Source organism: Ochotona princeps, chromosome 1 (genome assembly GCF_030435755.1).
Source record: "Ochotona princeps isolate mOchPri1 chromosome 1, mOchPri1.hap1, whole genome shotgun sequence".
Classification (NCBI taxonomy): domain Eukaryota; kingdom Metazoa; phylum Chordata; class Mammalia; order Lagomorpha; family Ochotonidae; genus Ochotona; species Ochotona princeps.
In genome coordinates, this window is record NC_080832.1 from 78579411 (window position 1) to 78651499 (window position 72089).

General features: G+C 40.0%; 1 protein-coding gene across 5 annotated transcripts; it reads left to right on the top strand.

Moving 5' to 3' along the window:
- The first annotated feature begins 16154 nt into the window (after positions 1-16154).
- On the top strand, positions 16155-44639 carry HMGN3 (high mobility group nucleosomal binding domain 3). Of its 5 annotated transcripts, none has more exons than XM_058661229.1 (7): positions 16155-16400; positions 34297-34347; positions 39537-39566; positions 42390-42440; positions 43490-43603; positions 43724-43823; positions 44155-44639. In XM_058661229.1, the coding sequence occupies exons 1-7, from the start codon at positions 16170-16172 to the stop codon at positions 44166-44168; spliced, it is 591 nt and encodes a 196-aa protein (XP_058517212.1). In that variant the 5' UTR covers positions 16155-16169; the 3' UTR covers positions 44169-44639. The 5 variants fall into 5 exon arrangements, with proteins under 5 accessions (XP_058517212.1, XP_058517207.1, XP_058517217.1 ...); XM_058661224.1 differs by having other exon boundaries at positions 43724-43810; XM_058661234.1 differs by lacking the exon at positions 43724-43823.
- Positions 44640-72089: the final 27450 nt, after the last annotated feature.

Genomic DNA, 72089 nt, shown 5'->3' on the forward strand with positions numbered 1-72089 from the left:
TGTCACTTGGGGAGAGAATCATCGGACAGAAGATCTTCCTCTCTATCTCTCCTCCTCTCTGTATATCTTACTTTGTAATAAAAAATAAATAAATCTTCAAAAAAAGAAAAAACTAGTTTTAAAAATTCAGTTTTAGAGCCCAACGCCGTAGCCTCGTAGCTAGAGCCTTGCCTTGCATGTACTGGAATCCCATATAGGAGCCAGTTCATGCCCCAGATGTTCCATGTCCCATCCAACTTCCTACTTGTGGCCTGGGAAAGCAGTAAAGGGCGGCCCAAAGACTAGGGACCCTGCACCCATGTGGAAGTCCTGTAGGAAACTCCTGGCTCCTAGATTTGGATCAGCTCAACTCTGACCACTGCAGCCACTTGAAGAGTGACCAGTGGATGGAAGAACTTTCTCCCTTTGTAAATCTGCATTTCCAATGAAAATAAATAAACCTTTGAAAATAGTTTTAGTGAAATTAACTTCATATGAAACAATTTAATTAACTGGACATGAGATAATCATTCAAATATTGTTGGCACTTATAACATTTATCAAAATGGACAATGGGTTGATTAAATCTATCACATCAAATAGATACAACCAAAAACTACATACAAGTTCAACTAACATCAAAACATGATTTTAAGCAAAAAAGCACCCACAAGAAGTTCATATTATCTCTTTTAATATGACTTCAGAATTGACCTGCACATATGAAAGTCTTCTAACTGTGGCTGCCCTCCATACATTCTATACATTCTGTTTCTATACATTCTATACATTTTGCTAACCTTTCATGAGTGCTATTCAATTGATGGAAACAACCATCAAATCCAACATGAACATTAAATAATTAATTTTTTTTTAGTTTTATTTATTTATTTTTATTGAAAGGTGAATATACAGAGAGTGAGAGAAAGAGAGGAAGATCTTCTGTCTGATGGTTCACTCCCCAAGTGACCACAATGGCTGGAGCCGATCCAATCCGAAGCCAGGAGCCAGGAGCTCTTCCGAGTCTCCCACGCAGGTACAGGCTCCCAAGGCTTTGGGCCATCCTCGACTGCTTTCCCAGGCCACAAGCAGGGAGCTGGATGGGAAGCAGGGCTGTCGGGACTAGAACCGGTGCCCATATGGGATCCTGGCGTGTTCAAGGTGAGGACTTTAACCACTACACTTTCGTGCCGGGTCCAAAAATTAAATTCTAAGGATTATTTTCATTAGTTACAGCTAACTTTTGGAGGGTGACACACTTTGCAATAAAGTTAATTTTATTCTCAATCAATTTTTACCCTGTTTGAAGTTCATGGTAAATAAAAAATTATGGATAGTTGTCATTTGGTGCAGCAGGCTGCTTGAGACATCCACGCCTCAAACTCTAGTACCTGGGCTCAAATCCTGGCTTTGGAACCAATTCTAGCTTCCTGCTGATGCTGAGAGGCAGCAGGTCAATGGTACCTACCATATAGGAGACCCAGACTGAGTTCTGGGATGCTGCTTCAGCCTGGCCCAGTCTTGGCTTTCATGGATGTTGGGTATTAAATCAGTGGTTAGAAGATGTTCTCCCCTGCCACTCCCTCCTCCTCTTTCTCCATTTTTCTCCATCTTTCCCTCTGTTCTTCTGCCTTACAAATACACATCAGTAAAAGCTTTTTTAAAGTCTTAATTCTTCCAAAAAATAAACTGTTGTCACCTGTCACTCCTATTCCTAAAGTACTAATTTCCTTATAAATTTTAATATCATCATTTTGCCTCTATTCCATTCTTCACAGTGTTGTCAGAATGATTAACCAGGACATACATTTCATCCCATCCCTTTCAATGCTTTCAGCTACTCTCAGGATAAAGCCCAAATGTGTAACACTCACTAAAGATCATGCATGACTTGGCGCTGACTGTGACATCATTCTATATAACAGCTTCCCACCTCTTTGCATTCCAACCATACTGGCCTTCATTTCAGTAAGTCACACTTGGGGCTCAAGGACTTTACAAGTACTGCACTTCTGCCTGGAAGCTTCTCTGTTCCTCTTTTCACTTAGAGACTCTTTCAGCAGACTTTCACACAACTGTTTCTTCTTCAAAGAATCTCTTATGCCCACTTCTATGAAGTTTGCCTTTAGAAAACTCTGAGGCCACTATATCTTCTCTTCAGCAGTACTCATTACTCATTGCAGTTGTAATTTCATATTTGTTTGAGGTATACGTTTAACAACCTCTGGTGTTTTTAAAGATTTTGACACAAACTGGCACCCATATGGGATCCAGGTGCATGCAAGGCGAGGACATTAGCCACTAGTCTACCATGCCAGGCCACTGAGATTTTTTTTTAACAAAATGTTTATGCATTTAGCTATTTTATTTATGCAAAGGCAAGATGTCAGAGACAAGGAGAGAGTGTCAGAGAGTAGGAGAGATTATTTATTTTCCACTCACTGGTTTGCTCCCCAAATATTCAGAACAGCCAGGACTGGACCAGGACAAAACCAGGAACCGGGAACTCCATTTAGTTCTCCCATATGGGTGGCAAGAGTCAAGGCAGTTGCTTTCCTCCCAGGTGCATTATCAGAAAGGTAGATTGTAAGTGAGAAACCAGAACTTAAACCATCACTACGATACGGAATGGTGATGTAAGAGTGACTGTCCCAGCCCCTCTGAGGCTTTGCAGCTGTTTCCCACCAGTATCTCCCCAGTGTCAGGAATAAATCCGGCATATAGTAGGTTCTCAAGTGAATAGAGGCATTTAATTCATTGATGGCTGAATAATTGATAATTAAATCTATTTTTAAATACCAGCATAGTTCAAAGAAGAAAGGGTCAGTGAGAATCATTCCAAAATAGTCTGCAAAAATTTGAGAAGACAGAAACTCAACTCCTGTTAATATTTGTTAACTAACTATAGAGCATAAGTAATACAACTCTAGATCTTGAGTCTTTAAATTGTATTCTGGAAATCTTACCTTAAGATCCACATAAATAAATGATGTTTGACTGTGAACAGCCTTATTACCACATTAGAATGTTCTCATATGTAGTGAATGCTAACATTGTTCTACATATTTTTCTTGGATGCCTCAGATCTCATCCTGGGAACTTGCAGTGCCTTAGGGACATCATAGTGAACCACAATCATTGCTGTACCACTCAGCAGTTACAGATAACTCAGGCCTGCTTTCAAGGTCTGTTAGATATGCTGCATCAGCATTCTGCTGTGTTTCTGACTGAAGGCAATGATACCCTGGCAAACAAGCAGGCAGACACACGTATATCTTACAAGCCTTAGGGTGCAGAGGAAGCCACTCACTCATATCTGTAGAAAGTAGCCTTCGTGCCACTTACTGAATAAATGCTTCTGTTGTTCCTGCTGAGGTTGACATTCATGTACTGAAAAGTATGACAGCTTTGGTAAGGAACTTGGAATGTAATTCTGCCTTCATTGTTAATTAGTTGAATGACCTTGGAAAATGCATTTGACCTCTTCAGATCTCAGCTGAATGTGAATCAAATTAATTCTTGAGACACTTTCACTACTAAGTTTTCTTATTAACAAGTTTTAGTCAAGAAATTACACAACATATTCATTTTAAAACTCATGTACTGAGCGGTGTTTGCTTCATTCTTTCTTTTGTTTGAAGTTTGTACAAATCTTTAAGGTGAGTTAGGAATGGTGGTGAACAAAAGGGAAGTGGTGGGAGGCAGACAGCAAGATAGGTGACTGGGCTGCAAGGAGATGTCAGTTTCATCAGGTTAAAATCTACAATTTGATGTCCTGGTTTTGTGGAACAAAGACCAATATGACTCAACACATTATGGGGAAAAGCTCAATATATCTAGGGATTTACAAATATTGAAAATAGCTCAGAACATCACCCTATTACTGTTTCAATTATTCAGAAATCTCAGGCTGTACAACACAATACAAAATGGTCCATGAGTTACCAGAAAAAGTGTCTTTCAGCATGAATTCTGTTAAATGAATTTTGGATCACTGACCTCTGTAATCAGTTTGGGAGTTCTTTGTAAGGATGGGGCGAATTATCCCTTTTACTTACAAAATCATATGTTAGAAGACAAAAAGCTAAATTATACAATTCAAGGGAAAATATAGCTTGCTTGCAAATATTCAAGATACTAACTTCATATGTATCTTTTGTTGGTTCTTGGAATTTATTTTTTATAGATTTATTTGTTTATTAGAAAGATTTGCAGATCAGCATAGAATGAAAGAGAAAGATCTTCCATCTGCTGATTCAGTTCCTAAATTGTACAGGGTCCTAAGGCTTTGAGCCATCCTCTGCTGCTCTCCTAGGTCACAAGCAGGGAGCTGGATGGGAAGTGAAGTAAACTGGAACACAAACCGACACCCATATGGGATGCTAGTGCTTGAAGAGGGAGGATTAGCCAATTGAGCCATCATGTTTGCCCCTAACAATTGGAATATACTTACATTATACATTGTAAGTGGGGAACTGATACACCCAATGGGGCAAAAATAGTTTTTTGAGGAATATTAAAAGAATATTTGTTACAAAAATAGATGGTCTTCCAAAACTTAATCTTATAAAATTTTACTTCTTGATATTTAAATCTGCTTCTCTGGTTTGACGTTTTGTTTTCTTTTTTTCTGATTAGGATTGACCTGGAATTTATGAAAGGTACTCAAAAATTTAAACCAAGTCAATATTACAAAACTGTGGCACATAAAAGACTGAGCATCAAGGACATTTTAGCTCAACGACATGATCTTGAAGTAACAGTGAGCAAGGCATTTGCTTGATTATGAATTGTTCTTGGCGTTGTGTTTGCTTTATATATTGGCTGTTTTTTTAAAGATTTATTTATTTTTATTACAAAGTCAGATATATAGAGAGGAGGAGAGACAGAGAGGAAGATCTTCCGTCCAATGATTCACTCCCCAAGTGAGCACAACAGCCAGTGCTGAGCCAATCCGAAGCCAGGAACCAGGAACCTCTTCCAGGCCTCCCACACAGGTGCAGGGTCCCAAGGTTTTGGGCCGTCCTCTCCTGCTTTCCCAGGCCACAAGCAGGGAGCTGGATGGGAAGTGGAGCTGCCTGGATTAGAACCGGCACCCATATGGGATCCTGGGGTGCTCAAGGCAAGGACTTTAGGCTAGGCCATGCCGCCGGGCCCTATATTGGCTGTTAAAGATTTTGTGCATGAGCTGGGCCTTGACAATTAAATAAAAATAATGTATGTTTCACTATTTGATTTGACATAAATTATTTGTTATATCAAGTACTAAAAAGAAACATGTCAACCATAACAAAATATTCAGTCATTAAAAGTTATATTCTCATATCAAAAAAAGTCTATACTAAGCATACTAGAAGTAATTTTGAAGAAGTTTAATTTTTGGTGGCTTTTCCTTTGTTAAAATAACATTTGGGTGATCTTTTCTCCCAATATTTTTATTGCGTTGCTGGCAGTTTGTATATTTATATACAAACTTGTAAAATTTTCCATTTCTTGAAGACAACCATCTTAGACATTTCTACAGTCAATACCTCTGTCTTATAAAAATACAGTTTTTTTCCAGGATAAGGATGTGAGGAACTGTCAATCACAATTTTCTACATCCTATCTGAAGCAGAATGCCACCTCAATTTTGCGTTTTGTCAAAGGGAAAACAATCAGTAATTAAGGAGATTTGATTTGTTTCATGAGGACGGAGACCTACAGCAGCAGCATCTGAACTGGGGACTCTCCCGTCTAGCAACACCGGCAGGCTAAGCAACGTCCTCAGAAGGGTATCTCTGAAAGCAGCTGACATGAACATTTTAGATTTGAGCTTGTACACTGGAAATGATTCTCAAATTGTGGAAGTAAATATTTTTAAAACTTTTTTTTACATAAAATCAGGTGCACCTCATCTTTGAATTATTATTTATTGTTATTTCCTTCCTGTGACAAAAACACATGTGAAACTTCATTAGAGATTTTTTTCTTTGGTCTGGAAAGAGCTGTTAGTTAAACAAATGTATAATGCCAGACAAGATTAAGGCTGCAGGTAGGAGTTCCACCATTTATTATTCCTGGGCATTGACCCTGTGTGGGACACAGGTTGTAGAAACCCAGAAATAGGCAGAGAATATACTTTTCTGAAGTTATTTTAAAAAGTGTGGCTTCTTCCTAACCTATTTCTCAGGAAAATCGTGCCAACAGGCCCCAAGGCCACCGAGGGGTGAGGCGATGGTGTTCTTTGGCCAGAAGAAACACCGGAGATAAACTGGTAAGGAATGTCCATTTACTGTGAAGAAATTACAAGCTTATAAAGGCTAGGAAACCAGAGGGCAGGAGGGTGTCTTCCAACAGTCCGCCCAATCAATAATGACACTCTATTTGGCTAGAAGGCATGTCTATTCCCCTAGACCCTCCAGTCATGTCACAGGTCACGTTCCACACACACAGCTAGGAGCTGTTCCTCAGGTCATGGGCAGGTAAGCCGTGAGTCATGCCTACCAGGTAGCAGGCAGAGATCCAGGGGCTATCTCCCACACCCATATTTCTTAGATTTCAGGCTAGTACACATGACTGATCAAATACAAATCACCCCCCAGAATTCCAGACATAGTGCGGCTCTAACTTCTATGATATATGGAGGAACACTGCAACTAAAATGAACTTGATAATGATCCAATAATGCTTTAGGATTTATACAACACCACACTCTATAGCGATGGTAAAATATATTTTATCGTCTTTATCGTCCTTAATTTTAAGAGGTACGCACTAAACATTCATAAGGCAACCTTTAAGTAGTCAGGAAAGTTCTTTTTTATATTCTGTTCTATTTGTGCTCTTTTTTGTATTTTGAATGAGTGAGTGTAGATACAATATACATATTTCAAGCAAAATAACCATCATTCTTCAGTTATGTGTTCAATCCTGTTTAGTAGCTTATTGTCTTCAGTGTTTGCACCAGTTCCATGAAGTAGTACACTGACTGGTTGTTACAATCAGCCATACATCTCAGATAAGGATACATGTTGGCTTGATCAAAAATCCTGTTGGTTTTCCATACATACCTAGTCTGGAATTGGACAATCAGTCCAGTCTAGGAACCCAGATACCTGATACATTCTTTCTTCATTAACTTCTGCCCTTCATCTTCATAAACATAAGGTCGCTGATTAACCTCAAACATTGGTGGCAACTTTTGATTTGAAAGGAGATAAAGGGGCCTGGCGACGTGGCCTAGCGGCTAAAGTCCTCGCCTTGAAAGCCCCAGGATCCCATATGGGCGCCGGTTCTAATCCCGGCAGCTCCACTTCCCATCCAGCTCCCTGCTTGTGGCCTGGGAAGGCAGTCGAGGACAGCCCAAAGCTTTGGGACCCTGCACCTGTGTGGGAGGCCTGGAAGAGGTTCCTGGTTCCTGGCTTCGGATCAGCGCGTACCAGCCCGTTGCGGCTCACTTGGGGAGTGAATCATTGGACGGAAGATCTTCCTCTCTGTCTCTCCTCCTCTCTGTGTATCCGGCTTTCCAATAATAATAAAAAAAAAACCTTAAAAAAAAAAAAAAAGGAGATAAAGAACGAAAACAAAAAGTAGCTGTTGGTGTGCTCCCTGATAAACAGTGGTGTTTACTTTACCGCTTTGTGATTTCAGCATACATTCACTACCCCAAACAGAGATACATAGCAAGCACTGTTTTCAGGGGAACAAGGGAATAGAAGTTTTTCTTTATTTTGTTTTGGCTATTACCAGAGATAGAATTATGTTAGAAAGGAAGAAAACTATCATGAACCCAGGAGAGGGTAACAAGCAGTTTCTGCCCCAGGTAAACATTACTTCATTTTACAACAAGGAAATCAAGATGAAAAAAGTGTTAAGTAATTTGATCATAGCTTAATGATTTGGCATTAAAATTCATGCCTATATCTGAAAGTTCAGGACTTTTGATAATCACTTATTTTAAAGATCATTGAAACTTCGAATATTTTTGACATATACAGAGGTAAACTGTGCTATTTAAGAGGAAAAGAAAAATGAGAAGCCTTTTACTCAGGTGTCTGTAGAGCAAAAGTAGGAGTGAGAATAAGAATGAGAAGTAGGGAAAAGACAAGATTTTCTGTAAAAATGACATAAATCCATACTTAAAAAGAACAATAAAATTTGTTTAAAAGTAGCATTGACTCTGGTGCATTTTCAGGCTAGTTTCACACTGCTGCATAAAAAATTATAGCCTGGTTACTAGAATTCATTCTGATGTGGCAAAACTCATTTTCCTGCCTCTTATCTAAGCTTGAGAATTATAACTATTAACCAAACAAACCTGAATATCATCTCAAATTATCATACATTTTTCAGAATGATTTATTTCTCATTTTCCAAAATCTAGATTTTTTTCTTTCATCGGAAAAGGAAAATGGTATTATGTACTCTGAGAAGAATCCTTCAAGTAGTCTCAGAGTGGGAATGTTGTAAATTTTTTGCAAGTTGCCAGGGATTCTGAGATCTGAAAACATTATAGAAGACATCAGAAGTAGATCACCCAGTTTAGAGGGTAAGTTGTTCTGTTTGCGTGTACTGGTAATGACAGTAGTTTCAAGAACGCTTAACTTAGTCCAAGAAATCTGACCTGAAACAGATCTTTAGCAACTTTGAGCTTGTGGTTTTCCTTAGGGGGATGGGAGCCTCCTTACTTTGGTGTGTCCTTATCTTGAACTGTGGGGCTTGTCTCCTTAATTTTCCTTCCTTTACGTGGCTAGCTGTTGGCACTAGACACAACTAATCTGGCAGAAACAGGATGACTAAATAATTGTGGTCCAATTTCTGGTTCTAGCTACTGTGCATACCTAATTCATCCCCAAATAGCCATTTGGGAGCCACAATGAGCAAATTAATTAGATTCCTGTGAGTCTGAGTAATACCAGCAACAAGAAGAGATAGGTGTCGCAGACTGAATGTGAAAGTCCTGGTTGTGGGAAACTGTAAGCCATACTGAGGGAAGAACTTACACTCAGGTTAAGTTTGGCTGAAGGCTAGCTAAACAAAAAGTGTGTTCCTGTTGGAAAATCACAAAATGTCTTGCCTTGTTCTTTAACACAATACTGACATAGTAATTGTTAGTAGCCACAGACTTATGGGCCTTAGACTTGGCATGCCTGACAACCTGTTGCATTGCAAAGCCTGCCTTGGGCAAGCAGGGCCACAGCAAGCAGGATATTAGGCCAGAACATCCTGTGTAAAGCAAGCGAAATAGAACCTCCACCCTTGTTCCTGTTCAGATGATTAGTTCCGCCCGTTTCAATATAGATGATTAGTTCCTTCCCTGTTTCAATGAAGATAATTACTTCCAGGAAACCCCTCCCCTTCCCTTCCTCCCCTAGAGAAGAAGGTATATATATGAGGGGCAAAATAAAGAGCAAGAGGCACTCTTTTCCACCAAGTACGTGTGTCCGTGTGTTTCTTGGGCCAGCACCCGGGGGGCTAGCAGCCCGGCATTCCCAGTCCACCCTCAGGGTTTGAGCGTCATGTCCAGGACAAGTAATGCCCAGGAAGGGTGTAGCTTTTTTCACTTTTGCTTAGGTTTGGGTTACCTTTGAGTACGTGGAGTCATATCTTACTCTTGCAGAGATTCAAGGAGCACCGCCTCTAGCATTGTCTAGAAAGATGGAGGGGGATGTTTTGTAGGTCTCCGTGTATACACAGCTTTTAATCATTCTTCAGGAGCCTTATAAGTGAATCAAAAGGGTGTGAAACAAGCAGACAGTGTCCAGCAAAACTTGAATTGAGGGAAAGTGGAGCACTAACACAAGGGATGGTCTATAGGGGAAGCTTCACCCACAGAATTAAGCTCCTGCTTTTCAATTTGCTGTTAGTTATTGGCTAACACACAACCTATTGTGTAGATTATCCATACATTGATGAGAAGAACATGTATTAAACAACTGCTGTATGAAATGTTCTATAAATAACTATTGGATCTATTTGGAGCTAATGCTTCAAAAACTTTATGAAAACATAATTAAAAGATAAACTTATTTGCATACATAAAATTTTATGTAAATTCACAGTGTAGCTTAGCAATATACATTCTCTATGAGTTGTTTGAGGTACCCTCTTTGTTAGCTCTAGGGTTTCTTTGTTGACTGTGTTCAAATGCTCTTTCTGTTGATGAAAGTCAGATAACCCAACTTCATATTATTATATGAAAGTTTATCTCTTTCTTTAGAGTTAATGTTTGGTGTATATAAGTTGGTTCTCTGACCATGGAGACAGATATATCTATATCTATATCTATATCTATATCTATATCTATATCTATATCTATATCTATAGATATAATCTTTTTGTTATCTTATTAAATTATTGCTTTTATAATTATATTATGACTTTGTCTCTTCATGATTTTTTACTACTGTATCTTACATAAGTATGGCTATTTTTTCCTTTTTTGACTTATATGCAATATTTGTTTCACTTGGAGTTTGTAGGAGTCTACTTGAGCGGTGACTTTTCTTACAGGCAGTAAGTATATAATGTTTTTTTTTCAATCAAACAATATAAATCATTTAACTGAGGAATTTTGTCCATTTATGTTACTGAGAAATATCACTTACTCTTGTTCAGTTTTTCCTTATTTATACTTCTTGTTTCTTTCTTCGTATCATACTTCTCACTAGGGACTGCTTCCTAAACATTTCAACCCACTCCTCCCATAGTACTGTTCTGGGAAATCCCATGGGCTTTTAGGGGACATTTGTCATTCAAACAATAGAATACTTATCATTAATGCTGCAGTAATAACAAATATCATCCTTTCACTTCCAGATGTATAATCTCCTTCAGCTTTTTCTTGTCTGACATGTCTGGTGATAATCAACTCCCTTTAGTTTTTTACTGTCTTAGAAAGACTTTATTTCTCTTTCATTTCTAAAGATCACTTTACTGGTAAGCTTTTTTTTTTCTTTAAAATTTGAATATAATATTCTATTTCCTCCTACTCTGTAAAACTTCCTCAAGAAATCTGCTATTATTCCAATTGAGGCTCCAATATACAAAATTTGACACTTTTGTTAATCTTAGAGTCCCCTCCTTGTCTTCGACTTGATAATTTGACTTTTTTTTTTAATGGTTCAATCTATCTGGGGACCTTTGAGCTGTCTGGATTTATACAGAATCTATGCCTCTCCCAAGCCTTGGAATGTTTTTAGTGATTATTTCACTAACACACTTTTTGTGCTCTCCCCCCGCCCCCCTCCTCCCCAAAATCCACCTTCCACATTTAATATCCTTATAATGTATTTAATGGTATCCCAACAATCTCAAAATTCCTTTCTCTTTTCTTCCTTCCTTCTTCCCTTTCTTTTCCTTCCTTTCTCTTTTCTTTCTTTCTCTCTCCTTTCTTTCCCTCTTTCTCTTGTCTTCCATTCTTTCTTTTCTTCTATGGTTTGAATGGGAAAACGCAAAAGGCTTGTCTTCAGGTTCAGAAATTTTTCTCCATTTACTTTGTTGTTGAAGCTATCAACTATTTTTACTTTATTCATTGAATTCTTTAGCTCTAAGATTTCAAGTTTGGTTCTTTTTCATGCTTTCTTAGCTGAATTTCTCATTCAGATAACACATCTTTTCCTAATTTTTTAAATTCACTGTGTGCATTCTTATGTATCTCACAGTTTCCTTACGATCATTGTTTTGACCTTCTTAACTGGCATGTCATAGATTTCCCTGCCTTTGGGGTCTGTTACTAAGAATTGTTGCAGTTATTTGACAGTATCATGTTCCCTTGCTTTTTCATGCTTCTCGTGTCCCTCAATTGGTACTTGCATATGAAGTGGAAAAGTTGCCTCTATTAATGCTATAGAGTGGATTTCATAGTGAAATACTTTCTTGGAGATGTACCTTATGGCATGGGTTGTGTGGGGCATGTTGGCTTTGATTCTGCACAGAAGTAATGTTATGCTCTCTGTGTGGCTTCTTAATTTGTAATCAATGTTGGTAATCCTTGTGACTCTCCCAGGGATCTGTGGGACTGGTCTGTTAGTTGGAGAGCAGTTTTCATAACCAAGGTGGCTTTTCCAATGCTTCAAGTTATTTTGAGGGCTGGTGTGGTAGCATGAATGGCTGAAGAGATAGATTGCTTAGCTGCTTGTGTGTACCACAGATGGATAACAACACAGTCTAAGATTCTTCTTTAGCATAATGTAGTAATATGAATGCCCCAAAGCTCTAAACATTGAGTTGAAATCCAATAAGGGCTTCAAGATTCTCCAAAACAAAGGATTTCATTTATCTTTGGTCAAATGGGAGTTTCCAAGGGCCTCCCTCTAACCTTATTTCCACTTTGAGAAGTACCTGTTGGTTCTAAGCTGATCCTTACTGTTGACTTTGTGCAATAAATGTAGAGTGCTTCACTCCCTTCTTCATAAAATCATTGTGAGTCTCCTTACTCCTCAGTATTTCTGCCACTTCACCTTTACATTGAAGGGCTTTCCCTCAAGTATTATAGCTGAATATAAGCCATGTATACTCCATCTCTCTCTCTCTGTCTCTCTCTCTCTTTCTGTCTTTTCTTTTTCTTTTCTTTTTTTTTTTTTAAGAGAGAGAGTGCACATGAGAAACCTCACCTCTAGACCAACTTGCTGGAAGTTTAACTTTTGTTTGGCAATATCTCGGACATATTTTTAAGGTCAGACTAATCAACCTTTGCAAGCTATTTTATTCTATGTGAATTTTTGAAAGAAGAGGGAAAATAGAGTAATATAAAATAAACTAGAGGATTTCGAATTTTCCTTGGTGAATGTTTGGAATCCATAAATTCATGATATTATTTAGATTTTAGTCATTATTTTCTTACAGTATGTCTGCAAGAAATATTATTGTTAATAATCAGCTATCATAGTCTTGCTTTGGAAGTATGTTAAGAAGTCATGAAGGTTTTATGAATATATTAAAAGATACATCGCAAGAATGTAAGTAGCAGCATTACCAAATATGTGTTGAGAGCAAATGTCAGTGTAGAGTTCTCACATTCTCTTATAGGGATCATGAGAAAATTGATTGAAATCATATTTCCAAGCTAAGCCATAGAAAATCCTCGTTCAATAGGTTGGTCTTAGAAATCAGTATTACCAGGGAGTTCATGCGACTTGAAATGACTAGCTCCCAATTCTCTTGGTTGCTTCATAAAATCTAGCTCCGGTATCTTGCAAAGGGAGCATGTTAAAATCAGACAAATCAATCTGGTATCTTGCAAAGCTATCATCCAATCATTTTAGAGACTTGACTGGTAAATACAAACAAAATAAAGTAATTTGCCACCTCATTTGTTATTTTTTATTTTTCTTTCCTGCACTCTTGAACACTTCACTTTGGAATTCATTTGGCCTTTTTACAGAAGAATCATAGCTCATCCTGTAATTACACAGCTTTCAGAAGCAATGCTATGCAGATTCTAGATCTGACATCTCCAGTAATTTGTCACTAAGCCAAGCAAAAATCCAAAAGTGACTGCCTGTCCCTGCCTGAAAGAAGGAGGGACAAATGAGGAGGGAGGTGATCTGTAAGTAAAACACTACTCATCTTTACAAAGTGTGATACTTCTTAATCCCTGCACTTTTTCTTCCTCCTTCCCTTTTCCTCCCTCACGCCTGCTGCAATGACACTCACAACATTATTAATGGTTTTACCTTGCCATTTGAAAAATGATAAGATGTTGAGTGATTCCAGTGGTTTTGATTAGGAAAGGAGAAGAAAGATGTTACAGATGCAGAGAAAGAGTTTGTTCAATAATGTTTCCTACCCACCCTGTCCCCCACCCCCATCCCTTTCTTGATTTATCCCTTGTTGATCTTAACTAACACAGTACATCTAGCCTATACAGGAGCTTTTACGCTCTTCAGGCTTGGCACAATAAAGCAGTAGGAATGCTCAGTACAACATATTGTAAACAAACGAGTCTTGCTACCAGATTGATTTCCCAGTGGTCTGGCATTTGGCAATCCATTTCCATTCAAATGTCTTTTACTTAACCTACGATCCTAGCAGGGTTCCAAATCATTTTCTTTGCCTACTCTTGCCTTCAGGGCCACCAATGGAGGATTTTATTAATTTTTTTCAGAACTTGAAGACTACTAAAAGTACACAGGAGAAAACTCTATTCTTTACAGCCCTTCTCAGTGCAATTCGCATTAAAGGAAAAATAAATGAAGCTGTTATTTTTTAACCAAAGCTAATATTTTCATCTCTAATAAATGAACTGAGACTCAAACGACCCAAGGTCCTCACCATCAGTTTTCCTTATGCAACTAGAAAGATTCAATTTCACTGTAGCCATTCTACTTCGTATATTGAACGCATTAACTTTTTGTTGTTGGTGGTATTTTCAGGGTTTTTTGTTTATTTTTTGTGAGGGGGGCTTTACTTGGTTGTGCTTGCTGTTACTTTGAGTGAGCATTGGTCTCGTAAAGTATTAACTAAAGACTCCTCTCTGTGAATTACTTTTCACTGGAGGTGAGAAAAAAATCAACTTTGCTGTGATATCTTTCTGTGTCCATAAAGAGAGACAATAATTCAATCCAAATTTCAACTGCTATCCAGCAACTTTTTCACACATAACTTATTCATTGTCTTTTTAAGCTATCAAGCATTTGACACGTTATAAGTGCTTTTAATAGTAAAAGTATTAACTTGTAAACTTTATCCAGCTCTAGAGCTATCAATTCTTTGTATTTTAATTCTTTTGCTTATACAAGAATTGCTACTTCCTAAATTCCTTCCAGCAATAAATCTACCTAAAATAATTGAAATCGTGTCAAAGGGACATAATTCAGTCTCTTCATTGACTGAAAATGGAGCAACACTAGCATTATAATTTTCAATAGCAACAGACTAAAGCACAGAAGCACACCAAGTGCAGAAAAAGCCATGAGTGTATAATAATTCTCAATAAAGTCATTAACCATCTCTGGAGTTTGCTAGGATGCCAGTTCTTTATTCTGAAAATTGATGAAGCAAAAGTAAAATAGTAGCATTAATTGTTTTATGATTTTTACATACATGGCTGCAGTTCCTTTGTGACCAGTATGTGACTATAGGCTTTATCGTAGTTTCCTATTATGTAATCTTTGCTTTCCAAAAAGCTTGTGAAACTATCCTAACACAATTTTGCTATAATTTCATGTGATTGAGAGCATTCAGTGCAGTCTTTGGCATTTGACTATTTTCATGCAACATTCTGATTTTACTTTTCATCTAGGTGCCCACTTTAATCCTTTTGTTGCTGAATCATACGCCATAGTACATTTTTACCACAATTTGTTAACTAATTTCTCAGCACTTTTTCTGTGGCTGTCAAAATATTGTTTTCCTTTATTCTATTCATGTGAAGTACTATACTGACTGACTTTCAGATGTTAAAACAGCTTTGCACTCCCAGGATAACCTTCATTGGTCATAATGGATTAATCTTTTAAATGTTGGATTTAATTAATTAAAATTTTGTTCACTACTTTCCTGCATATGCTTATCATGGATCTTGATTTATAGCTCTTTCCTTTCGAGGACTTTCACTTGGTTTGATCATTGTAACACTGGTCTCATGTCAGGAATTTGGCAATGCTTTTGCAAAACATACTTACCTCCTTATGCTACTTTGAGCAAACATTCCTTCTTTTTTTTTTTCATTTTTCTCCTAATTTCCCTAATAACTCTATTTTAAACACCTTCATGCCTAGCTTGGAATTGACTGAAATGCAATGGCCTACAATCATAAAGAGTAAAACATTAGGCCTAAGGACCAGGCTTACTTTCACTAGATATTCAAAGGGGAGAAACAAGATCTTCAGTTGTCATGCTCTTCTAGAACTTCGTCCCTTTTACTGGTCTCCATCATCATGTAATAATATTCATCCTAAGCCTTTATGGGCAGAAAATTTCTGAAGTACCTGCATTGTATATATTTACACTACAAAGTTAATGCGTTCATCCGTATTCTTTTTCTTTTCCAGGAAGATGCACACCATTCTTACTAGTAACACAATGCAAAGACGGAGAAGCGAAACAATGAAACTCCAGGATGGTGTGGCCCGGGAGCTACCAGTTGAACTGGGCATGCTCAGTCTCCAGGCAGACTTTTTTTCCGCCAAGTGGAAACTACAACAGCGCGCCCTGTGCGCGGCGGTGGGCGTGTTCCCCCGGAATTTAGAACGCAGCCTCAGCCTATGGGGCCTCGCGGCCGGCTGGCGGGGCTGCTCATTGGCGAAGCGGTGGGCGAGCGAGCGCAGGGCTCGGGAGGGAACCGCGGAGGTGCGGGCGGGAGCGGGGCGGGCTTCGCGGGCCCTGCGCGTGAGCAGCTGCGGCGGCAGAGGCAGCACCCAGCGGCGGCGCCCGCAGCTCCAGCCAGTTGCTTTACTTTTGGCTGCACCCACATAGCCATTATGCCGAAGAGAAAGGTAAGTCTTACCCAAACAGATTTCCGAAGGCCTCCCAGTATTGCTTACCACAAATCCTGTCATGGCAATGGGTCGCGCCGTCTGCGCACGGTAGGAACTCGGGGATCTGGATGTGTTTGCTTCTGCACGCTGGTTTTCAGGTGCCTGTTGCAGACATTCCTCCCTCGATATGACCGCCCTCACCGCTGTCAGTTACTTTCCGACGACGCGGTTCCCCATCTTCACGAACTCATTCTCGCTGGAATGGTTTCCACCTCCCGACAAGCAGAAGCAAAACCTATTTTGCATTCCCTCCCCCCACCGCACCCCCTTTCAGGAGTTTCCTCTGGGCAAACTGGCAGGCTTGTGTAGTGCGGCGGGAACGCCGCGAGAGGAAAAGTAAGATCAAAACCGGGAGATCGAAGCGAAGTAGAGGAAACAATCCAGGCAGATGTTTGGGGGTATTCCCAAGAAGGCTGTGCCCACGGCCGGGGACGCCGCGGCGGCTCTGAGCTCGGGGAGAGGGAAAGCCATGTTTAAAATAGCGCTCACCCTCCTGCTCGCCTCCGCGCATTCCCGTATGTACCAACTCCAGTGTCAGTCGGAGCTGGGGACCGCGCGGGCGGGGCCGGGCGGCCTGGACCTGCCGGCGCGGCGGCGAGGGGCGCCCGGGAGGGCCAGTGCAAGGTCGGGGCCAGAGGGCCCTGGGTCGGTGCCGGGGAGAACTGGGGTCGCTTCAGTCTCTCCCTCCGCTCTTGGCGCACGCTGTCCTCTTCCGCGCAGGCCCTTGGCGCCAAGTGCCCTGCACAGGGTCACCCATCTCCCGCAGAGTCGGGGCAGTGACTTGCCATCGTCCCAGGGAGGAAAGGGGACGTCTTTCCAATACCCTGAGGAAACCAGTCTGAACGCTGGTTCGTAAGAAAATAGTTTGCGCCCTGGCACCGCCTGCCACAATGTTTCCAACAGTGTCAACCAGTGTGCTTGAAATTTAAAGCAAAATTACAAATAACACCCTGCTTTGTCAGTAAAAGACTGTGAGCTGACTTGTATGTGAGAGTGACTGCATTATTACAAAATTATTCTAAATTTTAAGCTTTGTCTTTACATGTCATAATTGAAAATTTGATTGGGCACTTGTCTGTTACTTCACTTTTTTGAAAACATGATAAATTAAAACAATTTTTAAACTCTTTGAGTTTCTTAGGCATCTATTGTGTTGAGTAGTTTGACTTGCGTTATTTCATTTTATTCTTAGAATACGTTAACCAGCGTTACCTTCCCCATTGAATCACCAATAGTTAACAGTAGAGATTGAATCAGCTACTATAGATTCCAAAATCCTTACTCTCGGCCATTACTCTTTCTTTTAGTAATGGATGTTACAAAAGGAATTTAAGATATTCCAAGGGATTTCCAGTTTAAGAGGATGGGTGTCATAGTAAGAGTTATTTATACTTGTAATTTACTGTTTAAATTTTTATGATACTATTGGTCTTCTAGCCCCAGTGAACTAGAATGGGGATATTAAAATTATGTCACAATTTTCAGAATTTTATCTGAAGATAAACATGGCTTAGGATTTCTTGTAGAATTCAAGGAACTAGTTCTCAAGAAATCAGTTACAGAATGAATTGGAGCTGTCTCTTTTTCTGGGATTTATTAACAAATGTTTTGGTAAACAATAGATTAAATCTACACCATTTAGGCAAATTGAACCCAGACTTGGTAAAACCCTTCTTTCTTGTTCAAGACCCAGAGTTGATGAAATTATTACCCCTAATTTTCCTGGCTGTCCACCTTTTTTCAATGATGCAGAAAGGAAGAAAAGGCAAGCAATGCAGTGCTGAATTTTGGTTTGGGTTTTATTTTGTTGAAAGACAAAATTCTGCCAGATAAGCGAGACAAGTCCTGGGAGGAGGAGCAAACTTGTGTTTAGACACCTGTGTGTCATCCTTCAGGACACCAGAGTGCTTCCCACTGCCTCATGATGAATGGAAGGCTTTTCACTTTCACCTAGAGTCTGAAGACCTAAGTTAATACCGCATCAGGCACAGTTGCAGATTGAACGTGGCTGTCATGTAGGACTCAAGCCATAAAGCTACTACTGGGAATGTTGTTGTTCACAGACCCAGCATTAGAAACTAGTACTGCTAGAGACATTTAAGAAACCAAAGAAAGAACTGGAAACACCTCATGCACAGCTCTTCAAGATCAATGAAGCTGGGATACCTGCACACGTTACCCTATTTTATTTTTGTTGTTCGAAGTACTGCCTGTTCCACTGTGCAATAAACTTAGAAAGTGACACCTCGTGGTCCATGTTTTGCCATTTCAGCCCATTATGATCATCTTTTTCTAGAAATTAAAAAAAAAGTGTTGTTTACTGACATCTGAGTTATTCTGCAGAGCAAACGATGGTTCTAGAAAGTCACTGAACACTTGATTTTTAATGCTGCAGGGACAGTTTCCTCTCTTTTTGCTTATGTTAAGTCAATCAAGTAGTAGGACAGGCAGACACAAAGCAATTGAGTGATGTTAAGGCTGTTGTATATGTTCCAGAATACATAAATAATCTATAGTTTCCAAAAGCTATAGAATAAACAAGGAAAGAAGTTTGCATTGGGGCTGATTTATAGATTATGGATAGCTTTAAATACACAAAGGGAAAAATCATAGTCTTTCTATATTTTCAGGCATTGGAACACCCCTTCTGAGTGTGTCTTAGCATGACTAGGCCCCAGCTATACAGCTTCATAGTCATAATGTCTACATTAATATGAAATGCTATGGCATTTCATTGTGTGTATGGCTTTGAGTGTAATTGTCACAGATGGAATCCATTTTTTTCTAATAACAGCTTCAGGGTTTTTTTTTTTTTTTTTGAAGCAATACAACATTTAGCAGGAGTTCTTTAGTCCATAATAAACTCCGAGATGGTAGGATTTGTAAAACATGATTTGTCTGTGTTTTAGAATGGGTGGTAAAGCAGTGAACTAGCTGGGCAAATGATAATCGATGGTTTTCATGATCTCAGGCAGTGCTGGGATCACGATGACTTAACAGCGCTAGGCTGTTCCGGTCAGATGCCGACAAGTGGCTGCAGTGCTCATGTCATTATTTCATGGTCTAAAATTCTACAGAGAAGCACTGGCCGGTGAGACCTAGAATCACAGTCTGGGCAGAATCAGCATCAAGCAGACACATTCTCACACCCTTTTTCTCTTTACAGTTCCTTATTACTAGAACTGTTGTAAATGTCTAGTATACACATCATAAATCCTCTGATGGGACAGTTTTCCATGAATTTGACATGTGACAGTATCTCTTTACATTTAAGGGTTTAAGAGAGAGAAGTTCATCCATTCTCACATTTGGAATTAAGTTTCTGTTTTTTTCTGTCCCATGGGGGAATGGCAGAGCAGATATTTAACTAAATGCTTATGATTCGTGATCATTACTCTTTCAAAAGAAGATCACTTGCCACAGACATACTGTAAATGAGAATATAGGCCAGTATGGCTGTATGGAAACAATTATTTCAAAATAGCAAGAGAAACCACTGTTGACAAAATTTTAAAACTCATGAAAAACTGGGAAAAAATGTTTAGTATAGCACTGAACATTGTTTACTCTTTATAGAAAGATGGTCTCGCATTTTTTCATGTATGGCAAGGACATGTGTATTCATATAGCCTTACAGGAAAATAATAAAGACCTAAGTACACATAGTATTTAATTTCACTAGAAATCAAAGACACATGCATTACTAAAAATAATGAGGTGTGATTTTTTTTAATTCCAGATTTTGAAATACTGAATATATTTACTGCCTGATGCTGAAGGATACAAGGCATTGGACTCTCAGCAATGTGCATGAGAGTATACTTTTCTTTTAAAAGGACAACTAGAAAGCCGCTAATACACTCAAATGATACAATTCATGATTTTCCACTAAATTATACAGTTGTGCAACCATTACCATAGCCCAATTTTAAAATATTTCTATCAGTTAGAAAGGTCTTTTCAAGTTCTTTACAGCCAATTCCTGTTCCCACCCAGGCCTATATTGTCACTACTCTACTTCCTCTTTCTCTCGATTGCACATTTTTGTATGAAATGAATAACAGAGTATATATTTTTCTGTCAGATTTCTTTCACTTACTGTAATGTTTTTGAGGTCCAAGCATCTGGTAGCATGTATTAGTAGTCAGTGGCTTAACAGATGTTTGGTTTGCTTAGAGTTGTTGTTGTTGTTTTTAATTTAGTTAGTTAAACAATTAGTTATTTTTGGGAAGGTAGGTATTCAGAGAGAAGGAGGGACAGAGATAAAGAGCTTTTATTTTCTTTCCAAATAGCTGCAACAACTAGAATTGATCTGATCTGAAGCCAGGAGCCAGGAGCTTCTTCTGCATTTCCAACACAAGTTCAGGGTCCCAAGGCTTTGGGCCGTCCTCTGCTGCTTTCCCAGGCCACAAGCAGGGAGCTGGATGGGAAGAGGAGCAGGTGGGACATGAACCAGCACTCGTATGGAATGCTGGTGCTTAGAGGTGGAGGATTAGCCAGTTGAGCCAAGGCTCAAGGTTTGTTTTTTTTTTTCTGTTTTCTTTTGTTTTAAAGATTTGTTTATTTGATGGCTGAGTTACAGAGAGAGAGAGACTCTTCTATCCACAATTTCACTCCCCAAATGGCCACTACAGTCAGGGTTTGGCCAGGCTGAAGCCAAGAGCCTAGAAGTTAATTTGGGGCTCTCACATTGGTGCAGGGACCAAAGTATTTGGATCATTCCTCCGCTACTTTCCCAGGTACATTAGCAGGGAGCTGAATCTGAAGCAAAGCAGGCAGGACTCAAACAGGTGCTCAGATGAAATGCCAAAGTCTCAGGTAGAACTAACCCACTGTGCCATGACACTGGTCTCTCAGGTTTTAGTTATTATAAAAATGCTGCCATGAATGTACATAAGCCATTAGATGGACACATGCATATGAGTACAGTCTCATTTCTCTTGGGAACATTACTCAGGTGGAATTATGGGTGCTCTGAAGGTCTATAGTTCACATTTGAAAAAACTCCCAAACTGTTTGAAAGAGAAGAATGTAAGTTTCTCCACATCCTTTCTCGGTAGTGCTACCATGAGTACTTTTGGTTCCCTGATATTTTAATAGACTTTAATCTTTAACTTTATAACAACTAGTGATGATAAGTATCTTAATATGTGTTCTAACATAATGCATAATGTGTATTTTAAGTGAATATTTCCCCAGATTTCTAATTGGGTTGTTGGTCTTGTTATTGAATTGTAGAAGTTCATTATACGTTTAGGATATAAACCCTTTATCATATAAATAATCTATAGTCAGTTTTTTCCCATGCTGTGGTGTTTCTTTTAAAGATTTATTTATTTTTATTACAAAGTCAGATATACAGAGAGGAGGAGAGATAGAGAGGAAGATCTTCCGTCTGATGAATCACTCCCCAAGTGAGAGCAATGGCCGGTGCTGTGCCGATCCGGAGCCAGGAGCCAGGAACTTCCTCCATGTATCCCACATGGGTGCAGGGTCCCAAAGCATTGGGCTGTCCTGGACTGCTTTCCCAGGTCACAAGCAGGGAGCTGGATGAGAAGTGGAGCTGTCAGGATTAGAACTGGCGCTCATATGGGATCCTGGTGTGTTCAAGGCGAGGACTTTAGCCACTAGGCCACGCCGCCGAGCCCCCCACGCTGTGGTTTTTGAAAGACCTTTTGTTCGTAGTGTCTTTCGAAGAGCAAAAGTTTTTAACTTTGATGGATTTTATGAGTGCTATATCCAATAAATAAGTATTTGCCTAACCCAAGGTTACTTGCATTTCCTCCCAGAAGGTTTCTAACCCAAGGTTACTTGCATTTCCTCCCAGAAGGTTTCTAGATTCAGCCCTTATATTTAATTTTATTTTAATAAATTTTGTGTATATTGTGAGATAGGAGTTTAAATGAATTCTTGCTATCATCTTAGCCCCATTTGTTGACAACCATCCTTTGTCTACTAAATTGCCTGGGCACCTTTTCTGGATCTCAGTTCACAATAAGTGGAAATGTTTGTTACTGAACTTCCAGTTATGTTCTGTCATCTCAAATAGCTCTGTTGTTACACCATTACTACGCTATCTTTATTACTGTGGCTTTATAATAAAACCAAATCTTGTAGGGCCAGTTCTTCACTTTGGAATTCTTTTGACTTTGAGGTTTTTATGTTTCTATATAAATTGTAATTTTTAGGTTACTTTTTAGAAAAGATTTCTTTACTTGAAAGGGAGAATAAAAGACAGTTCCTAGAGAGAGTGAAACTCTACATCTGCTAGTGCACTGTACAAATGGCTGAGGCAGCTGGGGCTGGACCAGGCTGAAGCCAGGAACTCCTTTAAATCTCCCATGTGGGCGGCAGGGACCCGAGCACTTGGCTATCTTCTTCTGCCTTCCCAGACAGTTCACAGGCAGGTACATCGGAAACAGAGCAGCTGGGACTTGAACCACAGCTCATGTGGGATACCTGGGTTGCAGACAACAGCATAACTCACCATACCACAGTGCTGGCTTTGTTCTTAATTTGAATCAGATCCATAAATCTATTTGGGGAGAAATCCCTTATTAGCAATATTGAGTTTCCCTGTCTGAGTAGGAAAGGACCTGATACTCATAAACGTTTACTGAGTCTCAGTTAAATATTGAAAGAAAACCTATATGTGAGTAAAGACTTCAAAATATCTGGGCTGTGCATTTTATTTATTCCTTCACTCCGTGTTAAACAAATATGGTGAACATGACCTTGAGAGATTAAGCAAGGAATTGGCTTCTTTTCAACTCTTATTGGAGTAATGTGCTTGATTTTTAGGGACTGATGGTGTAGAGACACATCCCAAGTGTTTATAACTCATGGTAAGAATTGGTAACGAGCCACCAGAGATACTTTGAACTGTGAGCGCTCAAGGATTTAACCAGACTCAGTGCGCAAAGAAGTAATGGCAAAGTGCTGTTTTTTTTAAAGGGTCAGTGCTTAGTGCTTCTGACAGTCCTCTTGTGTTTTGAAGATTGTTATCTGGTACCACGTTTCTAAGTCAGCAGAAGCTGTTTGATCAGTTACCTGGTTCGAGTCAACTTTATTTTGTGGTCTTCTAATTTGGCTTGACCGTGGAACCAGTCAAGGCCTTGATTTTGTTTTATTCTCCAGAAAACCTAGCACAGGTCCCTTACATATGTATTTAACTGGTAGATGAATGCATTGTTTTCAAAGGAAGCAGTTTTTGTTATTTCAGATGCTTGGGGAAAGTCGGATGTGGTTCTGGTCTTCACTGTTTACCAGCTAAATGATCTAGAGCAGGTTATTTAACCTCTGTTCAGCTTCAGCTTCCTCATCTGTAAAACTGGAATCATGATGTGAGATAGTTCAAAAAGTTTATGGAAAAATGGAAGTGAAGTATCAGTTCGTTTTAATGCAAAAGCATTTTGACATTTGTGCATGGTCTTTATCATATGTATATTTTTTTCGTGAACTATTCAAAGACTCTTTACATGCATTAAATTCTGTTTTCTTTCTTGCACCAAAATTATTTTATCACTGAATTTCACTTTCCAGGAGCTTTTAAGCTACTCTCAAATATTCTACCTCATTCAGTTGCGGGATTAATGAGATGGTGACTACAAAGTGCTTAAACGGTGATGGGCACGTGTGAAATATAATTCCTATAACGGTGATATTTTTACGTATAAGAGCACCACAATGAAATGATCTCTTCTAGTAAGCATCCAAGTTCCGGTCTGTAGCAGACAAATGGCACTCACAGTAAACACAGAGCAAGCAGATCTCACCTAGATGTCTAATTAATTGCAATTATAGGAGCAGATGTTCAACAACCAAATAAAAAAATGTAGTGCTGGTGAACAAAAATAAGCATTAATCTTGTGCTTTTTTACCTGGTTGATTTGCCTCACAGAAAAAATTATGTCTAAAAATAGCTCCACATACCATTAAAATTCCCTTGGCAAATCAGTGAGGTGAGTCTCTTCCTTTTTCTATATTTCTCTCCTAAAATACTGCTTCTGTTTATGTCAAAGTTACATATATTTCAGTTTCCTACAGAGCCCATTTGCTGTCTGCTTAAACAGTACCTGGTATGTTGAACTATAATTTGAGTCTCCTGGGTAACTTAGCAATCAGTGTCGAAGATTACAAATCAGAGCCGAATGTTTGATTCCTTTTACCACTAGCTATTTATTTATTGTATACTCCATCTTCTCAGAAAGATTTAGTTATTATTGGTCAAGATATTTATGTAGTCCAGTAGTCTTGTGTCATGTTTGCATGTCCAGAAGAACAGCCATTCACATGTGCCCAAGGAAATTCCATATTTGGTCACACATGATGTAAGTAATATACACTGTCAGTAGAAAAAGTGGTTTTAAATTTTTAAATTGCTTCCAAAATGTGGCATCTTAAGAAACATTTAGATCAGCAGTTAATGTAGATATATTTGTGACTACTGGACTTTTGGTAGATACTGCTCATTGACTGCCCGGTATGCTCTAAAACAAATATGGGAAATACTATAGCATGAGTACAGTATAATTTCATATTATTTCATTTTGTTCTTCTCATTTTAGCTGTTTTATTTATCATGACAAATATTTACTTGAATTTCTGAATCAGGTGCATTTCTTAGCACTTTGCATAAACCATATCCTCCAGCCACACAATAAGGTATGTCCGGAGTTTACATGTTTTCCCAAGGTCCCCATGATAACAATGGCAAGCTAGGGTTTCTCTCTGAAAGTCTGGCTCCAAAGCCTATAACCAATGAGCCTGCATGCAAAATTTTCTCATACATAGGGAAGAATATCGGGAGTAATGAAGTTGGGAATTTCCTCTGGATCATATAGGTCAAAAGTGATACAATCAGCATTCAAACCAGCCCTCTTCTACTCAACAATTTTTCCTCTTAGTGGTATACCATCATACATCCCATATATGTGTATTTCTGATAACTCCTTGAATTCGTATTTAAACAAAGGTGCCTGTTGTATAAAGTAAGAAAGAATCGAGAGTTCTGTAAATAGGTAGTGTTCATTTGTTATGCATTTGTAATAAATGTCCTTTTCAAGATACAAACCGACACCCTCATTTGTAGTCATGGAAAAGCTATGCAGCCAGGCATTATAACCTGTGACCAGGTCTTAAGGCTAGCCTAAGAATTCAGGCCTGTGCTTGCTAGGATAGGCATATTGATATGAAGATTTTCAGATGTAAATGGACTTTAGGATAATATATAAAATACATATGCACCATTTCCTCATCCACAGTCATTTCTTTCAATAGCAAAAGTCTATAACTCTATGTTTTCTTCATTTCTCCCAGAACTACTAGTGTTATTTTGAAGACATGTTTTTTGTTAACTTGTTATATATAGAATAATAGAGATATTTCTCTACCTCCAGGAACATGTAAACATGCTTCATATTACACAATGTGTTGAAAAATTGTAATGTTAACCATTACTTAGATAATGCATTAAAAAAATGATGTATGGAACCAGTGTTGTGGTGCTGTGGGTTAAAACCACCACTTACAACATCAGCCTCCCATTTCAGAGTGCTGGTTTAAGTCTTAACTGTCCCATCTCCAAGCTCAGCTTCCTGCTAATGCATCTGGAAAGGTAACAAAGGATGTTTCCAGGGCTTGGATCCCTGTTACCCATGTGGGAGGGCAGGACGGAGTTTCTCAATCCTGGCTTTGGCCTGGTCTATTCTTGATTTTGCGAACATTTGTAAAATCTACCCCAAGAGCTGGTTTTTTAATACTTTTTTTTCTCACATTCTTATTAATATTTGGGAGACACACATACAATTTTGGCCAAGGTTATCTAAATTCTACATTGTGGATAACCTATGTATTTGATATGGTGTATTTAGGAGACAAATACATTGAGAGAAATATTGAGGTGGTCAAATGGGAAGCTCAAGGACTCCTGAAGTTGCACATGGATTCTGTGTAATACATTTTTTAGACTACATTCTTTCTACTTCTTATTACTTTACTTCTTAAAGTGTTTTTTAAATATGTTGCTCATTGTTATTTCAAGACCCAGGAATGGTGAGCAGTAGTGAACAAGCGCATTTCATGTGTTTTTGGAGTAGGGTTGCAGATTAAAACATTTCTTAAGTGAGGAGGAATTTTCTCTTCCACAATCCCATACACACAGCAAGTGCTAATATTAGAAAAGCTAGTACAAACCACTTTGAGTGATATTAGCAGTTAGGTGTTTGAAATCTGAGCCAGGCTACCTGGGTTTAAATTCTAGTTTTTCCATTTAGCTGCTAGATTTCCAGTAGGGTTTTCTTGGGAAGTTCCTTGAACTCTGTGGACTCAATTCTTCATTTATAAAATGGATATAATACTGGTTTACCAACATGGTAGGACTATGGTAAGAGTTAAGACATTAAATCATTGCTTTGCACCTAAGGACAATATTGGTTTTTTATTATCAATGTTGTTCCTATATGCCGCTTCTCTTGTCTTTTCCCTAGAGCCTGGTGCTTGGCATCCCGATAATGTGCATGTGACACAAAGTGTCATAAGCAGCCAAGTAAGGCAATCGAAGTTCTTCAGATCTATCCTTTTAGTTTTACTGGTGAAAAAAACTCAGAAGCCAGGTGTGATCTACACTGGGAAATAGGCTTCTGATTCAGGCAGGTGTATTTTCTATAGTCCTACCTATAAAATAGTGCATGGAAAATGTAGCTCAGGTGAAAGAAGCACCTTAGACAAAAATGGTTTAAAATATGTATTTATTCCCTTCCTGTTTAAGACGTAACCCTATTCTTGGATAGTGAGTATTTATACTAACAAAATATTACTGGACATGCTTCACCATAGGCTTTAGTTACAGTTATTTTAAGATTATTTTTTATTTAAAGCCAGAGTGACAGAGAGGGAGAGACAAAAAGAGAAGCCCTCAATTTGTTGATTCACACCCCAAATGGTCAAACCAGCCAGGCCAAAACCAGAGAGCAGCGGCTGCATTCAGGTGTCCTAGATGGGAGATAGTGGCCCAATTATGCAGGCCGTTTTCCACTGCCTTTGCAGGTGCATTAGCAAGGTACTATTTCAAAAGTGGAGTAGTGGGGACTTGAACTTGCACTCTATTATAGATTTCTGGTGTTGCAAGCAGCAGTTTATCCTCCTACACTACAGTGTCATTCCTTCAAATATCTTTTATACTTAATTACAAGTGAGCTATTGTCCCTCGAAGTAACACTCAGAGTTGTTGTTTATTTAGATTTATCTAAACTCTTTTGATGTAGAGATCTTACTCCATTATTTTCTGAATAACTAAATATTATTTGAGAAAGCTATATTAGCATGCAGTGACTTTGATCATTGCAGTTTGGGATTATAGAAATTACCTAATGAATGTGAGAAACCAAGCAGGGAGGAAGTGGCAAAGCCATTTAATATTTGTTTTAATGTTACTACTGTGAGTGTGGTCTCTCAGTTTCAAGAACTGTATGTTTAAAGATTAGTTTAAGCAGCAATGAGGTATTGAGAGGACCTCAAACAGAAAACTAAAAGATGAAAAAATAATCATGTCAGTGTTAACCATATGGTCCTTGTTGCCGGGAATAAATTTTCCAATGTCTATTCCATGTGTCATAAGAATAGTTGAATTTAAGGCAGCCACCTGTTATTTGAATACATATATATATATATTTATATATATTTAATACACATACACGAATTTCATGGATAATGCTCTCATTTATTGGCAAAGTTAACCTTGTGTTAATCTAATAGTTAAGATTTGTTAATCATAATTAGAAGGGTTAGGGTTCCTTACAGACACCTTTTAGTTCCTCTCTCAGTAGGTTATTTGCTGTGTGTGTGTGTCTCAATATGAGTTTCCTTTGCCAACCATTAACTATATGGCATTGATTTTTTTTCAGACTTGAATTTATGGCAGAGAATGCTAAATTATTCTTAATGAAATCTTACATGATTAAAAAAATAATGTTTAGGCCCGGCGGCGTGGCCTAGCGGCTAAAGTCCTCGCCTTGAAAGCCCCAGGATCCCATATGGGCGCCGGTTCTAGTCCCGGCAGCTCCACTTCCCATCCAGCTCCCTGCTTGTGGCCTGGGAAAGCAGTCGAGGACGGCCCAAAGCTTTGGGACCCTGCACCCGCGTGGGGACCCTGAAGAGGTTCCTGGTCCCGGCATCGGATTGGCGCATACCAGCCCGTTGCGGCTCACTTGGGGAGAAAACATCGGATAGAAGATCTTCCTCTCTGTCTCTCCTCCTCTCTGTATATCCGGCTTTCCAATAATAATAATAATAATAATAATAATAATAATAATAAATAATGTTAACACACTAGGTAGCAAGTTAGAGAAAAATCCCCTCGATATAATACATTGTTTTAGGCTAACAGAAGTAATTTTGGGTCTGTTGGCACTGCTGTAACTACTCAAGCTGTTCCACATTGGCATGGATAGCCCAGAAGCTGGAATGGGATTTTTTCCATGGCAGCTGCAACCTTGTGTTCCGTAAGTACTCTCAGCCTTTAGCTGATTCACCAAAGTCATAAAGCCCAATCGGTGTCACCTAAACTCTTAGAAGTAATTTCTCAGGGCCTACGCTTGAGGTAGAGACTTGAAAGTTTAACCCAGGCAGTCCAGCACTCCCTGTGAAGAACCCCGAGATCACCTCTTTGTCCTCTGTGGCTGCAGATCATGGGCCCAGGGATGACCAGCCTTACTCTTGCCATCGCCCTACTACACTCTTTCTCTTTCTCAGGGACAAATCCACATGCTGATGCTATCTAACGCAGTTTCCAAGCACCTGATGAATGGTGTAAGAATCTCCCTGTCTTTTCTCATACCTTTTCAAGTTACAACAGAGACAGGGGGGCTCATTACTCCCCCAGCACTGCTCTTTGTGGTGGCAACCAACACTTACTGTTAGAAAATCTCAGCAATTCCTGTTGATTGCATGTAGATACTCTGTAGAATACGAATTCAAAGTGTTGGGATCCAGGTCATGGTGCAGTAGGCTAAAACCCACGTGGGGGCTTGGCACAATGGCTCAATGGCTAAATCCTCACCTTGCAAACACTGGGATCTCACATAGGTGCCAGGTTGTGTCCCAGCAGTTTTTCCTTTCCTGTCCAACTCTCTGCTTATGGTTGGGAAAACAGCAGAGGATGACCCAAAGCACTGGGACCCTGCACCCATGTGGGAGAACCACAAAAAGATCTTGGCTTCAGATTAACTCAGCTCTGGTTATTGCAGACATTTGGGGAGTGAACCAGTGGATGGAAGATCTTTCTGTCTCTCCTTCTCTCTGTACATCTGGCTTTCCAAGAAAAATAAACAAATCATTTCCAAAAAAAGGACTCCCACCTGGGACAACTCGAGACCAGGTTGCTGCACTTCTGATCCAGCTCCCTGCTAATGTGCCTGGGAGAACAGCAGGCAAGGATGCGTCTCTTGTGGTTGTTTATGTCTAGAGCTGCACTGTTCGAGTGGGAGTGACTCACTCCAGGAGGTTATTAAGCACAGAAGAAGCATGAGAAGCTGGATTTTAAATTTTAATTCATTTTATCCAGCTTAGCTATAAAAACTGACATGTAAAAATTGTAGGAAAATTTTAAATATTTTGGTACAAGCTGGATGAAATACTGTAACTATTAGGAATTCTTAATAAAAATAATCCCAATGAATTTAGTGTTTGCATGCAGAAGTGGTATAATCGTTTGAAAAAATGAAAAGTACACATCAGATTTTATAGCTTTAGTAAAAAATGTTGCAAAATAGCTCATGAATAATTTATATATTATTTATATGTCAACATGTTTAAATCTTAGATATATTCAGTTGAGTGAAATATTATAATTTTACATATTTATTTTTGCTTTACACATTTTTATTTAATTATTTTCACTTAATTTGAAACATACAGACAAATAGAGATATTCCAGCAGCTGGTATTCACCAAGTGCCCTCAACTTCCAGGGTAGGGACAGCTGAAGCAAGGAGCCTCCTATAGGGGTAACAGGGACTCAAGTACTTGAGCCGTTGGCTGCTGCCTGCCGGAGTGCACATACACAGAACCCTGGAATCAGAAAAGAAGCAGGATTCAAACCCAAGCATCAGTATTGGATGCAGGCATTCCAGCGTCTTTAATGTTGTGTCCAAATGACTGAACCTTTTCACGTTTTTATTATGGCTGGTACAAAATTTAAATTACATGTCTTTCCATACATAAGAAAGCACTGATCTAGGATTTCTACTGAAAATCTACTAAACACACAAATAGTAGCTGGCATTACAAATAATAAATGGGTTTGCCAATGTATTTATAAATTTCTTATTTTATTATATTTTACTTTATTTTATTTGTGATGATGTTTACATAGTTGATCAGGTGGGAAGGGTCAAAGATTAGAAGAAAGTGGGTGAGACCATTGTTTCCAAATTTTCTTTTTCTTCTTCCTGTATCTGGGAGAAAGGGAGAGATAAGGGCAGAAGCTGCCCGCAGCCTCCCAAGTGCCTCAGGACCCAGAAATAGGGAACGATCACCTGATGTCTTCCAAGGGTCCCTGACGTGGAGCATGCTCCAAGGGTTCTGCTCAAGTGGTTTCGATAGTTCTGAAATGCTGTCAATCTCACCAGTCCAAAAATGAGGAAATCCTTCCAAGCTCCTTGGCTGACATATTCAACCTTAGAGTCTTTGTTCACCTAGACATTTGCTTTCAATGGTTTGGCTGTGGTAGTTGTGCAATTTGTTCTGCTCTCCTTCCTCTGCTGTGGTACCAGATGTCCTCTTCAGACTCCAGTGGACTGCTATATTCTCCTGTGCATGTGGGTGTACTGTCCACTACTCCATCTAAGCCACTGAGGAGGACCAATTCTGACATATACACTCCATGGTCAGACCACAGATCATGACCGTAGCTCTGAGTCCAGCGGTTCAGTTGGGGGAATCCCCAAAGAAACCTCATCTGTGGTGTTCCCAGACTTGATTCTTGTGTGTGCTTGCCAGTACGGGGTCCAGCTCAGTCTGTTGCCACATCAGGCTATACACACACTGGTAGTTAGCAATTGCTGGATCAATTCTGTCTCCAGCCCTGTCTCTTATATAAACCAATGGATGCTATGGCCAAGCCCAGTCCTGCCCACCACACACTCAGCCCTCACATACACTAGCTGGAACTGCAGCCTAATCAGTGTGACTCCAAATAACCCCCACTAGGTCCACCCCCAACCCTGGTTCCTGTGCCTCCCAGTATGTGCAGCAGACTGGTCCAGTCTGTTCCACATTTCGTTCGGCTTTCGTATACATCAGTGGGCATTGAAGCCTAGCTCATCCCAACCCAACTGACCCACTGTCCATCCCACACTCATGCTGACAGGTGCCACTGCCTATCTAACCAAGCCTGCCCCTAGCCCTGGTTTTCAATGCTCACCAGTGGGAACTGCAGCCCATCAGAGGGGTGCCCATGGTTTCCCTACTAGACCCACCCCCAGTTCCACCCCCAGATCTTGCACTTTCCAGGTGGTTCTGCAGTCTGGCTTGACAGGGCTCAGCATTTGCCAGCTGATGCTGTAACAGAGCCCAATCAGCCAGCGCTTACTCTGGCTCATGCATGCACCAGTCGATTAGCCCAGCCTGGCTCCCCACTAACCCTGGCCAATCTAGTCTGCCCCAGTTCCGGCTCTCATGCTCACCAGTGGGAGCAGTGGTCCAGTATGAGAGCCCCCCACATTCTCCCTACCAGGCTCCTCTACCACCTGCAAGTTCTTATGTGTGCTGGTAGGTGTTACAGCCCTGTCTGTAATGGCCTGCCTCAACTCAGTTTTTGCAAGAAGGTGCTATAGCTTGGCCCTGCTCAATCTGACCCTGGTTCAAGCTCATGCTGGTGGATACTGCAGCCTTGTCCAGCCCAGCCAGCTCCAAGTCCAAGTCTTAATGTGAACTGGCTGGTGTTGCAGCCTGACCCAGCCTGTCCTGCACCCCATCTTGGTTCTGAGATCTACCAGTGAGTATTATGAACTGGCCCAGCCAGGTCTGCCCCCAGACCTGACCCAAACATATTCCAGCAAGTACCATAACCTGGACTGGTCTGTGCTCCTCCAAGCCTTGTTTCTTGCACTCACCTTCAGGAGCTGAGTCCTGACAGAGGAGTTCCCCAAACTCCTGTATCAGGTCTCTTTCCAGGGGCAGATCTCACACATACTGGTAAGTTCTTGGTCCAGACTGACGTGGCCCACCTCCTGTCCTGGCAAGAACAGTGGCCTTGCCCAACTGCCTCACACCCATTCCAGTTCTTACTGTTGAGTGCTACAACCCAGCCAAGCCTGGTCCACACCCAGACACAGTTCTCGAATGGTTCAGCAGGTGCCAGGACCTAGCCTAGCCAGTTCTACACCCACCCTGGCTCTCACAAGCACCAGTGGGTGGTGGAGTCTAACCCAGTCTGGCATACCCCAGACTCAGGTCCACACCCATACCCAATGACAATGCAGCCATGTCCAGGCCAGATTATGGCCCCATCCCAGCTCTCACATTCACCAATGGGAGGCGCAACCCAGCCAGGTTGTCCCCTTAGCTCCCCATCCAGTCCTGTTCTCACCCACAGATTTTGCACATGCCAGTGGTTGCTCTGACCCAGCTTGGCATAGCCCATCCCCTGTCCTGTCTGGCCTTTGCCATCAGATGTTGCATTCTGGCCTGTCCTAGCCTGCCCCCAGTCCCAACACTCTCTGGCAGGTGCTGCAGCCTAGCTTTGTGCTGTCTGCTCCCAGGTGCAATAGCCTAACCTGGCATAACCCACACTCCAGCTTGGCTCCTGCAGATGCCAGTGTTGTAAGGTTGGCCCAACCCTGCCCAGTCCATCACCCTCCAGATACAACCCACACACTCTTACCAATTGGTGGAGCCACCTTACTGACCTGACCAACAGCCAGGGCTGAATCACACGCACAGCAGCAGTAGTTATATCCCAGCAGGGGAGTTTCCCAAGATCCTCCACTAGGTCCACATCCCACATGTGCCAGCAGGTACTAAGCCTTTCCCCCAGCATAGTCTGCCCCTTCTGTCCCAGCCTTTGTATGAGCTGGTGGATGATGTGACTCAGTCCTCCTCACACTAGTGTGACTGTGGGTGTTACAGCCTGGACCAGCCCGGGCTGTTCCCAATCCCAGTACTTGTGTGTGTGGTGGTGGTGGTGGGGGTTCCATGGTTATGCGTAACTCAAGCCCATCACCACCCTCAGCTCCTAAGCAAACCAGCAGAAATTGTGGTTCCATAGGGATGAGCCCACATATCCTCACAGAATATTCCCCTAGACCTGCTTCTCTTGCATGCTGGTTAGTGTCATGGCCCAGCTTAACATTACCCACCCCATGTTCCAGCTCTCATTGGCTGGCACTGTGATCTGGCCCCACCAAGAGGGCCGCCAGACCTAGCTTTAATGTGCGTCATGAGTGATAGTCAGCAGTGATCCTGAGCTGTCCCATTTGAGCTGGTGCATCAGCCTGATCTATAAAGGTCTTCCAGCTTCCCACCTCCAAACTATTGGTCTCAGCTCCCTCACTTACCCCTGTAAGACACCTTACACAGGGCATTTGAGGAGTGAACTAGTGGACAGTAGCACATTTTGTGATTTCACTTTCTCGTCTCGCATTCCACCCTTCTCTGTATCTCAAATAAATTTTTAAAATGAGGATTGCCGTGTGTGCATTTCTGTGATAAACATATCTTACAAACTTGCTTTTTCCCTGCAAAAAAGTCTGCTGGATTCTGTGGTCCAAAGAATTGAAGTAGCTTTTTCTGTTTTAGTCTTCATCTGATGTGTTTTCCAATTTAAGTACAATTCACTGAATTATTTGCTTCCTAGTCACCAGAGAATACAGAGGGCAAAGATGGATCCAAAGTCACTAAACAGGAGGTAGGTGCATCTTTAACATCCTGTATTAAATTACTGAAATTGTGATTTTCAATGCTGTTCTTACTGTGTGCATGTGAATGGACACAATTGTACGTGTGTGTGTGCGTGTGTGTGTGTGTGTGTGTGTATGTACAAATATATATAAGTTGTTTGAGACTGAGTGACGTGGAGGTGACTGTCCATGCTTAGTCTTGCCTGACCTTGGTGTGTTTCAGTTGACTACATCATTCCACTTACTGTGGTGTTTGTTGCTGTGCAATGGTCCTGGTGTCTGTTAAAGCAGATACTGGGAATTCCTTCTGGGCAAAGAGTGAGATAATAGGTGAATTCATCAAGGAGAACAAAGTCTGCCTTTCACAGCAAGAAAATGAAAGACTGTTGATTTCATAAACCCTCTGCCCTAGTGAGTGAATGATAAATTACTTTTAGGTTCTGGATATTTGCCTAAGAGGACCCATCTCTAATACTAGAAACAATAGAAGGATACACAGTATGTGAAAATACTAAAGCTTCATATTTTTAAAATTTGGGAAACTCAGGGTCTTGGGGTAACTAATTGGGCAATGATTCAGATATGCTGAAATACACTGACCTTGGAACTCAGAACTTAGAGATGCTTACATTTGACCCTTTATGGTAACACTATGAAAGTCTAAAAGGAGATGGACTAAAAATTAGGAGATGAGATATGCTGTGAAGACAGCCTTTCCCTTGCAGCTCTTACACATGAGCGTATAAGCTAAAGAGGGAGATAAAAGAGACAAATACAATATCTAGTTACAGAGCCTTTTTGTTTTTGTTACACTCTTTAATTGGATTATTATTGTAATTAATAATTTGGAGGAGTTTGTCATGTTATCAAAACTGCTACATGAGGAACTTTTCCTTTACGCAAGGAAACTCATTCTGCCAAATGAATAATCTTGAACAAAATCTACAGAAAACTAATTCTAAAACAAAACTGCCACGTATCTGGCTTTCATTATCACTTTAAGATAATCAGGAAGTTATGCAAAGTTGTATCGCTTAAATGTTGGACCCAAACAAAAAGAAAATAATAAATGCTTGGATTTTCTCAAAAAATAGCAAAATACAGTTAGAATAATTGGCTAGGTATAACTAACCTTAATGTTTTTAGATTAAGACACCAAAAAAGTATTTAGATTTCTCCTTTAAGGACTGGCATTTAAATTGATTTGTCAGTCAAACAAACTAAAAAGTTTTGCATACTGTAGATATTGGATAGCAGTTTTCCTTCCAGATTAAAATCAACACACACATATGCATATATATATATATATGATATATGTATATGTGTTAGCTTACATATTTGTCTTATACATATTCTTTTCTAACCCAACATCTTTTTATTTATACTACTGATGTTTCATTTTATTTTATTTCTGTGTATTATCTGCTTTGATATTATTAACAGGAATCATTTGCAGGTAAGACTTTTCACCTATCATAGAAGCCAAGGTCAGTGTAAAAGTTACAGCAGGATATCCAGATGTGTGTGAAAAGTGAAGGAGTCAGTCAGTGAGCTGGCAGCAGACAGTAAAAACCATGAGATAACATTTGAGTTGATTTTTCCAATTGAATTAAAATTCAATTCGGACTACATTTTCCAGTTATGTCATTGAATATGTACAACCTTGACTCTAGTGAATGAACAGCTATTGCAAAGGGAGATCCTTTTTGAAAATCCTCTACTGCTTCTGCAATTTTCAAAGTGCTTTATGCAGAGTGCAGTACTTAGGCATAGATGATAAATGACTGAAATAATACATCACAGTCATTGCACTCAGCAGTTTATACAATTCTTTCACATCCATTATTTTGTCTGATCTGCACAATAACCCTAAAATGAAAGGAAGCCAGTTTCATCCCTTAACAGAGTCTGTGAGCACTAGTCAGGCTCCAAACACTGTTCCAGGTCATATGAATCCCATAGTGAACAGAAGAAGCTACAGCCTCTCCCTTCTTGGCTTCCATTTTAGCAGGCAGAAGAGAGTCAAAATAAGTAAAGACAAAATAAATCAGGGAAAGAAGATAGCAATGTCAGAGAAGTACTATTCTTTTCAAACGAGGGAGATATTGTCCCCATTTGAACTACAGCAAACAAGGTTGTCAGAAAAGTAGTATCATTTCCCCCACAGGAGTCTACTTATTAAGAAGCAGAAGCAAGAAGGATATCTTGATCTCCTCATCCCCAATTCTCCATTTGCCCAGTCGTTTTGTCATACTCACAATGATCTGGTAATTCAGTGTCCATTTGTCAGGAACTGAACCTAAGGGTTTGGTTTGGAAATAGCATGGTCAGCCTCAGGACCATATTTTTATCCCATAAAAATATTTCCAGATTTCAGTAGAAATAGCCATATATTCTCAACAGTATCCACCAAAGTTCAATCTGGTTATTCCTGTGACATTTTTCCTGCTGAAATTGGACTTCAGTATTATTTTGCAACTAAGACCTTGAAATTGAACACTCCTCATCTTTCAGAGTACCTTTGCTTCTGATTTGCCCAGCACTTAGGTACTACAGTGACAAATCTCACACTTACTGTTTCTGTCAAACTTGTGACAACTTGTCATTCTAAAAGCTCTGCGTCCCTTCCTGAGAACCACTTTTCCTGATAATTCACTTTTAATAAACAAATCAAGAAAATTCTTAATATCTTTTTGTCTCCTGATAGTCCTACCCAACAGGTTGAGTCTTCATTGAGTACTTCAAATGCTAATGTTTTGAAGAGGAAAAGCTATCAATCTAGCCTATTTCATATCCGATAAATATAGTCCAATCATCTGTAGATTCAAGGCTGCAGATGCTGATGGAACTTTCCAGGAAGGCAGCCACACTTGCATGCATAATCAGTCCACTGCATAACGGTCCACTGTTAGCACTGAGAAAGAAAATCATTACGATGCCTACCTGAAAGGAAATTTTAACAAAAGTCATTTTTTTACATGACATACATAGAAGAGCTGATAAACTTTAGGTCAGAAATTGTGATTTAACAATAAAAATAATTTTTAAAGTACTTTTAAAAGATTGATTAGTTTAGACAGCCCAGACAGGGAAGTTTGTTTTTGCATTGATTTCCCAGGCTTTTTAATTTTGAATTATTGTACTGAATTATAGAGCAGCACCCTAAAAGGGGTCTCTGGCCTCACTGTGCCTGTATGTTACACATCCCCAAGTTCAAGGTAGCGCATATTTTGGTTGCTTTACTCTCTGCACTCATCTCCGCATTTACTAAGGACCTCCACTGGGTAGAAATCGGAGCTGAAGAAATCTTAGAGAAGATAGTTCTGTGTGGGAGGAAATAGACATGAGACGGAGAGGTGAATAGTGAGCATAGAGCCGAGAGGGGTTCACGGAGGTAGAACTCTCCTCTGTCTAGTGTGGAGGCTGCTGCCACTTTCCCTCCTGGAGGATATCATTCCACCTGCTGTGCCGCACTTGTGAGATGCTGTAGGCAGTTCTGAAGACCACACCAGACTTTCAAAGATGAACACCATTTAGTAACTGGTGGGTGCTGCTTTGTTCTTCAAAGCCATGAAAGCGTACTGAAGGAAGGCATGATGGCTTACCACCTAATTTAATCGAGTAAGTTGCCTTTTCTTGGGTAATACCTAATTACTGTGCTTAACTGTCCTCCTGGAAAGGCACTGCAGGATTTTGACTCTGATTTCCAGGGACTTGTGGGTCCATCGTCTTGACTACACCTGTGGTAATCATGGCAGGTACTGTGGTCTTTTCTGTGGAGAATCTGATACACATTTTTCTTGACTAATCTCCAAAGAGGGCTATAGATTGAGCCTTCTGCCAAGCTGTACATCCCCTTAATCTGTGCAATGAATGTATCCCAGTCAACAACTTCACCTGCATGGAATTCTATTCCCGATGCATTCTGCTAGTTGGCCTTAGGTCCAGCTCTGATCTTTCCTTGAGACCTCAAGGTTAAAATTATTCATGGAGGTTCTTGCTCTTCATTTCCTTCTGTAGTTCAAAGAAAGATGAGTTTAGCTTCTCTGTCTTTTTTCAGAAAGAAAGTTCTTAGATGTGGAGATGGTAATAAATTTTTCTTCCAGTTTGGTCTGACCTATTGACCTAGACTGACCTAAATATGGCAGCGAGAATTTCATGATTCCGCACAATCATGGTACAAGTACTCTCTGGTCATTTTTGCTGACCTCCTTAAATTATTTGAAACATGTGGCTATTGTAATGAGGCAATAAGTGCACAAGGTAATGAGGATTAGGGAAAAGCTTGAATTTACTTATTAAACAAATTGTCTTGAGCCTATAGTATGTGTCAGTTAGTACACTGTTTGACTAGAGATAGAGCCGTGAATAAAGCAGACAAATAGTATGGAGTATTTATTGTAGGAACATTTCAAAACAAAGCCAGTTGTACTTTCAGCAGGTGAAATCCTTGGGGGCACTGGCTTCTGCTGGGCTGTCAGTATTATGTCAAATAATGTGCTGTTGCCTTAGTGCATGGAACAGTTTTGTTCCTTTAAATTTTCTTTGCAAACTCATTTGCTGTTAGCACGTACCATACTTGAAAAAGAAATGCTTTCCTAAAAAAATACCAGTCTTTTCAAAAGTCTCCAAATTTTCTAGGCATTGAAATTAAAAGAGCAGAGAAATTTTTGCTCAAGTTAAATTCTTCGAATGTCTGGTTACATTTGATACGTATATTTTTTGTGTATAACAGATGAAGTCTTATGAAGTGGTGACTGCAGTTTGCAGTCATTCTTTCCGCATTAGCAGAAAAATGAGAAGCTTCAGCTACTCTGATTTCTGTGCAGTGACAGAAGTTTCTTAAGTAGCAGACTGCTTCTTAACTGGCATCTCAATACTCCTAGTGTAAACTTTATCACAAAAGCAGAGGTTATCAGGTGAGATGAACCTAAACTTTACCTTCCTTTCCCATTCCTGCCCCACCACAACCTTCTTTGGGTGATGCTGTTCATGAAAACCTATGCCTCTTTGAAATGTGCTCTCCTGAGTGTTACATTGCTTGGGAAACTTGAAATGTTCTCCTGTGCATACCTGCAGAGTGTGATGGGAGTCATTAGACTCTTTCATGAAACTAAGATATGTAAAGATGTATTTTTTAAATCAACCAGCTTGTATATAATCACTGAAAATATATTGTTTTCCATTTCTTTTATAGCCCACAAGGCGATCTGCCCGATTGTCAGCAGTAAGTACCTCAAACCCTCTTTGGTGTTAGTTCTTAGGAATGATGTTCCCTTTGCCCAAACCAACAAAAGGAAGAAGATGGTTATATTCCCCTGGGCTTTGCATATTCTCTTGAAACACTGAACCGGTGTTGCTATGCAGGTTACTTAATCACATCCATTGGTGAAAAACAGTGGCCAGCTGTGGAGTGATTTGACCTGGCTGGATTTCTGACACACAACCAGCATTTTAAACTTGACCTTGAGAAGCTACAGTGTAACAGCTAAAGTGGATAGAATTCTAACTCTAACTGAAGCTTATGCTTTAGAAATATCTCAGTGTGTCACTTCTTGGCCTTTTGGCTAAGGTCAAGTGCAGAAAATTTCCCAGTCTGTTGTCAGAATGTTTTGAAGGTTATCTGAATCCATATGTTTATGTTCATGTTAAACCTAGAATATCTTTGAAAAAGCATTAATTCTACTTTGTTGCTTAGAGTCCCGGTTTGTCCCTGTCCCGGGGACTCTGTTAAGGGAAGAGACAAAGTGCGGTGTACTGCTGGAGTGGGCTGTGTGGCTGATGTCAGACACAACTGGGCCCCCTCTTCCTCAACTCTATGCTGCTTGCTGGTTCATGTGCTTCGCAGCCGTGAACCAGACCTCATTCTGTTAACAGAGATCAGCCAGACTTTCATGGAAGATTCTGGTTAAAATTCCTGCAGGCTAGTTTGCTCACTGAGAAACCAATGAGAAAGGCATTGACATCTTGGCTTAGAGTATACATCCTTACCGTGGATCCTATCCCCAATCCATGCCTGTGCATGCGAATAAGTGTTAGGACCACTCACTGGTTGAAAAGTACAAGGACAGTTGGGGCTGGGATGGAAAGGAGCCAATGTTGCATGTGAGAACCACAGGTCATGGTTAACAGTCACCCTGAGAACCTAAGAGCTGGGAGATGCCACTTGTTAATTGGTAATCAGTGAAGGGACTATACTTTGTAAGTCAAATGAAAACCAAAATTGAAAATAAAACTTTTCTGGGCACCCAGAAGGAGCTACTTAAGGACCTAAAACTGGGATACATGGCTGTGAGACCAACAGAGAGCCTCATCGAAGGCCTGCAGATCACAGACTACAGGCCTCCTGACATTTGAATGGCGAGTCAGGAAGAGAGATTTGTCTGAAAGAAAATCACATACAATTAAATGATTCGCTATAACCTTTGAACATGTATCTATTAATGCAATGTATCAAACTTGGAATGATAAAATATGTTAAGTAGTAAAGAATCTAGAAGCCATGCAAACTGCTCTATTTGGGGAGCACAGCACAGATCTAGGGTGGAAAGAAGATTAATATAAACATTTAAACCTCAATTTTCCTTTTTTTAAAAATAATTTGAAACGTCATTTCTAATAACAGCCAATCTTCTAGAAGTTTCACTTCATGCCTTGATGAAAAGGGCCAGATTCAATTTGTAACTGAACCACTTAAGCACATTAATGAGGAACATACATCTTTTTCCACAGGGAGAAATCTGGCCAGTGTTTTCTATTTGAAAAAACATGCTGCTAGTGCCAGGCAAGCTAGACTTATTTTACTTCAGTTCTATAAGAAAGACATTTGTCCCCAAACACCTCCAAAAAGCCTTTAGTTTAACCTGGCTATCATCACCAGTATCCACAAATGCCACCTGGCCTCTGACCCTCGGGAATCTCAGGGCTGAAGCTTCATGGCCCAGGCGCTGTGGTCCCAGTGTTTGTGGACCTGCTCTTGGGAACAGGAAAAAGTTCACACAAGGCAGGACAAGAAGCTTCCTGGGAGGCCCTTGAGCCAGTAATATTTGTGAAAAAATAATATTAGAGATGGGCATTATTTTAATAATATCTTTATATTATTTAAAATATTTTTATGATAGTTATAGATATGGGGAATTTTTATCATTAAAACTGCATTAAAAAGACTTAGTAATATGTTCAAAAAGCAAAGTTACAGAGAGAGAAGGAGACCCTCCATCCGCTGGTACATCTATCAAATGGCTGCAACAGCCAGAACTGAGCTGGATTGAAGCTGAGAGACAGGGGCTTATTTCAGGTGCAAGAGTCCCAGGAGCATTAGCATTCCCAGGAGCATTAGTAGGAAGTGGAATTGGAAGTAGAACACCTAGAACTCAAACCAGTACCCATATCAAGTGCTGGCATCACAGGCCACAGCTTAACCCAGTACACCACAGTGCTGGCCCCTGTAATTGCATTCTTAATAAAAACGTTCTAGAGCCAAAGGAACCCAGTATCTGGCTGTGTTAGTCTTTCCTTAAGCTGATACTGTGGAGTTTTGTGTGGAAAGCACCTTGATATCTGTATCAGAGGGGCAAGCATTTAAAAATGAGTTTGAAATGCTGCACAAGCAGCAGCCTTCGTTTCTGGCGAGGTTTTACCTATGATTGTGCTGTGATTTCTGAACTGCTGTGAAGGCCACTGTGACCAAATTCATTGAGTCATTTCACCAAGGGCCTGAGTCATTCCTCTTGGTGCTGTGCTATGATAAAAGGAAGTATAGAGACATTACACGTAGAAGTTCATCCCTGTTCCCAGAGCACTGTCCTGGACCGGGGGTGGGGAGGGGGAACAGTGAGTCAGCTGTTCCAGCTCCTCTGCCACTCATTTCCAAACTCAGGGTGAAAACAGCTATGAGATGCAGAGGTCTTTCTGCTGTTACCTAATGCTGAAACTGGGATGAGATTTTTTTCCAAAACACACAGTCAGAATGAGCAGTTGTCTTCTGCAGGCCTTTTGAATCTCTTGATGCTGTTGTCTTTCTCAGTATTTGTATAATTTTTTTTTGCAGAAACCTGCTCCACCCAAACCTGAGCCAAAACCAAGGAAAACATCTGCTAAGGTAAGAGGTACTGTACACCACCCATGTTACTTTTTAATCCATGAATACATTATAATCCAAGATCAGAAAAAAATCACCCAAGTAAGGAGCACATTCCATGATTCAGGCCAGAGCGTACTGACCAGAATGCTGTTAACCACTTTACTTTCTTAAAAGACATAAGGCACAATTTCATGCTTTTTCAAGATATGTTTTCTGCTTGCTCAATGAGTCACAGGAAATCAGAGTGTGTTGCTCTAAGATGTCTCATCTCCAATTGGGGCCTTGCAGCTGCCTACTGCTAGTTCATATAGCAGGGGGATCGGAGCATGGCTAGGGTAGGATTTCTCATTTCATGTATCCCATGGTCGAAGGTCACTGTCCTAATCAGAACAGTGTAATAATCAATACCTGCGAGCATTTGCAAAGCCCTTATCGTGGGCCAGACATTGTTCTGGTTGTTTTATTCTTAGAACCATCCAATCACTTCCTTTTGAGATAAGCACAGATGCCCTGCACTGCAGGTGAAGAAAATGAAGCCTAAAATCCTTGAGAAACCTACCCCAAAATGGCTTTATTGCACTTTGCCATTCAGAGCATTAGTTGTGCCTGATTGTAAAGCATTTGAAATCATGAGGATGGAGGACCAAGTAGGCGTGGCGGCAAGCAGAACTTAGTGAGGCTTCATCTAAAACTGTGGAATGTTTCTTCATGGGGGCCTCGGGTCTGTAGCACTCTTCAGCCTTCCAGCTGTGGAAGCTGCGCGTCTCCCTGCGAAGTGGGCTGAACCATCCGTTGACTCTCCACATGGCAGGGCCACTGCCCAACGAAGTATGCAGAGAAGTGTGGTGTTTTCCACGTAAGGGAAAGTCTAGCGGATTTTCTAAGCCTATCCCATCTTTACCAGACTGTTACTCAACAGGCAGCCCGGCATGCCTGGAATTCCTGCTCTGCCTCCAGCCACCTGGAGGCTTCACCTATTGTTGAGCAAGAGGTGATTGATTTCAGCTAACTTCACCACGTTGCTCATGGTGGTTAACATCTTTTGTTTCCCTTTGATCCTCTGATAGAAAGAAGCTGGAGCAAAGATTAACAGAGGCGCTAAAGGGAAGAAGGAGGAAAAGCAAGAAGCTGGAAAGGAAGGTACTGCACCATCTGAAAATGGTGAAACTAAAGCTGAAGAGGTACTTTCCATAAATACCTCCCACTGATTGAATCAGTGTCTTAAAAGAAATTGCTCAGTTCTTCAGCCACTGATAGCACGTTCATAATATCTCTTTTTATTGCCTGAAATGTAATTGCAGATCCACATCTCTCGCTCAACTGTTAATGTCTCAACCTCCAGAAGTACCCCACCCAGCACATTGTCAGTAAAGGGGCAGATTGAAACAGTGAGAGTTAAGGGTACAGTAGAAAATTCTGCATGTTTGCAGTGACTAGACTCAGATGGTAGTGTGCTGTGTTTTGTTTTGTTTTGTTTTGTTTTCCTGTTATGAACAGTGGGAGCTTGCAGGTAAGATTTCTGTGGTTGCTTGGAAAGCACAAAGCAGCAAATGCAGTGCAGTGTTTGCATAAGACCTTCCTGCCTTTTCTGCTTTACATGCAGAGGTGAGCTAGATGGTGCAGTAAAGCCACAGAGAAACAAATAATCAGAAGTGTGTGGTGGTGGGTGGACTTTTCTTTGGTTATAGTAGCTTTAGTACAGTAACTGAATCTTTTTCTTTCTTTTTCACAGGCTCAGAAAACTGAATCTGTAGCTAACGAGGGAAAATGAATGGTCATGGAAAATTGGGGTTGATTTTTGTGTACCTCTTCAGACAACTTTTAAAAGCTATTTTTACCGAGTATTTTGTAAATGCTAATTTTTTTAGGACTCTACTAGTTGTCATACAAAAATATATAAGGGTGGACATTTTACCCTCTGATAGTCATGCTTTTTGGAAATTTCCATCATTCTCAAGTAAAATAAATATCAATTTAATATTGGAAGCTGTGTGTAAAATTGATTTAGCATTCCATGCACTTGCTTTAAAGTTTTAGTCCCGTGCATACTGTGGTGTTTTTACTGTGCATATTTGAATTTTTCATGCAGTTTTTCTAGAGCAATAATCAGTGGTGCTTTTGTACCTAGGTTTTATGTGATTTTAATGAAACATGGATAGTTGTGGCCACCTGCTGACTACTTGTGGTTTAAAATAAAAGGTTTTTTTTGTCTGCAAAGTTATCTGCCTGTTAGAATCTTTCCTACCTTTGGGGAGTGTTTCATTTTACTCTTGCAAGTGATATAAAGAATCACTGCTCTCTGGATCTTGGTGACACACCTAAAGTATCAAACAACACTACTTCTTAATTTCCTGACCTTTAACATTGTTATTATTGACGTAAAGGCATGTGTGACTGCTAGTGTAGAGTTCCATCTAATTCACTTTGTACTAGAAGTGGCCAGTAATGATTACCATATAGGAGTATAGCACCCAAATTTTTGAAGTGCTTCAAAAACAAAATAGAGTTCTTCTAATCCAGAGCCAAGTGAAAAAAATCACTGATTTGCAATCAGCTTTGAAATTTTCTCCCTCTGGAACTAATCTACTCAGATGTTTTCTTGCTCTTTGGGTAGTTCACAGTCCTCAAAGCTCTTTACCTAAATTGACCATGCTTGACCTGTATGGACTGGCAGATGAGATGTCTCTCTCTCTCCCACCCTACTTCCCTTTCAAATAAGTACAAATTTAGAATAAACAACTTATTTTTAAGATTTGTTTTTCAATTTATCTTAAAGGTAGACCACTAGACATGAGAGACTGAGGAACTCTCTATTCACTAATTCATTCACCACATCTTGGCAAGCAGCCAGGTCTGGGTTAGGCTGAAGCCAAGAATTAGGTGCCACATCCTGGTCTCCTTCGTGGGTGGCAGGGACCATCTTCTACTGATTTCCCAGGTCTCCTAGGAGGAAGCTGGATGGGAAGTGAAGCACCTGAGACTCTTAACCAGAGCTCTAGTATGAGATGCCAGTGTTATAAGCAGCAGCTTAACCCTTGTGCCAAAACACTGACCCCTAAAATCAATGAGTGGTTTTGAAAAAAAAATGGGAGGCAGAGAAGAGGTCTTTTAAAAGTTCATGGCAAGTGCACATAATCTTCAAATTCTGTTTTCCACAAACTTTTTGAAGTTCCCTTGAATCACACAATAATAAAGCAAAAATTCAAAATCTTCCTTTCCCCTATTCCTGTATCTCACAGCTAATCACTACACACTTTCTCTGTGACTATGTGTTCACGTGTGTATATACATATATAGTTACATACGTATGCATACACACATATATAAGTAAATCAGCACACTTAATTCTAAAGAGGGAATCATACTGTGCATTCTATTTTGAATCCTGTCAACCAATAAACTGTAGTGGAGATCCAGATCACTTCTAGTAATTAGTATGGTTAATAGCCAATAATCATGTTTGTACATAGTCTCACTTATTTGCTACCATTTGCAACAAAATGATCCCAACTACAAACTATTATACTTAGTGAAATAGACTAGTAACAAATGAACAAGTATCATATATTCTCTCTGATATAAAAAACCTTCATGTAAAATACCAGATGTATAGCTAAACATATATATACATATATTTACCTAGAGGAACTATATCATAGAGTATGCATCTTTACTCCCAAATAAAGGAGATCATCCAATCAAACTGTTAAATATATCTTGACTATAGGATGCTGCACTTTCTACCATTGTCTATACCTACAGTGTCATGAAGCACTTAAATAGCAGAATGATGGACTTGAGACTGTTGCTGAAGGATTACACTATTGTAATAATATGGGGGAAAATGGAAGGAAGGAGGGTTGAAGGGAAAATCCCTGTGCCTTTGGAACTATATCATGAAAAATAAAAAATAAAAGAAGGAACATCACACAATAAAAGCTCCATACTCAGAAAAAAATAACTGTCTTGCAACTTCCAATTATTGATCTCAATTCCAAGAGGATCAGGAGCCTAAGAACTTTGATCCTTCCAGAAAAGATGCTCAAATGTTAAAAATGTCTGTCACATTTCTGATCTCACCCATCTTGACATAATACAGGAAGAGGCTACAGATGTTTCTTGAAAGTGGGATGCGCTGAAATGAATCTCAGAAATTCAATTAGGTGAGAAATGAAGAAAATACCTGTCTTCTCCTTTAGATTGCAAAATTAGCAAACCTATATGAGTCAACCTACACTTTCCCCCGTTCTTAACCCTTTGCAAACGTGAGCAGCACATCTCCTCCAAATTCATCTTGACCTCTAAGAAGCTTGTTGTACCAATCAAGGTATCCAGGATTGCACCAAAATCTCTTCCAGGTTCATCTACCCATCAAAAACATAATGAACATATAAGTACCAAGTACTTTGTAGGGTGTTAGAGGTACAGTGGGAGAAGCTCAGTTTTCCTGATGTTACAGTTAATAATCTAGTGGGAAAGCTAACATTAATTATATAATAACACAAATAAATGTACACTTACAATAACCAAAACTGAATCCTATCCTCTTCTACAGCAAGTCCTTAACGTAGTTTTTCTAGTGGATTTCATTTTAACGACTATAGCTAAGTGATGCTAAGAGCTGATAATGATAAACAGACCCACAGAATAAGTTAACTTATTGAATAATATTTAAAGTATTATTCATCTGGTTGCCATAGACTGCCTGCCAAAAAAATGACAATTTGGGTTTGGCATAATTTTTTTTTAAAGATTTATTATTATTGGAAAGCCGGATATACAGAGCGGAAGATCTTCCATCCAATGATTCACTCCCCAAGTGAGCCGCAATGGGCCGGTGCTGCACCGATCCGAAGCTGGGAACCAGGAACCTCTTCCAGGTCTCCCACGCAGGTGCAGGGTCCCAAGGCTTTGGGCCGTCCTCGACTGCTTTCCCAGGCCACAAGCAGGGAGCTGGATGGGAAGTGGAGCTGCCGGGATTAGAACCGGCGCCCATATGGGATCCCAGTGCGTTCAAGGCGAGGACTTTAGCTGCTAGGCCACGCAGCCGGGCCCTGGGTTTGGCATAATTAATGTCTAGTTGTGTTCCCTAAAAATTAAATAACCCTGAATATTTTTGTGGCCATTCTGCTGATATCTTTGGACTAAAAGACCCCACTCTGTCACAAAAATAATCTACATTGTTAGAATGACCTAGCAGCTGAAAGAGATTTGGGGAGTGTGGCTTAAAGGAGGAAGGTGGCCTCAGAAGTGGGAATCACGAAGTTTAGACTGAACTTAGAAATTTTTCTGACATTTTTTTCTCAGAAGTTAGTCTCCTTTGAATTCTAAAGTGGTTGTCTTTTTCCTCCTCTTAAAAAAAAAGTGAAATTTACTAATGATAGTACTAAACCAGAACAGGGTGATTTAAAAGCATGGGTTCAGCTAGACCACTGAACTCAGACTCTGCCCACAGGGAAAATCATAGGACATGTGATCCAAGCTTGGAGTACATGTATCGGGACTGGAGCTCTTCAGTTGCTAATGCTGTGCAGTGGACAGTATGTCCAGATGCAAATGGGGGACATCACAGCCAGCTAGACCAGGTTGGACAATTCTCTTGCCCAAGATTCATAGCATGTTCCTGGGTCTATGGATGCACTAAGGTGAACTTGGTCAACCAATAGATCTTGGAAGGTTTTGCTCAGTCCTGGAGCAATGAAACTAACAACTTCTTAGAACCCTCAAACCACTCAAGTAACACCCTTGGAACACTCTCCTCCACACAGGGGTCCCTAACTCATCATCAAATGACTGTCCTCCATCCCCAAGTGTTGATGTAGTTTGACAGCAAGGAGCAGCACACTCCCTTATTAATTGCTTCAAAATATTGTTAACCTCTAAGAAAAACAAAACTAAAAGTAATAAGAAAAGAAAAAATAGCTTGTCTGGGACATAAAATTGTTAGGTGTGTGTAGTTCAGTTTAAAATGGTTCTGGGATACCAAAGAAAGGTGCTTGAAAAGCTAGGAAAATAATTTTTTTAATATTTATTTATTTTTATTGGAAAGGCGGATATACAAAGAGGAGAAGAGACAGACAGGAAGATCTTCCGTCCAATGATTCACTCCCCAAGTGAGCCGCAACAGCCAGTGCTGCACCAAACCAAAGCCAGGAGCCAGGAACTCTTTTGGGTCTCCCACATGGATGTAGGGTGTCAAGGCTTTGGGCTATCCTTGACTGCTTTCCCAGGCCACAAGCAGGGAGCTGGATGGGAAGCAGGACCGCTGGGATTAGAACCAGTGCCCATATGGAATCCTGGCGAGTGCAAGGCGAGGACTTTAACCACTATGCTATCATGCCGGGCTCAAAGCTAGGAAAATATTTAATGGAGAAGAAAATGTAGATGCTCTCAGTCCTTCAAGCAGGTGTGGATGGACTGGAGAGGAGCAGGCATAGATTCTGTGACAAGGGGACGACCCTTCCAAAGGCCAGAGCCAACTGTTGATGCCTAACATAATCGACTTACTATCTCGTACTTCCATTTCTTCTATAACATGATTTCTCAAATGGCTTGAAAAACCATTTTCAAAGCAGCAGAATGATTATAATTCTTTCTTGCTGGTGATGTCGGAGCTACAGTAATTGCATGTCCCAATTTCTTGGCTTTCACCTCACCCTTGTGGCAACCATAGACTCAGCAGTTGAATCTGTCAGCAACAATTTGGTGCTGACTAAAATAGAGCACTTCCAAATGCTGAGGTGACAGGATGAGTCCTCCAAACAGAGCGCAAGTTCACATCTCAGCAGGAAGACAAGTAGCTGGAGTAGATGGTTATGGTGGGAAGCAAAGAGAAGTATGAACATAAACTCTGTACTATTCCCAGCAAGTAGCCAACACTCAGAAAATGTTATATAATTGTTTGTGGGAATATAGGAATATAAGCTAAGTACATGAGACACCAACGATCATGGAAATCCTTGAATTGTGATCCCCAGTGTTTGGACTTGATTCAGCAAGATATGCAGATCCATCCCAGATCCTTCCACAGGGGGAAAAACATTATGAGAACATGATTTCTAGGAAACAAAAGTCACAACTAATTGGATGCCTCCATTAACTCATTTGATTTTTTATTAGAAAATAGTATGTATAGTACATACAAGGGAAGTATATTTAGTTTTCTAAGGTCTAATAGTGGTGTTGTAGTCACTCTTAGGAAATCAAAGTGAAGGATTTTAGGATTGAATGTCTGTGAAAAATAAAACTTAGCTAATTCAGCAAGAACATTATGTATATAAAATATGCATATATGTATACATATCCATCTTCCTAAGCAAAGTAACTATGGCAACATACTAGTTGTTCAATTAAGTAGTGGATATACAGATGCTTCTGATTTGTGTCCATTTTCATAATTAAAAATTGAAGAAGTAGGAAAATATGTATTTGTACATGAGAAAAAGGACAATGAATAGAACAAGCATAAATATTAGGATAATACCCACGCTGTGCCAGGCCTGACTCAAAGGGAAACCCAACTTTTATTTATTCCTGATAGTTTATGTTATTCGACCACTCACACTGGACCCCCAGGCCATGTGGAATTACCTTTATCTTGGGGTTGAAAGCAGAAATGTGAGACTGGGTTCAAATGCATGGGCAATCAGTAAATCAGTTTTGCCTCTGTGGGGCAGATACCGTGGTAGAACAAGTTGAGCCAGGGCTTAGAACAGTCACATTGCCTATCAGAGTGTCAATTTGATTTTTGGCATCTTCACTCCTACTCTGAGTTCTTGATAATGCTCCTGGAAATTATACAGTAGGCCATATTCCAAGTACTTGGGTCTCTGCCACTCTCATGGAGGACTCAAGTGAAGTTCCTGGTTCCTGGTGTAAGCACCACCCAGCCCCTGTGATTGCAGCCATTTGGGACAATGAACCAGCAGATGAGAGGTCTCTTCCCTTCCCTCTCCCGCCATGTAGGTAGTGTGTGTTTCCATCTATCATTCTTTCAACTAAATGATTGTTTCATTAAAAACACAATGTCATTACTTTCCTTTAAAATGATACTAAGGGAATATGTAATGAAAACTCAAATTCTGTACATTGAAGTTCAAGTGAGTACCCATACATATTGTCATACATTATTGTTAGGAGACTAGATTACCCTGAGGATCATGGGAGCTTTGAGTTTTGGAAACCTGCTAGATACAACTTTATGTATCTCTCTTTTACCAGGTGGTAATTTTATCCTTTCACTGTAATAAACAGTAAACATGAGTATAGTGAGCTTTCAGTGAGTACCATGAGCCTTCAAATGAATTATTATAACTCAAAGTGGGATTGGAAACTCCTTTGAGTTGGTATTAGAAATGAAGACAGTATGAGGTAGGCATGGTGACATAGTAGGCTAATCCACTTCCTGTTTTTGTGTCATCCTATATGGTCAGGCTGCTCCACTTCTAATCTACTTCCCTGCTTCTGAGCTGGGGAAACACTGCAAATGGTTCAAGTCTTTGGACTCCTGGCTCTCAGATTCAGGTCTGGCAATTTCAGGCATTTGGAAAGTGCACCAGAAGATGGGAAATTTCCCTTTTCGCATCTCTTTTTTTTCTTTCATTATGTCTATACCTCTCTGTGTCTAACTCTTTCAAATAAATAAACAAAATTTGAAAGAAAGAAAAAAAAAGACAAGACAGAAATGAGGAGTCGTGAAAACTGTGCCCTCATACCTTACAGGTTGGATAGTTCCAGATGTAAGCATTCTCTCTGTTGCTTTTGCCTGAATATTCAATATTGGGGGATTTTGCGATTTTGTTATTGTTGTTATTATTTTTCATAATGCTATTTTGTAGGTATAGGGAAATCCCCATTTGACATTCACCTACACACACACACACACTGTTTTCCCCCATATTATTACCATAATCTAGTCCTTCTGCAAAAGTCAGAAATCCAGCATTCTGTTATGTAAGCATAACAGAGCATTATAGGTATTGGCAATGGCAGAAAAACAAATATCCTATTGCCAAGGTATATTTAACAGTTTCATTGGGAGTCCTCTTTTTATGTGGGAGTAGAGATGTGTATTGCAACCTGTCTTCAATTCCTAATATGCTAGTCTCCATCATACAGTTCACCTATGAGAATATATGTATATATATGTTTACCTATGTATCTGTTTATATTTTGATTAATGTTGTCTTATATCAGAGATAGCATATGATATTTGTCCTTTTATTATTGGCTTATTTTCACTGAACGTAGTGGTCTCCAATTAGCACTATTTGATTACAAGCAGTAGAATTCTGTTTTTTAAGACTGTATACTATTCCATGGAGTAGATGGACCACAGTTTCTTTATCCATGTCTCTTATGGTGGGCGTCTGAGTTGTTTCCATGTATTTGTTATTGCAGCTTGTGTGTGTGTAAAATGTAGAGCTGAAGATCACTTTCTCATATGCAGATTTACTTTGTATATATTTCCAGAAATGGGATAGCTGGGTCATAGAGTAGGTGAACTTTCAGTTGTCTTAGGGCTCTCCATACAGACCTCCACAGTTGCTGTGCTAGTCTACACTCCCACCAACAGTGAAGTAGCATACCTTTCTCCCCATATACATGCCAGTACTTGTTGTTAGTAGAGTTCCTAATAAAGGCAAATATCACTGGAGTTAGATGAAACCTCAATGTGGTCTTTATATTTCCCTAATAGCTAGAGAGCCTAACCATTTATTCATATGTCTATTATCCATTTGAATATGTTCTTTTGAAAAACGTTCATTTCCTCTGCTCATTTCTTAATTGGGTTGTTTGTTTTGCAATTGTTGACTTTCTGAAGTTTTTGTAAATGTTGGATGTTAGTCCCCTATATGCTGTGTCCTGAGCCAAAATTTCTTCCATTCTCTTTCTTGCCTGTTTGCTTTGTTGATTGTTTCTTTTGCTGTACAGAAGCTTCTTAGTTTGACGCAGTCCCATTTGTTTATTTTGACTTTGAATGCCTGTACTTTGGGTGAATTTTCTAAGAAGTCTTTACCAATGCATATATCTTTTTTTTTTAATTTGGTATGCTTTTATTTAGAAAATGTCTTAATTTGGAGCCTTACATGATTGTTTCAAAGTGTAAATCAAGAAAACTAGCAGATTATTAAGAGAATTGTTGATAGAATACTCCGTCCCACAGAAGTATGGCTACCATACAATGGAAAGGAAAAGCTGGGACAAAACACTTCAAGGCCCAAGCATGTTGAGAAATGAACCTTGCAAGTTTTACATATATAATTGTCTATACATTTTAAGATACTATTACAACATTGTTTAAGTGTCTAACATCAATACCCACTGTATGCTGACACTAGAATTGAGTGTGCATACATAGGAATGCTAGTAAATATCTGAACATTTTCAGAGGGTTCTGGTGTGACAGCTTGGCAGTTAAAGGGTCTGATGCAGTAGCCTGGTAGCTAAAGTCCTCACTATGAACATGCCAGGATCCCATATGGGCACCAGTTCCAATCCCAGCAGCTCCACTTCCCATCCAGCTCCCTGCTTGTGGTCTGGGAAAGCAGTCGAGGATGGCCCAAGGCTTTGGGACCCTGCACCCGCGTGGGAGACCAGGATGAGGCTCCCGGCTTCTGAGTGGCTCAGCTCTAGCCATTGCCATACAAGAGTGTGCAAAATCCCACAGATGGTTTCACAGTGCTATGTGAAATACAGATGTCTTTGCTTGTTTAATGTTTGATAATTCTAAACATGGATACTTTGTTTTCTAGTTTCCAAAACACCAATTGTATCCATTAAAACTAAAGTATAATAGTAAACAATAGGTATGGTTTGTTCAGGTTACTAAGAGCAAGATGTAATTCTAAACAATTGGCAACTTTAAAACACTTAAGAGAAATTTCCAGTAGCTGTTACAAAAGCTGTTTTGTTCTATAATGCACGTTATCTAGTACGCACGTACTTGTTTACGTGGCAAGCTATATAATCTACTCCAATTGGCTTATAGATGAAAATTTTCACAAATTAGAATTGCCAAGCTTAATCCTTTTTGAAAATAATGTATAAATGCATAATTATGCTCTCGGAGAGTCGTGTTTCTGTTTTCTCAGGACCCACAAAGTCCGCTCAGCTGCATAGTTCCGCATGCACTCAAATGGACCCACTGCGAAGGGTGCAGTTTCAAAACTGGCCATGGGATCCAAGAACATGGTAAATTTTCCATCTCTTAATCTCTTCTATTTTTTTTAATGTTTTGTAATTTTCATCGTAGAGGTCCTCCACATCTTAGATTTGGTTTATTCCAAGGCATTTAAAATTATTCTCTGCTATTTCATAGGTAACTGTGTTTACAAATTCTTTCTCAGCCATGGAGTTATTTGAGTATATTAGGGCCATCGATTTATGTTCGTTAATTTTGTACCCTGCTATCTTGCCAACCCTTTTTGTGAGTTCCAACAGTCTCTTCACTGAGTATTTTGGTTCTCTTATGTATTGAGTCATGTCATCCATGACCAGGGATAATTTTAATTCATCATTTCCAATTTGAATTCCTTAAATTTCCTCTTTGATGTCTTCTGTGAATCAGTGTTCATTTAGCAGCATGTTGCTCAGTTTCCAAACACTTGCATATCTGCTGGAGTGTTTTCACTTCTTGGTCTCCAGTTTCACTCCATGATGATCTTAGACGATCTTAGACGATGCATGGTATAATTTCAATTCTTTTAAACTTAGTGATGCTATTTTTGTGACCTACAATGTGGGGAACATTCCATGTACTGATGAAAAAACTGTGTATTCCGCATCTGTAGTATGAAAGGTTCTATAGATACCAGTTAAATTCATTTGTGCTATTGTGTGGGTGAGCTCTGTTGTCTTCTTGCTGAGAATCTGTCTCTTGAATCAGTCCATGAAAGTTAGTGGGGTGTTAAGCTCCCCCAGTATTATTGCATTAAAGTTTGTTTTTCCCTTTTAACCTATTAATACTTGTTTCACATAGCAAGGTCCCTGGCATTTGGTGTGGATACATTTATTATGATTTCCTTTTGCTGAATGGATGCCTTAATCATTGTGAGGTGTCCTTCTTCATATCTTTTAATGTTTTTTTATGTCAAAGTCTATGTTATGAATATTAGAATGCCTACACCAGCTCATTTTTTTCCTTTCTATTAACCTGGAATATCCTTTTCCATCCTTTTACTTTCAGTTTCTAAGTACCTTTCTTAGTGAGATGTTTCTCCTATAGGCAAATGGATTCTGTTTTTTGATCCAGTCCACTAATCTATTGATTTAAAACCTTGCATGCTGCCCCACAGTCTGAACATCTTGTCAAAACATGAGCCAGTTTTCCCAGCAATATAATTAAAAAGAATTCCAGAGTAGGTAAGTCCATGTCACATAGAGCTTGACTCCTGCACCCTCGGTTTTCCAACTGCAGTTCTGTGAAATCAATGTGCAGGACTCTGAGGCCTAGCAACACTTTATTTGCTGGAAGAGAAAAAAGGGTTCAGTAAAGTTTAGTACTGCACAATCTGTTTTCTAAGATCAATTAATTGACTCATTAATTTTTAAATATTTATTTTTATCGGAGAGGCAGGGTTGCATAGAGAGGAGAGAGAGAACTTCCATACACTGATGCACTCCGCAGATGTTTGCAACAGCTGGTGTTGGGCCAATCCAAAGTCAGGATCTAGGAGCTTCTTCTAGTTCTCTAATGCAGGTGCAGAAGCCCAAGAAATTTGGCCAACCTTTGCTTTCTTCCCAGGCTATAAACAGGGAGATGAATGATAGGTAGAGCATCCAGGACTTGAACCTGTGCCTATATGTGAAACTGGTACAGCAGGAAGATACTTCTACACCAGCCCATTGTGGACTAATTAATTTTACAAAGAAGTCTAAGCATTCTTAGAAAATCAGCTTTCTCATATACAGATTGCCATAGTTTCTGACCATTCCAGCTAAGAGCAAGCTTGCTTTAAAATTTCAGGGGCATTGGAAAATGCTTTAAAGAGAGGAGCAATTCTATGCCTCTCCTTACTAATTGAAAGTTGACAATAACCCAGATTGAAAAGCAGAAAGCATGTGATTCAAAATTCTTAAATAAGGAAGGCAAAAAATTTCAATACCCTGAGAAATTACATTGGAGGAGATTTATCTAATCAATGAGGCTCCTCTATACTCCTCTTTTGTGAAATTAAAAATTCTCCAGGAGGAAAGTCTTCATTTTAACAGACTCCCAGTTTCAAGACTTTACAAACTCTTTGATAAATCTTTAAACCTACTAGCAGAACATGAGTGAAGTTTTAATCAAATTGTCACAAAAGATTGCAGATAAATGGTACTGTATAGGTGCAAGCTAAAATTGTGAATGAACCACTCATAGTCACCAAGGTTGGACATTTGCTCTTTGACTATGTGCACTGATGTGTGAACAATGCCCTTGCACAGGTTATAAGGATGCTATTCTTCTCTTGCTACCCACAAAAGCCTGAAGGTAAGCAATTCAGTAGGGGGCGGGAGGGGAGGCTGGTTATTGCCAAGAACACGTAAAAACAGAAAACCAAGAGATCAAAACCTCTGGTGCTGCTTCATTCTGCTAAATTGAGCCAAACAAATCTCTGAAAGATTTTGTTTTATACCCCTCTGTGCAATTCTTTAGTTCACATTTTACTTCAAATAAAAAAACCCAGGACAACAAATCTTGTGTTTTGAAATTATGTGTTGCTTTATTACAATCATTTTCTGATTCTTATTCCATTAGAAATATTTTTGTTTCAAAACATAATTATGCATCATGTTAAAAGTGTATGTTAAAGGAAAAAGAAAAAGAATGAAGGGAAAAATAGGAAAATAGGAAAGAATGTTTGCATGTTTGCTCACCTGTTAAAGAATAATAGAAGTGCCTATTTCATAGGGCTCGTGTGAGGATTACATGAGCGAACCTTTTTAAAGTGCTTAGAACAATGCCTGGCACCTAGTAAGCTATGTAAATTTGTTTAATAAAACAGGCATAAGTGAAAGAAAGTAAATAACCATCACAGAACTTACCCTGTCTTCTTTACAAGTAATTAAGCACCATGACATTGTTCTAGAGGCAGAGGGAACTGGGGTACAGTGGGAGAGTGTGTTTCCAGCATTCTCAGCTAAGTCTGTTATCCCTCACTTTATTTTCATTATAGGAGTTTTTGATTCTTGCCTACTTTGAAGTTTGCCTCAAGGGAATAATCTGAATCGGGATGCTTTGTGACTAGAATCTTTGGCCTGAAAGGTTGGCACCTTCTGCTGTTTCTCATGCCAAGCTTTTGAGATTCTATTCCCGTTCCAAAAACTGACAGGAGCTTCCTTGCAAATTCCTCTGAAAGAAGTGAATGAGACTGAACTGCAGCACATTTCTGCCTTTATAGAGCCTTAACTCGCCTAATTAGCTTGGTGAATTAGCAGTGTGAAGGGCAAATGCAGAGTGCAGTAGGCTCCAGTTCTGGGCCGAAGATACACGGGACTCCAGGTCATGAGGTAGAATCAGTTCTGCAGTCGAACAGGCACTCAGGACCTAGTGAAGGCCCCAGAAAAGCCACAGCCAACTTTTTGCTGCTTCCATAGAAAACATGAATTTGGACTTTGAGTCATGACAAATTATATTTATTCTCAGCAATGCCCAGTGGGCATACAACATTACACAACTGACAGCTTTAGTCTTAAAGAAAGTAAACATCTGAGGTACTTCTAAAAAGCTCTTTTTCAGATCCAAAGAGAGAGGCAAAAAGGTTGAAAATGAGAATGGTGTTAAGGTAAAATATAAAGCATATACAGACTTTCCCACAATGACTGTACTCAACCCTATCAGACCAACCTGGGAGTATTTTTTAACGTCTTCACTGGGGAAGCAGGTGCTTAGCCTAGCAGCCAGGTTGCCCATGCCCCATATTGCACATCTGAATGTCTGGGTTAGAGTCCCAACTCCAGTTCCTTACTCCAGTTTCTTGCTAATGTAAACCCCGGGAATCAACAATGAATGATCAAATGACAGAGGTTCTGCCAGCCATATGGGAGACCCCGATTGAGTTCCCAGTTCCAAGCTTTAACCTCAGCCCTTCCCTGGCCACTGTGGGCATTTGAGAAGTAAATTGAAAGGTGGGCTCTGTCTCTCTCTCTTTGCTAAAATTATATTATTTACTTATTTAATATATATTTAATAAGTAACATTAAATATAAAATAATATTGTTTATGTTTTATGCTATTTATTTTATTTATGCTAGTAATATTTAATAACATTAAATATATATTTCAGAATAGTAAATTTGAAACTTCAGGCACAACTTGAAACACTCAATATATTACTTTATACAATGAATACAAATTTAAAAGAGATCTATCGTATAAATATTTTATTATGATTTCACAAACAGACATATTGGAGTAGGATGAAGCACAAAATGAGTTTGGATTCAAGAAAAACAAGTGATATTCTGTGGATTATCAACATACTTCCTTTATGCTTGAAACTGAAATAGGGTACGACTATTTCTATGTGTATATGTGTGGAACCACTGTGATGCAGTCTCTGTCATTGTGCCAGAGATTCTATGAATGGAATTGCTTTTAAAGATTTTCTGAAATAGTGCACAGTACGTTGTTGGAGTTTATCCTCATCTGCGGAACAGACTGGATCCCCAGGCAAAGGAAAATGGCAAAGCTCCTCTAGTAGGCTCTGTGCCAGGCTCTCAAGCAAGTCAGAGCAGGTCCGATTTATTTATTTATTTTTTTATTTATTTATGTTTATTTATTTATTTATTTATTTTTTGCGGAGGAACAAAACACAGCCTTTGCCTAGTTAAATGCTGCCAGGAAGTTTCAGCATGCCATGAAGTTGTATTCCACACCCAGAAAGCCCCACTTCCAGCAATACTGCAGAAAGGGTTTGGGGAGAGGACTAAAAAAAGGCCTACATGCAACAACCATAAAAACCAGTCTGAATGCAGACTGGGTTCTCAACTCTTTACTTAGATGTCCACCCAGTCTTTCTGGTGCATTCTCTTCATTTCTTTTCACACATCTTTGCTAGCTTGCTTATCTCTTATCTCTTTAAAACACAATATTTAAAAATGCAAACAAACTTCTGAACATGTCATGAATATATGTAAGAACAAATCAAGGTTCTAGACCTAGCATCACTTTTTTTTCTGTCTACATAAATGCCTCATTGGATTTGTAAAATATATACAGGGTTCAGAACAAGCCAACATTTGTACAGGGTTGTTCACATATAGTATACTAGAATGCCTTGAATCCCTGAATTCCTACACAAGAAATGCAATTAACCCAGTTAAGATCCTCACCTACTTTCAGACAATATGTCAGTGTGACAATTAATAGCGCCTGCACAAAAGCCTAGCATATTTTTAGAGAACAGTACAGCTCCCATTAGAAGGTATTTCTCTAATACCTTAGGAGCCTCCCATTCCAAAGTCAGATAGGAGTACAGATCTGAGGTCAGTGCCCAAGGGTCATATCTGTGCACATGTTTGGGAATATGAAGGAACACAGGATTTGACCTCACAAATAAACTTCTATTCTTGCTTCTAAATTTACTTTAAGTCAAGTAGTACACAAAAATTGCCTGCCACAAACTTAAACCCAACACACTCTCTCTAAAAACATACACATTTAAATATTTTCTCTAATATTTTATTACCATCGTTCTAAATAATGTATTTCCCCCTAGCAGGACTTGATCTTTTAAATCACAATAATTTTCAATAATTACATGTTATAATAAGTTAGATGCAACTTGAGCATCTGTAATCCAAAGCACTGATGTGATGCCACATGTGGACAATTACACACCATGAAATTTTGTTTCATGCATAAAATTATTAAATAAATTATTATATAACATTGCTGTCAGGCCATTCCATAAGTTATACTTGAATCATAAATAAATTTAATGTTTATGTTTGGATTCCATCCACAAGATATCTCATTAATTATAAACAAATATCTTAAAATCTAAAAAGTCATAAAATCTAGACACCCTGGCTCATAAGCATTATAATAAGGGATACTGTATCAATAATATAACAATATTACAGTATTATCCATTACCTAGAAAATAAGAAATACAAACATTCATGTCTGTCCACATCATATATTAAAATGACTGAATGTTTTATAACTGTAATTGTAGTGTTTTAAATTTGGTTTTTGCAAGTGAATTTATACATGAATCATTTCATGTGAATCTCATAGATTGTTTTTTAATTATTTGAGACCAAATAGACAGAGAAACAGAAAAAGAACTCACGAGATGTTTGAAATAGCTGGGCATGGGTCAGGCCAAAGCCAGGAACTGGGAACCAACCTACTTGCTTCATTATTTCTACCTTCTAGAGTCTGTTTCATCAAGAAGCTCAACAGCTGAATCTGGGCACTGAAGCCAGGTGTACTAACAAGGGACACGACTGTCTTCACTGGTATCTTAACTGTTAGGCACTCACCCACTTCACAAAAATTTTGAGAGACTGAATGTTATATCATTTCTATTCAAACGGTAGGGAAATCAGAACGCAGCAAAATGATATGCCCAAGATCATATCACTAGACCAGAAAAGATGGAATTAGAGTCTAAAATCTGCCCTGACTATGCTGTTGCTTTCAGTCTTGCATTGACGCTTTCGAGTGTCTGTGGAACTGTTGTGCTTATGTTTTCTTTAAGCCAAATCTCCCCCCAAGGCTTATTTCAATGGTATATTCTTCCTGAATCCATCAGCAATTCCCCAAGGCAGGTCTTTTCCCACAACAGTTTGTCCACCCTCCATCCCAATATTTATCACAATTAATAATAAGTTGTCCTTTTCACATTGTTCAAAGTTGGATTGTGAGCTTATCAAAAGCTTGAGCAGCTTCTGGTTCTTCTTTCTGTCCCCAGAATGTGACACAACATCAGGCACTTCAAAGGTGTTCAAGCATCAGGGAGCATAAAGAGGCATCTTTGTAAGGGTACCAGTGCTAAGTGCTCAGAGTACCACAGATGACTTTAAAAAAAAATCTTTGGCTTTCAAGCTTCCAGTTCAGTAAGTGTATGAATACCTGAGTGCAACCCTCAGGTTAGAGGGCAGAGGAATGATATTTCAAGAGGATAGCAGGATACAGAATAAGGTTCTCTCCAGTTAGATTAAATGAAACAGAGATATATAAACAAACTAGATTCTTGAAGCAATAAAAATGCTAAGAGAAGAATGGAGATAACAAATCAGTACATCAGTAGAGGTGTTGTTCTAATTAGTACAAATTGAAAAGTGACTTTAAAAAAAAAAGATTTATTCATTTTTATTGCAAAGACAGATATACAGAGAGGAGAGACAGAGAGGAAGATCTTCTCTCCGATGATTCACTCCCAAAGCAGCCACAAAGACCAGAGCTTAGCCAATCCAAATCCAGGATCCTGGCACTTCATTCGGGTCTCCCACTTGGGTGTAGGAACCCAAGTCTTTGGGCCGTCCTCGAATGCTTTCCCAGGCCACAAGCAGGGAGCTGGATGGGAAATGTAGCTGCTGGGATTAGAACTGGCGCCCGACGAAGACTTTAGCCTCTAGACTACTGTGCTGGGCCAGAAAAGTGACTTTTAACCAACAGGAATTTACATTAATCAGGACAGGAAAGGTAAATGTATGAATTGATATTCTATCATAAAGAATATTAAATAAGCCTAACGTCAGAGAAACTATCTCTGGCTTCCCAGGAGACAAAAAAAGCATGAGGAAATCTATAACACTTTGATCAGAAATTTATGTTACAAAAAAAAAAAAAAAAACAACAACTGTGCAAGGATTTTTTTAAGTAAGACAAAATAAACATACCTTTTGCTGTTATTTCTCTGCAACTTTTTGAAGTGCCTTCAATTTAATTACAGAGGTAATCCTGTTGTGGCAATGTGCTAAAACATAAGGAATAGGATTTAGCCATAAATTAGACATGTTTATGAAGTTGAAAGGCATTTATAAAGGTATCAAAATAAGGTACTATTGAGAAATTCTAAAGGAAAGAAAGGATTTTTTTTTTATTCAAATTCAGATATACAGAAAGGAAGAGAGACAGAGAGAAAGATCTTCTGTCCGATGATTCACTCCCAAAGCAGCCGCAATGGCTGAAACTGAGCCAATCCAAGGCCAGGAGCCAGGAGCCTCTCCCAGGTCTCCCACGCGGGTGCAGGGTCCCAAGGTTTTGGGCCGTCCTTGACTGCTTTTCCAGGCCACAAGCAGGGAGCTGGATGGAAAGTGGGGCTTCCGGGATTAGAACCAGTGCCCATATTAGATCCTGAAGCATACAAGGAGAGGATTTTAGCCACTAGGCCGCTGCGCCAGGAGCAAGAAAGAAAGTTTCTTTAGTGAAAATAATTCTTTGACAGTTCAGTGGAGTAAGAAGTGATTTCAGAAGAGTCGGGCACATTCAGTATAGTATGTCTGTAGATAAGAAGTGATTTCAATGAACCCCAGGAGAAATTAGGACATAAAATACATACATTGTATCTATAAAAGCTCCCAAAAGGCATTTAAATTGCCAACCTTGAGTTTCTTTCCTTTTTTAGATTAAAACAACACTTGCATTAACTATGATAAAAAAAAATAAAAAAACTATAGCTAAAAATGAATGCACATAAACATACAAATCCAATATAGAATTATAACCACAGTTTTAAAAAGAAAATAACTGGAAAGTGGTGGCCACCTTTATAAAACCAAGGAATAGATTCTGTGTTCTCACCATTTAACTACCCCAATAATCGCCAAACAACGTTCCTAAGCTAACTCATCTCTTCCTGGGATCTTGTCATAAAGGAAGTAGAAGTGACATTTGTTGTTGGATTAAAAACTGGAAAAGATGTACAAGCATTTTGGCAGATAGCAGAATCCAGAGTATGGAAAACAGTAAGGAACACACAAAAATATACCATTGGCATAATTTTTTAAATTTTGGCAAGATCTCAAGATACAAGATCAGGTTTGGCATCCCACATGGGCGTCGGTTCTAATCCCAGCAGCCCCGCTTCCCATCCATCTCTCTGCCTGTGATTTGGAAAGCAGTCAAGGACGGCCCAAAGTCCTGAAACCCTGTACCCGTGTGAGAGACCCACAAGAGGCTCCTGGCTTCAAATTGCACAGTTCTAGCCGTTGCAGCCACTTGCGGAGTGAAACAACAGATGGAAGATCTTCCGCTCTATCTCTCTTCCTCTCTGCATATCTGACTTAATATATAACAAATAAATAAATAAATAAATCTTTTTTTAAGATGCCAGATCAATGCAAAAAATTAATTTATATTTCCATCTAACACCAATGAACAACCTAAAATATTTTTAAACTGAATTTTGGTGATAGTTGCCAAACTCAGCAAATTTACCAAACAGAAAAGGATTGAATCGTATACATAAATGAGAATATTTTATGGTTAATAGGCTGCCCCTCCATAAAGTTTTTTAAAAATCAGGATACATTTTTGGGCCCAGCACAGTAGTCTAGTGGCTAAAGTCCTTGACTTGCACGTACTAGGATCCCATATGGCCACCGGTTCTAATCCCGGCAACCCCACTTCCCATCCAGCTCCCTCCTTGTGGCCTGGGAAAGCATTCGAGGATGACCCAAAGCCTTGGGACCCTGCACCCGTGTGGGAGACCTGGGAGAGGCTCCTGGCTCCTGGCTTCGGATTGGCTCAGTTTCAGCCATTGCAGCTGCTTTGGGAGTGAATCATCAGAGAGAAGATCTTCCTCTTTGTCTCTCCTATTCTCTGTATATCTGACTTTTCAATAGAAAATAAGTAAATCTTTTTTAAAAATTAGAATATATTTTTAAATGAGTCAATGATTTATTTTTTTTGCTAAGGAGGAGTTTGTTTATTACTTGTTCTTAAATTTCTGTATTGTCATCACCAACGTTGAATATTCCTACCTTGAGAGAGGAGGTCTCATCAAGGGTATTTCCAGGCCATTTTCAGAATGGAAATCAGATGTATCCCTGTCATACACCTCTTCTTTGACACCGGCGGCAGGACCTTGACAGCCTCATTTGATCAGTGCTGGCAGAGCACTGACACACAAACACCAAAACAAAGCCAAACGGAACAACAGGCCATGAGAAGGGAAAAGCCGAGTCAGATAGTCAAGGAAGCTGGTGGTGGCAAGTTAGGATCCTTACTCCCTGAGGTTTCACAGTCTATACCACACAAGGGACAACAGGCATTGGCTGTTCTTGAACTTCCAAGACTCGAGCAGTTGGCTAGGCCAGGACAGGCAGCAAGGCTTTGTGACTCTCAGAACGCTCAAGGCGCAGCACTCTCGGTTCCCAACCCGCAACATCTCTGCAGACACAGAGGAACACACAGGCTGAGGAGCTGTGAGTGATCATGGCAAACAATTTCATGGCAGTGGCCCCAGCAGTGTTTGTCTGTCGTTTGTTTTGTTTAGAACCCTTCACACTCAGCATTCAAACCACATTTGTAAACAACAAGCCTTCTCAATAACAATTATAAGACTATTCGGTGACTGTGTGAACAGTTTGTGTTTCCGGTCAAGGTGTCATGAAAACTATCACTTGAGTCAGTTTAGATTTTGGTCTAAGAAGCAAGGTTTTTAGATATAATTTCCCAGGTTTGGGTGATTAAAACAAACAGGTGCTCAACTGGGAAAAAAATTTGTTTCCAGACAGTGATGGAATTCGTAGACTGATTCTAGGGCATTAAGCCCTGCAATTATTTCTGTTTAAGCTTTACTTTGTTAGTTTTCTGTTTATTTCTTTTTAGAAAAATTAAGAGAGTTATGAAAATCCTTTTTTTTAAAAAAAAAAGATGTATTTATTTTTATTGGAAAAGTGGATATACAGAGAGGAGGAGAGACAGAGAAGAAAATCTTCCGTCCTATGATTCACTCCCCAAGCAGCCGCCACGGCTGAAACTGAGCCAGTCCGAAGCCAGGAGCCAGGAGCCTCTCCCAGGTCTCCCACACGGGTGCAGAGTCCCAAGGCTTTGGGCCATCCTCGACTGCTTTCCCAGGCCACAAGGAGGGAGCTGGATGGGAAGTGGGGTTGCCGGGATTAGAACCGGTACCCATATGGGATCCTGGCGAGTTCAAGGACTTTAACCACTAGGCTATCACACCGGGCCCAGGAAAATCCTTTCTTTATCTGCCATATTTTAGCAGTACTCTGTTAGCAAAATTTTCTAAGAGAGTTATTTGTAAACAATAGTAATAGCAGGCATGAAAATAGCTATGTGCATGTAAGAGATCATGACATGGGTCACCTTAATATTCTGCAAGGAAGTTTTAGTGAGAGAATTAAAGTAGTTTGTTCTGGTCCCAAGGGGCAGCTGCATCGGTCTCCAATGTGCTGAGTGTTCTGTGTGCATTTGGATGTTTATTCATCGCAACAGTCTCAGAAGCCATAAGGATTCTTCTGCAGATGAAGACACATGGATTTAGGAATAATTCCTTCCCAAAGCTGGTAACGAAAGTCCTTAATCAGACTGTTACCATCTAACTGATTCTGAAATGTATTCTTAGCTTCTCTCCTATCTGGCATCCAGGCATTCTTCTTTGATGATAGCCAATACATACTAAGTTATGGCAAGGTATGAAGGAGGAAGTGAAATATTATAAATTAAAACACTGCTTTTTGTCAAAACCCTTAATCATTATCACGTGTTACACTAAAAAAAAAGCTATCAAATTGCATTAATGATAGGAATTGTTGAAAATCCTTCACGCACAGCAAGTTAAACGGTCACTCTAAATTCAAAAGGTAGACTCATGAGGAAGGAATAAAAAAAGGAAACAATTCTGTGGCTTCAATTTCAAGTATTATTGAAAACATAATTTATTAAGAAGGAATGCTGATTGGACTTCAGGATAAAATGATGAATGTTGAATTAGGTTCTTAAATTATTGGATAAAGGAAGCTTAGACGGTAATCAAATGCAATTTTTCCCCCAGATTTCTTCCTTTACATTAACATTTGTTTTACACTAGTCAGTTATTTATCTTCTACTGGATTCTGAAATTAAATAAATTGATTTTTAAAGTAAGGGTTTGGGCCCAGCATGATAGCCTAGTAGCTAAACATTCACTTTGCATTCACTGGGATCCCATATGGGTGCCAGCTCATACCCAGCTGCTCCACTTTTCATCCAACTCCCTGCAGTGGAGGATGACCCAAAACCTTGGGACTCTCCACCTGCATGGATCTGGAAAAAAGCTCCTGGCTCCTGGCTTCAAATCGGCACAGCTCTAGCTATTGTGGCCACTTGGGGAGTGAGCCAGAGAATGGAAGATCCTGCTCCCTTTAATCTGCCTTTCCAATAAAAATAAACAAATATTTAAAAAAAAAGAATGGGTTTTAATAATTTATCTGTTCTTGGTGCATATATACCTTCATACTCATAGAGCCAAGAGCTGAAGGGTGATTCAGGTTTGGGCCCTTTTGGACCAAAAATGGATGAGCAGAGGGCCAAATAGCTTTCCCTGAATTAGGGTGTGAAAGGGAATACAGACAAACTAACTGTGAATGAAGATTCAGATGCTATTTATTTGCTACTGGGTACACATATTGCTGTAGACAGATCCATCTTTTAAAAATGGAAGTCTTCAAGAGGTCCTATAAATTTCTTTTCATATTTTTGGTTATTAGTGCATAAATAATAATAAAGATATTAGGTATATATTCTATATTAGGCTCTAGTGCTTTATATTCATTGTATCAATTTCATACTAATTCGAATGGATATTAATTACATCAGCATTTATTAAAGAAAAATGAATGATGCCAAGTATTTTAAGCAAGTTAGGATTTAATGCAGACAATTTATGTTTAAAAGATTGTCGGAAAGGCTATAAGAAGTGATTGCAATATGGACCATCAAAAGTAGCTCCCAGAGATTTGCAGAACTGACCCATTAGGAAAGACTATTTTTAATGTCATCAGAGCTAGAAACTCAAAATTATATCCCAGAGCATGAATCTAGACTGGGACAGCTGCTGCACGTACCATCATCTATGCTTTCTTGACACATAGAAAGCTGGAAACAGAATGTTCTACAAGCACTGCAACAGGTCAAACCTTGCAGCAGAACATGAGCAAGACAGGAGGGCCTCCTTACAGCTGCCTCCAAATTTCAAACAAAATCCATCTGAGTACCAAACTCTAAATCACACCTTAAATCTTTAACTATGTGGAGGTTGAATAAATGCAGATTTTAGGGGCCATCATGGTGGTATTGTTGCCTGCATTGGAAAATCCCCCACGAGTGATAATTCCAGTCCCAGATGCTCCACTTTCAGTCCAACTCCCAGCTAATATACATGGGAAGGCAGTGGATAATAGCCCACACACATACTTGTAACTCTGTCACTGGTGTGTAAGACCCGGATGGAGCTCTAGGCTCTGAACTTTGGCCTGATCCAGCCCCTAGTCATTGTGGCTATCTGAGGACTGAGCCAACAAATGAATGATCTCTCTTTCTCTCTCCTTTCTCTGTTATCTGCCTTTCAAATAAACAATAAATCTTTAAAAGAAGTGCTGATTTTCACTTTCCAAACTCTACAGGAGAAAAAAAAAAAACACTGTCGGGGATAGAACATAGGACAGGGCCCAGTGCAGGAGCCTAGTGGCTAAAATGCTTGCCTTGCATGTGCCTGGATCACATATGGGCAGCAGTTCATGTCCCGGCTGCTCCACTTCCCACTCAGCTACGTGCTTGTGGCCTAGGAAAGCAGTAGATGATGGTCCAAGCCCTCGGGACCCTGAAAACACTTGGGAGACCTGGAAGAACCTTCTGGTTCCTGCCTCCTGGCTGATGGCTCCTGGCTTCAGATCGGATCAATTCCAGCCATTGCAACCACATGGGGGGTGAATCAGTGGATCTTTCTCTCTGTAAATCTAACATTCTATTTAAAATAAATAAATCGTAAAAAAAAGTAAGGCACAAGACGGCTGAATAGTACCCTATAACCCTCACCAGCAGTTTGTCTCCAGTTCTCTGCTGCAGAGGAGCACTGTCGCCTCACTCCCTGCTGCTCTCAGGGCCTACTGGACAGAAGACGTCTGAGACTCTTGAGTTCCACATTTCTAAATGTTTTAAAGATTTATTTTATTTATCTGAAAGGCAGAGTCACAGAAAGCGAGGGAGAAACACAGAGACCTTCGAATTTATTTATTTGAAAGTCAAAGATACATCCAGAGGAGGAAAGGGTGCACACACAGAGAGAATAACAAGATCGTCCATGTGCCTTTTCACTCCCCAGATTGCTACAATGGCCAGACTGAGGCCCGGAGCCACAGCTTCATCTGGGTCTTCCATGAGAACATCAGAGACCCGAACACTTGCACCACTTTGTGCTGCCTTGCCCAAGTCATTAATGGGGAACTGGATCAGAAACGGAGCAGACCAGACACAAACCAGCACCGATATAAAACGCCAGCATCACAGGCAGCAGCTTTACCTGTTATACCACAATGCTGATCCCCAAACTCCTGAATTTCAGTTTCAATCTCACACAACTGATTTAGATTCTAATAAATGCTCTTGAGGTGGTACTTTGGTTGGAGGACCAGGAATGTTCAGGGTTTTCCCTCAGATGAATCTCCAATAATCACTAAATCCAAACCCTAATAGTCAGAATTTACTACTTAAAAGGGGGCCAGAGTAGTAGTCTAACAGGCTAATCATCTATGTGGCAGCAGCGGCATCCCATATGGACACCTGTTCATGTCCCTACTGCTCCACTTCCCAATCCAGCTCCCTATATGTGGTCTAGGAGAGCAGCAGAGGATGGCTCAAATCTGTGGGTCCCTGTACCCATCTGGGAGACCTGGAAAAAGCTCCTAGCTCCCAGCTTCAAGCCAGCCCAGCTTTGAATACTGCAGCCATCTGGGGAGTGAACCAGCAGATTTAAGATCTTTGTCTGTCTGTCTCTCTCTCTTTGTCTCTTGCTCTCTCACTCTCTCTGTAACTCTGATTTTCCAAGATAAATAAATCTTCTTAAAAAGATTTTTTAAAAGGGCTGCAGCATCTGCTAGCAAGTACAAGGCTGGGAGTAGGTTATGCCAAGCTAGGACAAAGCACCAGCTGGCATGTGCAGGATCCAGGGCTGGGAGCAGACTTAGATTGGGAACTATGGGGACTCTCCTGTGAGCATGCCAGCTGTGACCAGGGGAGGGGAACAGATCGAGATGAATAGAGCTATAGTACCCATGAACATGCATGTGGGCTGGGTCCAAGGTCATGCCAGACTCGGGTAGGCCTCAGCACTTACTGGTGCTCATGAGAGCCAGAATGGGTGCTAGATGGCTGGGCTAGGCTCCAATACCCAGCAGTCCAGATGATAGCCAGATCTGGGGGTGGGCCAGGTGGGGCTGAGCTGTTGTACCAGCCATCAAGAGTTAGAATGGGTGCAGACCAGTCTGACAAGGTCTATATACCCACCAGTGATGGGACTAGGCAGGCCAACTCAGGCCAAGCCAAGCATCCATTAGCACTCTGGGAATAGATCTAATAGGGGAACTTGGAAATTTCCTCCTATTAAGCTACAGCTCTCAATGGTGAGTGTGAAAGCCAAGGCTGGGGACATCCCAGGCCAGGCTGGGCTATAGCATCACTCAGCATAATGTGGGTTGGGTCAGGGGATGGGTGGGCTGGGCCAGTCCACAGAACCCTTTCAAATACATGAGAGCCAGGACAGGACACAGGTCAGGCTGGGTTGGGTCACAATACCTGCCAGTTCACATGAGGACCAGGGCTGTGTGCTGCCAGACTGGGCTAGGTTACAGCACCTGCCAGTGGGAGCTGGGACTGAGGGTAGGCCAGGCAGAGCCAGGCTGCAGCACCTGCCAGCCAACATAAAGATGGGGTATGAAATTAAAGACTTACCTATAGCACCCACTGACCTACATAAGATCCAGGGCTGATAGCAGGCCTGGTAGGGGAGTTGCAAGGATTCCCCTGCCAGCCCACTGCTTCCACTGTTGAATGTAAGTGCTTAGACTGGGGTTAGACTCAGCCAGACAGGGTTACAACACCCATTGGCTGCATGTGGACTAGGTCTGAGGAGGACTGGCTTCAGCTAGCTGCTACACCCACTGTCACAAAATAAGTGCATTTGCTAGCAAGAGCCAGGACTAGGTGCGTATCAGGTTGGACTATAGTAACCCTCTGATAAGTGCAAGATCTGGGGCTGGGAGTGAGCCTAAGTTGCACTAAGTTGTACTAAGTGCACTATGGTGGACATTGTCAACCAATAAACCTTAGAAAGTTTTTCTTAACCCTGGAGCCTCTTAACTGACAATGTCTAGAATCACCAAATTTACTCTAGTAATAGCTTTGGAGCATGTTTCCTCCCACTGGGGTCTCTCAGGCATAATGAAATGATAATGGTGACATCTCCTATTCCCTGGTGTTGATGTAGTTTGACAGCATGAAGTGACCCCATATCCTTCTGCCAATCCCCAAAAATGCAGGAGAAAAAAAATGAAACAATTATCCCACCTACCTTCCTCCATACCTCAACCTTTTCCACCCTAATCTGAGGTTCATATTAGCATGCATCCCTCTCAACTATGTATGTAAACAGTATTAAAAATAAAATTATAATTATTTTAAAAGGGAGGGCCCTTCCAAAGCCCATAGAATCAGCCCTCCTAAAAGTAACAGAAAATATCTCCCATCCCAAAGTCCAGAGCTGGTGTGGCAGAAATTCTGACAGGTGTTTTCTAACCCCATTTACTTTCCTCCTGGGTCGTTTTGCACTTGGGCCTAGGTCATGTGAGTTTTAGACAATGCAACTTGGGAGACAGTACTGTTCTTTGCTTGTAGGTCTAGCACTCCTGTGTGTTGACAGTGGTGACATCCAAAGACACAAGGAGAAAGAGCTCTGCTTGATTGTCTGCCTACTGCACTGGGCTGTGATGTGAGCAATAAAATATTTTTATCAAATGAAACCGCTGAAGTCAAGGGGCATTACAACAAATGGACTTGGACTTTTTGGTATGGCTCTTCCTAGCAAGGTCAAACCAGGTCAAGGAGAGTTAGCCAATAGTAGAGGCAGGCCAAGTTGGATTTGCAGATGAGCAGGAAAGGGGATGTTTCTCTCTAGCACAACTTAACTTTCTTCTCAGTGAATGATTTTATTCTCAAAAATTCAGGAATTGCTATTACCTTCGTTTTGCTCTACTTTTCAGGTCAGCGGTATGAACCCTAACACTGAAGAAAGAAAGAGAAACTAAAATGAAGTTAGAGAAAAGGGACTCTACCAATAATTTTTGGATATGTAAATTTTTGGATAGTACCACCCGTGGAAAAAGAGTAATCCTGTCCACATGCTGAAGTCAGAGCATCAGGAGAGAAGTAACTGTTCTGCCAAGGGAGGGTGGACAGCAAGCGATGAGCAAGGACAAAAGGGGGAGATCTTTGCCCACTTTTCTGGGGCTCGTTGGTGATCTCTGAGACAGAAAGTAATGGCCAAGTTCCTCACCTGTGAACCAAAACCCGATGGACAGTTTAAACCAGACTTCATATCCCTAAGGAGAAAAGCTCCCTAAAAACATGATTTGTATACAATAATGAATATGTTCACTGTAGATCACTTATAGCTCTTCATTAAACCAAATGCCCCAGGGACATTTTATGCTGATGCTTTGGAAATTAGTCCTTGTTACTTTATGTAATTGAAAACAATAAAGTTAAATGCTTACTATATGTTTCTGTGATTTAAAATAGGAACTCCCAAACTCAGGTTCTAACTCCAGGTTTCTCAATGATTCAGAAATAAAGCCTGGAAAGTGTGTATTTTTTAATTGTATGATTAAGACCTACAGAAATGGGACATTTAATACAAATCTGTACCAAGCTCAAATGCCAAGTTTCTGGTTTTAGATCCATGTCTACAGCATTTTAGTACAATAATTGTCTCAAAGGATAATTTACTGATAACTGTTACCTTATTCTATGTGGAAACTGAATAGGTTATTTAATGCCTTTGATTAAGATAAATGGGGTAAACTGATCACTTGATAGGCAATTTTCTTGTTTACTTCAAAAAAATCTAGTGGTACAACCATTCAGCCTAATAGTTTAGACACAGGTTAGATACTTGTGTTTTATATTGGAGTTCATGAGTTTGATTCCTGTCTCTGGCTCCTGACTCCTGTTTCCTACCAATGAAGACTCTAAAGGCTTCTGTGATATCTTAAATTACTAGATTCCTGTCATTCACATGGGAAGCCGAGGTTGAATTCCTAACTCCCAGCATCAGCCCTGACCCAACAGTGACCATTAAAAGGATTTGGGAAGCAAACCAACAGAGAGCATTCATTCTCTCCCTCTCTCTCTTCCTTTGCCTCTCCCCTTCCCTCCTTCCTTCTCACATGTATTTGTCTGTTTCTGTGTGTGTGTGTCTCCATGACACCAAATACACATGTTATTAAAACCTGGCATCAAAATCACAAGTCCTACAGCACTCATATGGTGGGGAAAGAATCATTTCTGGAAAGCTTAATTTTATCTTTCTATTCAGATTTCTTTTGTTCTACTTTCCATGTTCTCATATTTCTTTATTTAATCTAATTGTATATGCAATCATATACAACACCATAAAGATATCCAAAATTAATTTTTGAATCATGAGCACTAGTTTTTTAAATTTTTTATTT

Bases quoted from the DNA above. Each gene is read 5' to 3' on its own strand.
- HMGN3 (XM_058661220.1), top strand. From the start codon at position 16,170: ATGGGGCCTCGCGGCCGGCTGGCGGGGCTGCTCATTGGCGAAGCGGTG. The intron at 34,348-39,536 runs GTAGGTGCATCT...TTTCTTTTATAG, and splicing joins CCAAAGTCACTAAACAGGAG to CCCACAAGGCGATCTGCCCG. The intron at 39,567-42,389 runs GTAAGTACCTCA...TTTTTTTTGCAG, and splicing joins GATCTGCCCGATTGTCAGCA to AAACCTGCTCCACCCAAACC.